General features: G+C 42.7%; 3 protein-coding genes across 7 annotated transcripts in view; 2 read left to right on the top strand and 1 right to left on the bottom strand.

Annotated features, from left to right (window-relative positions):
- The first annotated feature begins 7,777 nt into the window (after positions 1-7,777).
- On the top strand, positions 7,778-25,102 carry Smu1 (SMU1 DNA replication regulator and spliceosomal factor). The gene is made up of 12 exons (XM_034503704.2): positions 7,778-7,910; positions 9,851-10,061; positions 11,525-11,677; positions 12,510-12,620; positions 13,871-13,999; positions 16,333-16,452; positions 18,035-18,151; positions 19,324-19,451; positions 20,134-20,260; positions 21,936-22,103; positions 23,266-23,418; positions 24,205-25,102. The coding sequence occupies exons 1-12, from the start codon at positions 7,885-7,887 to the stop codon at positions 24,301-24,303; spliced, it is 1,542 nt and encodes a 513-aa protein (XP_034359595.1). The 5' UTR covers positions 7,778-7,884; the 3' UTR covers positions 24,304-25,102.
- Positions 25,103-28,253: 3,151 nt separating this feature from the next.
- Positions 28,254-38,952, bottom strand: Dnaja1 (DnaJ heat shock protein family (Hsp40) member A1). 2 transcript variants are annotated; one of them, XM_034503706.2, is made up of 9 exons: positions 38,811-38,952; positions 37,409-37,550; positions 37,108-37,285; positions 34,797-34,901; positions 32,805-33,032; positions 30,716-30,830; positions 29,533-29,648; positions 29,140-29,240; positions 28,254-28,645 (listed from the first exon to the last, which is right to left on the bottom strand). In XM_034503706.2, exons 2-9 carry the CDS (start codon positions 37,538-37,540, stop codon positions 28,427-28,429), a joined length of 1,194 nt encoding a protein of 397 aa, XP_034359597.1. In that variant the 5' UTR covers positions 37,541-37,550; positions 38,811-38,952; the 3' UTR covers positions 28,254-28,426. The 2 variants fall into 2 exon arrangements, with proteins under 2 accessions (XP_034359597.1, XP_034359598.1); XM_034503707.2 differs by lacking the exon at positions 38,811-38,952 and adding an exon at positions 38,300-38,540.
- A 21,032-nt stretch (positions 38,953-59,984) lies between these two features.
- The window catches only part of Aptx (aprataxin), a 22,139-nt gene continuing 11,082 nt past the window's right edge, over positions 59,985-71,041 (top strand). The window contains exons 1-6 of one of the 4 annotated variants that reach the window (XM_034501626.2): positions 59,985-60,121; positions 64,200-64,336; positions 66,178-66,224; positions 66,437-66,721; positions 68,586-68,645; positions 70,677-70,903. In XM_034501626.2, the coding sequence (XP_034357517.1) occupies positions 64,207-64,336; positions 66,178-66,224; positions 66,437-66,721; positions 68,586-68,645; positions 70,677-70,903 (749 nt within the window). In that variant the 5' untranslated portion in view covers positions 59,985-60,121; positions 64,200-64,206. The other 3 variants (XM_034501628.2, XM_034501627.2, XM_076935169.1) reach the window with 3 other exon arrangements.

Raw genomic sequence — 71,041 nt, forward strand, 5'->3', positions numbered from 1 at the left:
TTCCAGTCTCACTTGTGCCAGAGTGCTTATTCCAGGGAGATGTCTGCAATTCTGAAGACCCCTCAGGGAGATACCCTTCACCTCGACCCCCAGTGGGGTTCAGGGTCCCCTTCCAGTAGTTAAGGGGTCTCATAAATCTACCTGCTTCTACATCCTGAGTGCTGGGATTAAAAGCCTGTGACACCATCTCTGGCCAGACTAGGGGTTTTAAATGGGAATTTATAGGTTCTGATTGGATAGTGAGTGAGTGTGTAAGTGCTCATCATGTTTGCACAGCCCTGTGGCTATGGTGTCTGACTGGGTTCCAACCCACCAGCCTGCCTCCATATTTGGCTTAAAAGCCATCTTATAGTAAAGACAAACTAGGTTCATTCTTGTTTATGAGTAAACCTGTGTTTCTCAAGGATTGGGCTATGCCCACCTGTAACCTTAACTACAAATGGTTCTGCACCACGGGCTCCAGGAATGGCAATCATGTCTGTTTCAAAGGCTATTATAACCTCTTGTTCTTATGACTAATTTATGACTACCTTGCAATCATGTCTTTGTTTCGTTCTTATATCAACTTCATATGCTTCTGTTCTGCTTTGGTAACCTCACCTATTTGTCAAATCTTCTATTTGGAAACCTCCTACTCCTGAGCTAAAAAAACCTTATTTTCCCCATGTCTAATGTTAACTTCTTGAGTCCCATCTTAGAGGGAGGCAGCAGCCCGTGTACACAAATAAAGACAACTTGCTTTAACTAATTCGGCCATGATGATTTGGGTTAGAAGTCTTTTTCCTCCCATCTTTGGGATTAATGGTTTTGCTGAGGTTGTTTCTTCTGAAATAGCACTCACCACTGGTAATAGGAGGTGACCAAGCACAGTGTCTTGGTTTTATACGTGGGGCCCCAAAGCAAGACCCCTTAAATTGCTGGAGGCAGCTGGCCAGGTGGCCACTTGCTTGAGGGAGAAGCTGTCCTCTGCCCCACCCTACACACACCAGGTCAGGCACACCGCTGGGAGCTTGTCCCAGCCTGAAATGGGCTGGAGTGGGACACATGGCCTTGGACATAGGGCAGCAGACTGGCAATCTCTGACCTTTAAACTCTCTAACTATGCTGAATGCTGAAGCCGCTGGCTTCTAAAAAAAAAAAAAATCTAAAACTTACTTGCTTATGCTGATGTTAAAAACTGCTGTCTTGTTTTAACCTGTCCTGTATCCTAACAGTGGGGGAAATAAATAAAGAGGTTCCTTTTGTTGTTTTCTTAGCAGGAATTCCAAGGAATCCCTGTCTCCAAGGTTGGGCGTTTATTTAACTCTTTATCAGCAGAGAAAGTAGCTCACAGGAAGAAAATGGACAACTTGAAAATAGATTCTAATCTTCATTTCTAAGAGAAAAGAATAAAGGGGGAAACCTATTAAACTATCTAAATCTCTCTGCTCTGAGTTCTCTTAAGTTCCTAGCCATAAGTTCTTAATTCTTAGTTCTTATATATTTTCTTAGAATTCATGATCATGTGGTATCTAATTCAAAAGTTCACCATGAGTTTAAACATAAATTCAATCATAGAATGAATAAGTTTACAGCAGAGATGTTTACATGTGTTTCCATTAAGAGTAGTTATCTAACTAGACATTTCTTTTCTGCCACCAGCTCCACAGCTTCATTGAAAGTTTTTTTTTTTTTTTTTTTTCCGAAACAGGGTTTCTCTGTGTAGTCCTGGCTGTCCTGGAACTCACTCTGTAGACCAGGCTGGCCTCGAACTCAAAAATCCACCTGCCTCTGCCTCCCAAGTGCTGAAACTAAAGGCGTGCACCACCACTGCCCAGCTCAGTTACTTGCTATTTCACATGCTCATGGTCTGTCTCCTCTCATGGCAGCTTCCTCCTCTCTTCTTTTCTCTTCCCCCCCTCCCTTGATCTTCAAGTCCTGCCTTCCTCTCTCTCTTGCCCAATCACAGGCTTCAGCCTTTTGTTGATCAGTTAACTTGGGGAGCAAGGTTTGTACAATAAAAGCTGGTGTACATAAGAATCTGCTCATCTTGGGGTACAGAATTTGAATACATAGTAGTACCAGACCAACCCCAACAACATAGTCTTGCAATCTTCTCCTATTACCCACCAGTTACACTCCTGCTGCCCTCAGAGCTGCCCTCATATAAACCAGAAGAAGGAAAGGGGGCAACCAATGAAGAGGCTACTAAAACTGAGGAGGGCTGGATGATTGCCCCAGACAGACAAACAATGAGTCTAGAGACTCCACCTGGAAGAAAACTTCCCTACACGAGTTGTTAGTGGTCTCAAGGTTGCCATCGCTGACTTAACAGGCTAAGCAAAGGCTGTCAGCAGTGTGTTCAGAGCAATCTCAAGCAGCGACTCGAGGCCCCAGGCTGACAGAAAAATAGGAGTTGTAGGCATTTGAACATCTAAGAATGGACTTTGCAAAGCCCACCATAAGTGTTGACACTTGCTAGTTATGGCGTGCACCTTTCAGGTTGGGTAGAAAGATTTTCTTATCTGCACAGAGAAGACCCAATGAGTTTCCACCTTCTGACCTGCCAAATTACACCACACTTTGGGGTCCCATTTCGTTGGAGGGTCAGATAACAGATCAATCTTTGTCAGCAAGGTGATCCACTATGTGTCCCAGGCAGTAGGATTAACTTGGAGCTTGCACACAAGGCAACATCCTCCATCTTAAGGCTGAACTGAGGGAATGAACAGAACTTTAAAAGCTGGCCCAACAGTTCCAAGAAACAAACCTCTCTGTTTCTTGTGGCACCTGTGCTGTTTAGAGTGTGTTGCCTACTCTGTACTCTCCCTTTGAAATCATGCCTCTAGCAGTTCTTGAACACATTTTTTTGGTGTTCAATTGTAGCTGACAATGCACAAAAATTGCCCCATTCCCTCAGCTCTTGAACTTGCAGGTCTCAAACTATTGATACACCATGCCCATACCAAGGCTATGAGGACCTTAGCCAAGAATAGACGGTGTGATCCAATTCAGGCCAGCCTCTGAAACTGACCACTTCAAAATGACTTCAAAATATGGATGATGCCTCAGCTCCTACCCTGCCTCTTGATGTCTTTTCCAATAGCATTGTCTTAGTTACTGTAATATTGCTTTGAATAGATACCAGGACCAAGACAACTTATAGAAGAAAGCATTTAAGTAAGGGCTTGCTTATATTTTCAGAGGGTTAGTCCATAATCATCATGGTGGGAAGAATGATGGCAAGCAGGCAGGCAGGCAGGCAGGCAGGCAGGCAGGCAGGCAGGCATGGCACTGGAGCAGTAGCTGAGAGCTTAACTTCAGATTCACAGGTAGTAGTAGTAATAGTAGTAGTAGTTAGAGAGAGGGGGGAGGGAGAGAGAGAAAGAGAGAGAGAGAGAGATAGAGAAAGAGAGAGAGCACAAAGCCCAACCCCAGTGACACACCTCCTCCAACATGGCCACACACCCTAACCCTTCCTAGACAGTCTACCAACTGGGAACCAAACATGAGCCTGTGGGGAGCATTCTCGTTCAAACCACCACACCCATGAATTCACATTTGGACTGCTCTCCACTCAGCCTCTCTAACTCTGTCAAATAAATTAGTGTGGAGCACCGCCTTGGCCCAGGGCAACTCTGATGCCTAGATGCCCATCAATATAACTAACTGCCCTCCAGGGAGATTTTTGCCTTATCTTCCTCAGATGCTGCTATTTGGGGAAAGGTCAGCCTTGGATCACGCCTCCAATCTGATGCTGTGATGGCACTGCCCGCACCAGCAGAGCGGATCGTGATTCCTTTTGGAAGCCCTCCAGCTAGTGAGAGCCTTTGGAAGAGAGGCCAGAGGACAAAGGGTGATTATGGAGTAAAATGTGAGGGATAATATGAAAACTGACCATGGAGGGGACGACTCATCCTTTAGGTCATCACCCTGAATATGCTGTGTTCAAGGCAAATTACCTATACTGGAGTTATACGCTGGAATGCCTAACCAAAGCCTGGCTAACAACACAAAGATACATGTTTAACGGGGCCACCTCTTCAGGTCATAGAAAAAGCCAGTGTGTGGGAAATAAAAATGGCTGTACCAGACGAGTCAAAACAGCAGTGGTGCTGCATGCCTTTAATCTCAGAACTTGAGAATTACAGGCAGAAGCAGACAGAACTCTGTGAGTTTGCGGTCAGCCTGGTCTACAGAGTGAGTTCAAGGACAGCCAGGGATATACTTTGAAACCCTCTCTTGAAAAAAAAAAAAAAAAACAAAAAAAAAAAAAAACAAAAAAAAAAAAGAAAAGAAAAACAAAGAAAGAAAAGAAAGCAAAGAAAAAGAAAATTAAACATTAAAAAAAAAAAAAGAAATAAGAGAACTCCTGTATTTTTACCAGTCCTGCTAGGAATGGCCCTGACAGGACCCATGACCACCTGTGCCACTGCAATAGGCATCCAACAAGTTCAATATAGCCAGCTTTCTACTATACTAATCAGTCAAAAAATAGCACAAGAGAATGCCAAAGACTTATTGAAAGGATTAAGGCTAGAGGTGCAAAGGGGGAGCCAATGGAGAACAATCTGGACAACAGGGGGAACCCTGGATGGCTCTGTTAATGGGGCCTCTTATAATGATAACGTTAGAAGACTTATATTCGGGCTTTGCTTATATTCGGGCTTTGCGTCTTGAACACCCTGTCCAGGTTCATCAAAACCAGAATGAGAGTAATAAACCTACTGACGCCGGGCAGTGGTGGCACATGCCTTTAATCCCAGCACTTGGGAGGCAGAGGCAGGCGGATTTCTGAGTTCGAGGCCAGCCTGGTCTACAGAGTGAGGTCCAGGACAGCCAGGGCTACACAGAGAAACCCTGGCTCGGAAAACCGGAAAGAAAAAATAAAATAAATAAATAAATAAATAACCCCTACTGACGATATTCCAGGAGTGCCAACCAGTTTCTTCAAGACAGATTCATAAGAAGAGAGAGTGAAGTAGAATAAGGCAGAAAAGATTAACAATAGTCATTGTCCTTAGCAACCTGACCACAAAAGCTTCCACCAGTCAGTCAACTGCAACACTTTTAGAACCCTAAGCTCCCCTAGCTAAGTAACTTCGCGTTTGCTTGTTTGCTAGCCTGCTCACTCGCCCCACCTTGTGGTTTTAGAGTATAAAATAAAAGTGCAACTGGCTCTGCTTTTCTATCCTGGCTTTGGTGAATGAATACATCTCTTATCTTCCACTCTCACTGGTGTCGGAATGCTTATTCTAGAGAGACTCCTTTTTTTTTTTTTTTTTGTTTTTTTTTTTGTTTTTTGTTTTTTGTTTTTTTGAGACGGGGGTTTCTCTGTGTAGTCCTGGCTGTCCTGGAACTCACTCTGTAGACCAGGCTGGCCTCGAACTCAGAAATCCGCCTGCCTCTGCCTCCCAAGTGCTGGGATTAAAGGCGTGCGCCACTACCGCCGGCTCCAGAGAGACTCCTACAACATTATCATAGAAATTTTCTTTTCTAAAAGATCCTTCTAAGGTTAAAGGAAATGAAACATTAAGAGACTATGATTCGTTGTTTGGGAATGACTTCGTTTCTGTATTAAGTACTGAGGATTGACCCCGGCGGGGACCTTGCACACTCTAGGCAAGTTTTACCACCCAGCTACACCCCCATTCCTCTCCCACCTTGTATTTTTAGACAGGTATTCACTAAGTTGCCCTTGAACTCCTTGTAGCCTGGGAAGGCTTTGAGTTTGTCTTTGTCTTCTTCTTTCTTCTTTTTTCTCCTCCTCCTCCTCCTCCTCCTCCTCCTCCTCTTCTTCTTCTTCTTTTCGAGACAGGGTTTCTCTGTAGCTCTGGCTATCCTGGAACTCACTCTGTAAACCAGGCTGGCCTCGAATTCAGAAATCCACCTGCCTCTGCTTCCCAAGTGCTGGGATTAAAGGTGTGCGCCACCACTGCCGGGCTTGAGTTTGTGATCTTCTAACCTCACTTCCTGAGCACCTGGGATGAGAGGCCTGCACTGTCCAGTTTGTCTGTTGGAACTGTTTCTCACAGGGATTTCTGAAGTATGTTCTCAGTAGTATTTGGCTCAAGGACCTCTAAACATTTTGTAATATTCCCTTCAATAATCTTCCACATGGTGGACGGAGAGAATCAACTCATTCCAGGACAGCCATGGCTACAGAGAAACCCAATCACAGAAAACAAAACAAAAAGGAAAGGAAGAAAGAAAGAAAGAAAGAAAGACAGAAAGACAGACAGACAGACAGACAGACAGACAGTCCTATGTTGTGGTCAGAATGGGACTATCTCAGAAGTCATTATACTTATTATTGAGATAGTTTCTTTGTAGCCCTGGCTGTCCTGAAACTCACTTTGTAGACCAGGCTGGCCTTGTACTCACAGAACTTCCTGCCTCTGCCTCCCAAGTACTGGCATTAAAGGTGTGTGTCACTATTGCCTGGCTGAAACTGTGTTCTTTAGAGTTGATGGGAAATAGTTGATTTAAAAGCTGAAAGAGACCTGGGCACAGTGGTACACCCCTTTAATCAGAGCACCTTAGAAGATCCAGTTCATTGTAACAGTATCATATGTCATTTTCTCTACTTAGTTTCAAATGACTCTAATTAAAATTTTCCCAAGGCATGGTGGTGCACACTTTTAATCCCAGCACTCAGGAAGCAGAGGCAGGCAGCAAGTCCAGCCTGACTTACAGAACAAGTTCTAGGACAGCCAGGGCTAAGCAAAGAAATCCTGTGTTGAAAAACAAACACAACACAACAAATCAAATAAAAAAGAAAATAGCATATAAGAGACTATATTCAAAGACTCTGGCTTTGATGCCCAACACTGGGAGGAAAAGGAGACTGTAAAGAAGTTGGGTGGACGTCTGTGTAACAGACAAGAGAGCCATTAGAAACCCCTAAGTTATCTCAATATGTAATTTCACAAGATAGACTTGCCAATGTGTTGCATATATATTTAAATATATGTATTTTGTCAATAGAATTTTAAAATAGCTCTTATTGGAGATAGGCACAGTGATGCACATCTGTAATTCTAGCCCTTGGGAAGTAGAGGCATCTTCAACTACATTATGTTTGAAGCCAGCTATGGACTGCACGTCCGTCCCACCTTCTCCCTTGCCTTTATTTATAAAATTCATCGAGATTTATGTTTTTGTTTTGTTTTTTGGAGATAGGGTTTCTCTGTATAGCTCTGGATGTCCTGGAACTCACTCTGTAGACCATGCTGGCCTCAAACTCAGAAATTCATCTGCCTCTGCCTCCCAAGTGCTGGGATTAAAGGCGTGTGCCACCACTGCCCGGCTTTGTATTTTTTTTTTTATAAGTAGAGATTTAACCAGGGCCTCTGACTTGCTAGGTAAGCACTCAATAACTGAGCTATGTCCTCAGCTCTGTCATGTCATGCCAGTAAGGTATGATTTTAAGTCTATATTGAAAGGAGTCTCAAATCTGTAATAACTTTGCATTTGGTTACAATTCTTTTTCCGTAACCGCAGCTTTTTCAACGTAACTCTTAGCTGGAGCTGAGCGTGATAGCGCACACCTTTAATCCTGGCGCTAGGGAAGCAGAGGAAGGCGCGACAGCCAAGGCTATAGAAAGATGCTATGTGTGTGTTAGCGAAACCGATGGGCATTCGCAATCGTGCCACCTCCACCTCAGGTGGCCAGGCTCAATTGCAGGTCCCTGTACTTTCAGGGCGGTCTCGCCAGCCCCACAGGAACTTGCGACAAACACACGTGGCTCCGCGCCTCGCGCACCGCCCACCCGGGCGTTTCTATTCTTCACCCTTTAGACCCTAGCGGGGCGGAAGTGACGCAGCGCGGCCGCCGGAAGTGTCGCGCGGTGTTGTGCGACCCGCTCTGTGCTGAGTGGATCCTGGACCCCGAGCGTTACCGCTATGTCGATCGAAATCGAGTCTTCCGAGTGAGTCCTGCCGTGGCGTGTTCGCGGCGTGGCGTGGGGCAGGGTGAAGGGTGCTCGGGAGGACGTCGGAGGGGGCTGCGCGATGGAGGCTGCGGCCTCGAAGCACTTTCCGGGTTGGCTCCCTTTTTGGTGGGCCGGCAAGAAAGCTGCCATGGGGCGGGCAGCCTGGAGCCCGTGGGCCCCGGCGTGGGGCTTTGCAAGGGCACACGGAGCAGACCTGACTGCTGTGTTTTCCTCTACCAGCCACCCCTCCGTCGGCGCTCCCGATGTGCCGCCAGTCCCCCAGCCTGCCTCTTCCTCCTGGTCCAAGCACTAGTTACTTTAAAGGCTCGGCTGCTTCTCCAATCTGATCAGACCCAGTGTCGTGTCTTGCTTTGGTTTGCAACTTGTAGATAGAGAACCTCTGTGTGGACACAGAGAATTTGAATATTGGGTCAGAAGAATGATACTTAGCGAAGGCGGGGGCGACATTGAGCCAGGTGGGCGGGGAGTGACTGACTGAAGAGTCTTGTCTTGGACTCCCCAGGACTCCACCCACCGCCTTTTACTTTCTGAAAAGTAAAATTAAATTAGCAAAGAGGTGTGTTCTGAGTGCAAGCGAGAGATAGGTCTGTTCTGAAGATTTGCAAAAAAGCAAGGTCTATTAAGTTGGCTGAGTCTGGCACCTATGTATTTTTAAGACTGGAAGCTGACGTGAAGTATGCATGTCTGTAATAGCAGCACTGAAGAGGCAGGTAGGAAGGCCTAGAATCCAGCCTGGGTCTCTTCATAGCAAGGTACATGTTTCTAACGTTCAGTTATAAGCAAGTCACTTTTTTTTTCTGGGTTTTGTTTGTTTTCGAGACAAGGTTTCTTTGAGTTTCTCTGTGTGGGCCTCAAACTCACAGAGATCCATCAGCCTCTGCCTTCGGAGTGCTGGGATTAAAGATGTGTGCCGCCAAATATCCAGCTTTATAAATCATCTTTAAATGGATATATGCTTTGATTGAGGAAGGCAGTCAGTAGACAAAAACAGTAAGTAAAATATGAACAGTAACAGATGGCCAGTGTGTAGAAAAATAAAACAGTGATAGTGTTGGAAGGTATAACTGAAGTCAGGGCAGGAACTGCAAAGGATTTTTTTAAAAAAACATTTATTTATTTTATGTATATGAGTACACCATTGCTGTCTTCAGACATACCAGAAGAGGGTATCAGATCCCATTACAAATGGTTGTGAGCCACCATGTGGCTGCTGGGAATTGAACTCAGGACCTCTAGAAGAGCAGTCGGTGCTCTTAACCACTGAGCCATCTCTCCAGCCCCAAAGGATTTTTTACTTTGGGGTCTAATAATAGCCTTAACAACCAGTCTTTGAACATCAAATACCCTTCTATATGAGGAATAACTGTGCATGTTCAGATTATTATTGTTAGTATTATTTTGTTACTGTTTTGAGACAGGATTTCTCTGTGTAGCCCTGGCTGTCCGGGAATTCACTCTGTAGACCAGGTTGGCCTTGAACTCAGAGATCCACCTTCCTCTCTTTTCTCTGCTTCCAGAATGCTGAGACTCAAGGCATGTACCACCTCTAATCTGCTTGTTGTCATTTTTTTTAATGGACCAAATTTTCTTACAGCAATTTAATGATTTAATTTGTTAATTAATTAATTAATTTTGTTTTTTGAGGCAGGGTTTCTTTGTGTAGTCCTTGCTGTTTTAGAACTTGCTCTGTAGACCAGGCTGGCCTCAGAGATCCACCTGCCTCTGCTTCCTGAATGCTGAGATTAAGGCAGTGTGCCACTACGGCCTCATCACATGATTTAATAAGAAAAAAAAAATCAGTGATTATTATAGGTTTGAAGTATCTCACACAAAAGTCTAGTAGATCTAGTGATCAGAATAATAATGGCTACCAACTTCCTTTGGATCTCCAGACTAAATGACTGACTTTGTTTCAGTGTGATTCGTCTAATCATGCAGTACTTGAAGGAGAACAGTTTACATCGGGCGCTGGCCACCTTACAGGAAGAAACAACTGTCTCTCTGAATACTGTGGACAGCATTGAAAGTTTCGTGGCCGATATTAACAGTGGCCACTGGGATACTGTTTTACAGGCTATACAGTCTCTGAAATTGCCAGACAAGACCCTTATTGATCTCTATGAACAGGTAAGAATGAGGTGATGTTCTTGAGGTTTTTGGTTGGTTCCTTAATTGGAAGTATCAGTGAGCCTTTCTTCAGACTCTTAAGGGATATAACTGCCTGTAAAATATACATTGTCAGGACTCAACAGTGGACTTTCTTCTTTCCTTTTGGAAGATTCAAGATTTTTCCCAAACTGAAATTATTTCTTGGTATGGGTCAGACCCAAGGAAACTGAAATTACTTTTAGGTGGTCATTAAATGAAATATTCTAAAGCTGAGCATGGTGCTTTGAGCCAGGTGGTATACATACTGAGTTCCAGGCCAGCCAGGGATATATAGTAAGACCCTATATATGAGAAAGAGAGACAGAGACAGAAACACAGAGAGAGAGATTTTAGTATTAAGTTATATAATGTTCTTCAGGCACTGACCACCTGGAATTAACACACACCACTAAGTCTGACATAGATTTCTCTTTAGATACTGGCTCTACTATGTTGGGATATGCAGGGGCAGGGTGTATTTAGTCCATTTAAGTTAGTTTGTTTGTTTCTTTTTTTTCATTTTTCTGTGTAGCCCTGGCTGTCCTGGAACTTGCTGTATAGGTCCAACTGGCCTCACACTTAGAGGTCCACCTGCCTCTGCCTCACTCAGTTTGGGGTTAAAGGTGTGCACCATGGCTGCCCTGCTTTAGGCCACTTAGGCTTTTGGCCTACTGTATTTGGTGGCTCATATGACATGCTTAAATTTGATAATCTACTAAAATGATCCAGAGAACTCCAAAAACCTAGGTATTTATGTGACTAGAGTTTTATTACGGAGGACACAGATCAGAAGTAGCCGAAGGAAAAGACAGGGCTCTGAGAGAGACCTGAATGTAGAACTTTGACTCTGTCTCTGTGGAGAGGGCTGTGTCACCCACTTGCCAGATCCCCAGCTAAAAGCTTCTGTGGAGATTTTGTTACATAACCCCCCACTGATAATACATTTTCCAGCCTTAGTCTTCACCTCCCCCCCTCCCCCCTGTTGGCCCTTTACCAGAGGTGTAGTCAGCTTAAAACCTTAACCTAATAGCATGGCTTTTCTGCTAAGCAGTCCTTGTTCTAAGGTATCATTTTAGCATAAACTTACATGTTACTCAAGGGGCTCTTGAGTAACAGATAATGTAGTCACTAGTAGAATTCTAAGGGGTTTGTAAGCTCTAAAACAAGACCCTCGGGCAGACATTGACTTCTTTATTATAAAATAACACGCAGGTGTGATGATTCAAACCTTTAACCTCAGCACTTAGAGGGTGGCTTGGTCTACATAGTATGTTCCAGGCAGTCCAGGGCTGCATAATAGTGAGATCCTATCTCAAAATAGTCAATCAAAACAAAGAAAAAATAATAATAAAAAGAAAGTTAGAATTTGAAAGATGATCGTGGTGGGGGGAAGATTGCTAAAGAGAATGTGCTGAGAAATTGATTTTCTTTCCATTGTCCAGGTTGTTTTGGAATTGATAGAGCTTCGTGAATTGGGTGCTGCCAGGTCACTTCTGAGACAGACCGACCCCATGATTATGTTAAAGCAAACTCAACCAGAGCGCTATATTCATCTGGAAAACCTCTTAGCCAGATCTTACTTTGATCCTCGTGAGGTATGTCTGTGGTAATTAAATCCTTTTTGATTGTGAAAATTAAGTAATGTGGCCTTGCAAAAAGAATGTTTAAAATTTTTTTTGTTTGTTTGTATATGTGTTTGGGCAACCATACATGTGTGGAGATCAGAGGACAACTTACAGGAGTTGTTTCTTTTCTTTTACCATGAGATTCAAGCTCATTATCATGCTTGGTGGTAAACACCTTTATCCCACAGAGCCATTTTATTCACCAAGATAAGCACCATTTGATACACGCACATAAAGACATGGTTCCTTTTCCATATGACCTTCTACTGGAGAGCTGTTGAGGTAAAAGAAAGGAGAATGTGATAGGAACTGGGTAATAGAGAGTTCCGGTTTTGAAGACTGTGATTCTTTGGCCCTGCAAGTATTTCTGAAACTAGAACCGCACTTCTATCCTTGTGGCCAACTTGGGCTCTTCAGGAAGAACATTCTTCTAAAATGCAAGTGTGCAGAATTAGAAAGTTATTTTAAAATACTAATTTGGTTTAATTCCTCACCTGTTTAACTGGGTATTTTGTTTTTGTTGTTTTCTTCTTTGAATGTCTTTTTCCCTTTGATTTAAAATTTTTTTCTTATGATGTGTGTGTTCATATGTGTATGCACATACATGTGTGTACCTGTTTGAGGAGGCCAGAGGCATCAAATTCACCTTTGAAGCTGGAGTTGTAGGCAGTTGTGAGTTGACTGACGTGGGGACTGGGAATCAGCTTTCTTCTCTGGAAGAGCAGTACCTGCTGTCAGCAGCTGAGCGGTTGCCAGCTTTGCCTCTCCTTGGAAGTGATACCGACTCCTTTTTCCCCCCTAGGCATATCCAGATGGAAGTAGCAAAGAGAAAAGGAGAGCAGCGATTGCCCAGGCTTTAGCTGGGGAAGTCAGTGTGGTGCCACCTTCCCGTCTCATGGCCTTGCTGGGACAGGTAATTAAATGCCTGTAGAGGTGAAATTACCCTAAATTCTGCACCATGTATCCTTCCTCTTCTGGAACAGCAAACTAGGCTTCCAGGATGTGAGCTCTACCATCTTTAGAATTATGTTGGAACTGTGCTGGGGAGATTGGAATAATGCTCACGTGAGCTCCATAAAATCCATACTCTTCCCAGCTTTCTGGTCTTGTCAAGCTGGGCCTGTAGCCTGGTTAGTAGGACAAACTGCTTGCTTCTTATACATGAGATCATAGATTTGTTCCCAACCAAAACTAATAGTGAGGCATACTTTTATTTTCTGACATGAAAAATGTATTTATGGTGTTGCTGTGAGTACATATGTGTGTGTGCATGTGTCTGTGTGCGTGCACAAATACCAGCACTTGGGAGATGGAGGCAACAGGGAGGAATGGATGTGTTTCATTATACACTCTAAGAAAGCCAGGGTAAGAGCTCAAAACAGGAATGTGGAGTCAAGAACTGTAGCAGAAAGCAGTCAATATGTTGGTTATTGTCTTGCTTTCCCATGTCTTGCTCCTCTTGCTTTCTGGGAACATCTGCCCAGGGGTGGTACTGCTCATCAATTATTAATCAAGAAAATGCCCTCAGCTCTGCCTACAGGCCAGTCTTTGCAGATGATTGGTTTGTGAGTCAAATTGGCAAAAACTAACCTTCAGGAGTGCAAAGCACCCCTGTCTAGATGGGTTCAGGGTAATATTCATTAGATAAATTGACAAGTTGGAATCAGTGCAAATGTTCACTAAAACATATGTTGATTAGGTAAACAGAAACTTCCAGCAAACAGTATATTTTACAGGCATTAAAATGATAGTTTTGCAATTCCTAATACATATGAGCTGGCATATTAAGGTATGTCATAATATGAGGTGAAGACAATAAATTTAGTATATAGTATAATTATTAATAGAGCAATTAAAACCGCATCATGTGAGAGGATAATGACTACAAGTAATTATGTAAAATGTTATTAGTGGCTGGCTTTGTGTATTGGAACTCTGGGAGATTTCTGCTTTCCACACCATTTTTCCTGTCAAGAGTCTTCCATGAGAAGTCCATGTTCTTGCCCATATTGAACCATAGATATGTTTGGCTGGTTAGAGATGGTGTGACCAGAAAGCTTCTTAGTTTCCTGAAACCTTGTTCTTTCAGGTATGTTTTTGCTTGAGCAGTGATGACTGGCTCTTCAAAGCTTCTAAGCAGATTAATTCTTTCCTTTTTCACAGGCATTGAAGTGGCAGCAGCACCAGGGATTGCTTCCTCCTGGGATGACCATAGATTTGTTTCGAGGCAAGGCAGCTGTCAAAGATGTGGAAGAAGAGAAGTTTCCAACACAGCTGAGCAGGCATATTAAGGTAGGTTCCGATACTTAGACGTGCAGTAGTTGGTGACCGGTTGAATACCCATCATGTACAGAGCCAGGCCCTGCCTCAGGAGCTGGGGTTCCAGGGAGGACAGCTCTGATGGTCCTTGGGGTTCTCTTGGTACCCATTTGGGGTACTGCAGTAGCCTAGCAGTGTTGCATGTGAGTTGTATACACAAGTAGATACATATTTGACATCCACCCATAATCCTATATTTTAGAGAAATGGTCTGTTCTTTGGTTAAATCTTGGACTGTATGAATTGTCTACCTACATGGCCTGTTAAACATTTATGCTTAGTCTCCTGCATCTTAGGCAAAGGGCCAGTCAGGGTTGTAAAGTTGACTTGTGATATTATAGGAAATAATTTTATCTAATGGCTTATTTAGTTACTGTGTGAGTTCATGCCAGGGATTAGACTTAGAACCTCAACATACCACTGAGCTACATCCCCACACCTTGATTTTATTCAAATACTGTTTTGGGAGAAGGCACAATCAAGTAGTTCAGTTCCCAGAATTACAGGTATGCTTACTAATGTTAGCATCTCTTTTATAGTATAGCTTCTCTGTAATTTTGTGCTTTTATTGAATTTACGGATTCAAAAATGCTCCATATTATGGGGATAGGGAGATGGCTCAGTGGTTAAAATGCTTGTGGTACAAAGATGAGGACCTGAGTCTGGATTCCTGGCACCATATACATTTGAGTGTGACAGCCTGCATGTGGTAGCCCAGTGGTGGGGGCAGAGACTGGTAGATACTGTGGGCTTTCTAGCCAGCCATTCTAGTAGAATGTGGGGAGCTCCAGGTTCAGTGAGAGACTGCATACTAAAAAATAAGGTAGAGAGAGGCAGAAGATACCATGTGTGTGCATGGATGAGTGCACCTGCATGAACATGTACACACATCATACACTGTACTGCACATAAATGCACACACACAGATGTTGGATATTTTTTAACTCTTTGGCTTTTGTATTTTGGATTTGTTTTTTCTGCACTGTGTATTCTCCCTTGCATATGGTAATTTTGAGTAGTAACTTTATGTACCTTGGTGTCATTCTGTTGATGCCACTGGGCTAGAATCTTTCTGGCATGAACAAGTTGCAGTGCAACTTTCTGGCATGTAAAATTTGCAGTGAAAATGTAACTAGACATGATGGTTCATTCCAGTAGTTTCTATAGGCTAGGGCAGGAAGACTCAAGTTCAGGGCCTGCATCAGCCCTAGACTCAGTTCAAGTCCAGTATGGGCAACTTACTGAAACCTAGTCTCAAAATAAAAAAAAAAAAGAGGGCTGGGGATATAGTTCAGTAGTAGAGTACCTGCCTAGTATGTATAGACCCTCGGTCTGCACCCCAGCACTAAAAACAAAAGAAAAGAGAAATCCATCTTAGTCTTTTCTTGCCATCTGTCTACTGCCCTGTGGTTTCCCTGTCATTGGAACATTGTCACTGCCGGTGCTTGAAGGTACTTACCAAGCAGTAACTAGTCTAATAATTAGTCCTAGGCTTTTATTTTCCCTAAAGATTTATTTATTTTTTTAATTTTATATGTATGGGTGTTTTGTGTGCATGCATATATCTGTGCACCACATGCATGCCTGCTGCCCATAGAAGCCAGAAGAGGGCACTGGATCCTTTGGAATTGTGGTTACAGATGATTGTGAGATGCCTGTGGGTAGTGGAATTTGAATCCAGGTCCTGTGCAAGAGCAGGCAGTACTCTTAACTGCTAAGCCATTTCTCCAGCCCCTAGTCCTAATTTGGTGAGCCACACAATATCGTATGATTCAATAAAAGTTGTGGAATAGTGATGGAAATCTTATTTACAATACTCTTATTTAAAAATGAATCCTCCATCCTTTCCATCCAGATCCACAACAGAAACATAGTAAGCCATGTTAATTTGTGACTGAAGCCATTTTAATAGTTGATTCTGGCAGGAAGTTATTGTTTGAACCAACTGAAGTATTTGTTCTATACCTCATGAAAATAAGAGTTTTGTTTTTTTTTTTTAAAGTAGGTATAGATGATGTGATATATGCTTGTAATCCCAGCACTTATGGGGTATTAAAGAAAGGATGATGTCAAGTTTAAGGACAGTGTGGGCTGTATACTGAGTTCTTGGTCAGCTTAGGCAGCATAGCGAAATTATCTTTGAAAGAACAAAGCAAAGTGGTCTCCCTTATTTTCTTGAAATAATTGCATTAAAACAACATTTAGATGTAAAACAAGGGTAGGGTTTCGAAAAAGGTTAATAACCTGGGGATTGTTTTAAGACAATTACTTAAAAGTGTATGTTTTCATTATTTCCCTCGGAACAGTTTGGACAGAAATCCCATGTGGAGTGTGCACGGTTCTCTCCAGATGGCCAGTATCTAGTCACTGGCTCTGTTGACGGATTTATTGAGGTGTGGAACTTCACTACTGGGAAAATCAGGAAGGTAAAGTATTTTAAATGCATTCACTTTTTAAGGAAGAATTGCTTATTTTTCCTTAATTCTGTGTCTTATTTCTGAATTGGATGACTTGAAGATGACCCTTTATGAAATAAACCTGTATTTTATAATTTTAAAGCTCCTTTTAAGTTAAATTCTGAATTTTGATTAAGGGAAAACCTTTACTATCTATACTTTTCATTGATCTTTATAAAAATTTAAAAGTTTTTGTAAACTTTATTTTGAATGAATAACATGTCTATCTAGAGTTGAGAAAGTGTCCTGAGGTCTTAAAGTGTGAGACTCCTACTCCTGTCCTTGAGTTAGTCAGAGCTCTTCCTTTGTTGTGCCATGCTTATCCATTTCTTGGCTTTCCAGCAATGTTCTGTGTGTGCTAGCAGTTACTCATATGTCTTCTTAGTGATGGTACACAGATGGCAGCATACATAGTGTGTAGTGTATTTTGCCCCTTGCTTTGTTATTTCTTTTCTTTTTTCTTTTTTCTTTTTTTCTCCTCAAATAGGTTTGTAGGGACGCTTTCTATTTAAGGAAAACACAATATACACTGTAGGGGTTGGAGAAATGACTCAGGTTAATAATTCAGGTCTGCTGTGTAAGTGTAAAAACTTGAGTTCAGGGCCCCAGAACCCATGTAACTATCAGGTGGCTGGTTTGGCAGCTCATCTGTAATTCCAGTGTTTGAAAGGAGACAAACTGGCTAACCACACCACCCACATTGGTTAGCTACATTGGCCATGGTGTTTATCATAGCAGTAGTAACCAAATCTCTTTACCTACTGAGCACATCTTGCCAGCTGGGGTACAGATTTTATGGGTGATTTACACTTTTTTTCTGTTTGGCTTGACAAATATTAAACACTTTGTGGAGTTGATTCTCTCTTTCCACCTTTACATGAGTTTGAGAGGTCAAACTCAGTGGCCAGGCTTATGTGGCAGATGTCTTTCCAGCTAAGTCATCTTTCTGGCCTTTTTGTTTAAACCATCAAACAATCTCATTTTATAATCAGAAGAAAAACCATAGTTTCACTTTCCATGTGTAGTAAAAACATAGAACTAATCCCAGAACTTCCCTGCCTCAAAAATACAAAATGAGAACAAAGAAAAAGTGAAGCAAACTTTGATTGCAGTTGTGGTAGATGTTAGATGAGACACCAGGCATAGATATGTCAACAGATGACGTTAGGAATGGCAGCTGACCATTTGAGACACGTTTCTTTACTTTCTCATGTCATCCCCCTCAAGAAGCAAATTCAGATTCACTAAAGACAGAAAGTGTGAAAGTAGAGAGCCATTCTGCCTAGAGAGGTTCAGCTCCAGTGTGCACCGCCATACCCACCTTGTGTTGGTACTTTCTAAAGTGTCATCTGAGTTGTGTAAAGTTATTTATCCCTAGTTCTATCAGTTGTTCATAAGGAAGCTGTACATGGCACAGCTTTTTGCTTAGGAATTTGGGTAGACACAATCTAGCATCCTGCTTTTAGTCAATTTCAAGAGTTCTGAGTGGGGCCACTGGGACATTGGTTTGGTTTTTTTGCATTACTTTAACAACTGTTAATTATCACTTTAGGATCTTAAGTACCAAGCCCAGGATAACTTCATGATGATGGATGATGCTGTCCTCTGCATGTGTTTCAGCAGAGATACTGAAATGTTAGCAACTGGGGCCCAAGATGGAAAGATCAAGGTACGGATCAGTGCCAGGAGTGCTTGTATTTAACACTTTCAAGTTTTTTTGTTTTGTTGTTTATTTATTTTGGTTTATTGAGAACAGGTTTCTCTGTGTAGCCTTGGCTGTCCTGAGCTTGCTCTGTAGAACTTGATGGCCTTGTACTCATAGATCCCCCTGCCACTGCCCCCAAGTGCTGGATTAAAGGTGTGCGCACCACCACCACTGAGCTGTTTTCAAGTTTTTTTTTTTTTAAAGTTATCTAAAGAATTTGGATGTTTTCAAGTTTTTTAATGGTGTGCTACACATGACATTCATTATCCAAATAGCTTCTATGTATTGAGCATCAACTTGATGCAAGTTTCTTTTTCTTGTTCAATTTTATTAATTCTGTCTGGGCTGTTCTGTTAACATGTTAACGTCATACAGTTGGTAAGTTACACACCCAGCACTTCAGTTCAGACCTGTCCATGTCTGTTTTGGTTGCAGCTCATTACAATACCTGTAGTGTATTACACACTGATATGTATTTAAAGGAAATGGTGTGCAGCTGCTCTAGCTGTGGCTTGTCTTTAGTTGCTGACCATAGGCCTGGGGCTAGGTAAATACACAAGTGGTCACTGCTGATGAACTCAGCTGCTGTTGTTTTAAAGTAGTGTTTGGGATTGAACTCAGGGCCTTGTTAAACAAACACTCTTCCCCTGGGTTGTTTTTTTGTTTGTTTTAAAGGTTTATTGGTCTTAGTTTGTTTTTAGGATTTATATGTGCAAGTGCTTTGCCTGCATGTGCATATGTGCACCACGTGTGCCTGTTACCTGAGGAGGTCAAAAAAGGGCATCAGTCCCCCAGAACTGAACTTGCAGGCAGTTCTGAACTGCCATGTGGTGTTGTGTTGGGTACCTGGGTCCCCTACAAAAGTAGCAAGTACTGAGCATCTCTCCAGTTCACCACTGCGGTGGTTTTTGTTGCTGTTTCGTTGTTGTTGTTTAAATTCCTAACCTTGAATCTTTATTTTAATAATTTATAAGAAAAGAGTTGTAAATTTCAGAAGATTTGAATCACTGCATTACTGCATTAGACTCGCCAGAATGAACTGTTGGCACGAGGCTTGATGCTGCCTTGGTGTATTAGCATCGTGTTGTGAGCTGTATCTAGTAACACGTTACTCACATGGTTCTTTCTTAATAAAGGTTTGGAAGATTCAGAGTGGACAGTGTTTGAGAAGATTTGAAAGGGCACATAGTAAAGGTGTCACCTGTCTAAGCTTTTCCAAGGACAGCAGTCAGATCCTCAGTGCTTCTTTTGACCAGACAATAAGGTAAGAGGAATCCCTGAAATGTCTTCCGAAGATTTGATGAATAGATCAAGGCCTCACCCACCACCCTGAGGGAGAAGTTCTGGTGTGTCTTTACACTGTTTCCAGGGTTCAGTGATCTGGAAGGCAAGGGTATATGAGGCTCATTGTCTCCAGGTCAGGAGGCACAGCACTGTTCTGTTTGAGTTTGTATCCAGAAGAGATTTGAAAGGGTGAAATAACAGTGTTTCATGTTTCTCAGTGTGTGATCCGTGAAGCTAGGTGTGGAGGTGGAGGCTTGGACCCTCAGCACTTGGAAGATAGAGACAAATAGACCATGAATCTTAAGCCAGCTTGGACTCCCTAGTGAAACTTTGTCTTAAAAACAAAAATGTGATCTGTGGAACCATCTGTGTTATAATCACTTTACAGGACATTTTTACAGATTGCTGGGACACAGCTGAGAGCACTAATTACTAATCTCTTACTCACTAGTCTGCACAGAAGCCTAGGTTTCTGACGTTTCTCAGTCCTTTGCTGTGCAGTTTGTGTTGGTTTTGTTTTATTGTTTGACATAATGAAAATGATACTGTGTATAGTTCTTCATTTAATATTGTAATGCTTTTAAAATTCATCTAAAATGCATTCAACACTTTGCTTCCAGAAATAACATATTGGATATTATTCTTTTACTTTTATTTGATAGAATTCATGGTTTAAAATCTGGAAAAACACTGAAGGAATTTCGAGGCCATTCTTCCTTTGTTAATGAGGCAACGTTTACACAAGATGGACATTACATTATCAGTGCATCTTCTGATGGCACTGTGAAGGTGACGTATTACCCTCCACTCATTCTGGACTGTCTTCCCTGTGTTGCTTTTAAAGAAGGTATTGTTAGTCAGGGTGGTGATGATACAGTGTGTGAGTCTGAGACCAAAGATCCTTATTGGTCTGTATGGTCTGTATGGTCTGTATTCCTGTAACCTCTAACTCACATAGCCCTCTATTAATGATGCTTCATTCATAGATGCGTGCAGCAGTTCAGTCTTCACATAGCTACAGGCCAGTACTTACAATCAAATTCAGAAGTCTCAATGACCAAGTAAATCTGTTTCTTGTGTTTCTCCCCAAGTTTAGGACTTTCCTTATATTTGAAGAGGAGTAGGGGAAAGAAAGCATAGAAATGTAGTGAAAGCTGTCTGTAACCTTGAGCCTTTCTACCCATGCCCAGGTTCATGATGGAGTGGCTCTAAGTATATTTATTCATATATTCAAATATAAATATATTTATTCAATATATGAATAAATGCCTAGGCCAACAGGCTTGGCTCTGTTCCCTGACTAGCTCATAACTTAATTATCCATTTATTCTAAGTCATATTATGTGGCTGGTTACCTGGTCCTTGGTTTCATGAAATTGTCTTCTGTGCCTAGGGTGAATCTTCCATGCCTATTTCCCAAAATCCTTTCTCTCTGGTGGATGTCCTATCTTCTAATCATGCCTTATTGGCCATAGGCTTTTTTATTGACAGTTGAAGCTTTCATACATTGCAGGTCTCAGCTTACAGTGGTCTGTGTCTTCAGTTCCAGGGGATCAGGTGCCCTTCTGGCCACCTCTGGGACCTGCCTATATATGGCCTATGCTTACACAAACACTTGGTTTACTTACTTACTTACTTACTTACTTTGGTGTTTTGAGATAGCCTCACTGTGTAGGTCTGGCTGTCCTGGAAGACCAGGCTGTCCTATATAGACCCAGCTGGCTTTGAACTCTGCCCACCGTGAGCTCCCCAACCCTCGAGCTAAGCCCCTGTTTGCTTCCTAGTTCTGGGATTACTGGCACCCAGCTTTTATGTGCGTGCTAGAAATCAAACATAAGTCCTCATGTTTGCCTAGCAAGCACTCTACTGAGCCATGTCCTCAATTCCTGGGTAATTGTTTCCTCCCTTCTTTCCCGGGCTGTCCTAGAGTATACTTACTCAAACTAGGGCTCCTTCTGCCTTAGCCTCCTGATGGCTGAAATTACAGTTATGTACCATCATGCCTGGTATTTTGTTGATTTGAGACAGGATCTTGCTATACAATAGTGCAAGGTGACTTTGAACTCTCAGCTCCCTGAGTGCTAGGATTAAAGGTATGTGCCACTGTGCCAGCTTCTGGTTGTTTATGAAGATAGCAGTGTTGAAACATAGCTAATTTCAAAGTTATATGGTTCTATTAGGAAGAATATATAAGAAAAGATCCTGGATCATAAAGGGTTTTTATTGTTTAGCTTGTTGTTTTCATTTTATTATGCTAGTTAAATACTGAAGAAGTTAAATGCTTACTATACATATGGCAGTATTGGTTATTTGATTGTCTTAAAATCAAGCAGCTTTTTTGAGCCAATTTAACTCATTTTTATTAACTTATTTGTTAATTGTTAGGACTTAACTTTAGAGATTCTCGTAGTCTAAATGTTTATGCTTTGCTTTTTTTTTTTTTTTTTTTTTTTTTTGGTGGTAGATCTGGAATATGAAGACCACAGAATGTTCAAATACCTTTAAATCCCTGGGGAGTACTGCAGGGACAGATATTACAGTCAATAGCGTGATTCTGCTTCCTAAAAACCCAGAGCATTTTGTTGTGTGCAACCGATCGAACACAGTGGTCATCATGAACATGCAAGGCCAGGTGAGTACTTAGAAACTGCTTCTGCCCTGAACTTGGTTCTGGCCCAGACTGTGACCAAACAAAGGTTCATTAGTTCTTAGCTGTTTGTAGCTGTGTGTATTTATAGACATGCTTTCAGAAGTACATCTTTTTTCTAGTATGTGTATGATAACCTTTTCATTCTTCTAATCTGCCGTTTTTGTTTTTTTTGTTTTTTTGTTTGTTTGTTTGTTTTTGAGAGAGTCTTGCTATGTAGCCTGGTCTTATCATCAAACTCAGTTGACCCCTTTCAGAGTTCTGAGTGTTGGTTTTATAGGCGGACACCACCATGCCCAGCTCTGATCTGTCATTCAGCCTTTTGTAGATAGCAAGAGTAATCCCACTTTTAGGGAGGTCCAGTATGGTGTGGATTACTCTTTTGGGACATCTAACTACCACACTGGCTAACATGGGATACCGATGGGAAGAAAGCAGCAGTGTCTCACTGTAGCCTAGGGTGGCCTTGAACTCTGTCTGAGTCCCCTTTCTCAGCACCCCACCCCCCAAGTGCTGGGACTGCAGGTGAGCACTACCAAGATGAGTTTAATGTTGTATATCATAAAGCAAAGTCTTAGTTGGGTCCATCCTGGGTGGGGTATGGGCTTTAGAGGGACTGATGAACATAAGTCTAGGTAACACTGAAAACTAGAAGTATATTAATGTAGAAAATGGTTGATGTGAGGTAATGAATTTGCCTCATGAGAATGTGGTCAGTAAACCAGAGAACAGGGCTGCTGACTTGGATGCAACATTCAAAATTTTTGTCAGTTGTTTTTTAGGTAGCTTTTCTGTTGAATATTTTCAGGCAGGAAGATTTAACACATTCTGAATGAAACTTGTGATAGTAACCAAAGTGCAAAATAATTGTAAAAATGTCAGGTTTGAATTTTTTGTCTGTTTTCTCAGTGTCTGATGCATGCCTGTCTTTGGGAGGTTGGAGGCAGAAGGATCAGGAATTGAGAGTTAATTCAGAGTCAACCTTGGCTGCATAGGAAGCTTGAGCCCAGCCTGATTACCTGAGACCCTGTCTCAAAACAGAAAAAGTCCTTATTAAGTGCTAGGCCAGCAGCAGGGTAGTATAGCATGCTGCCTGTGGTTGATCTGCTCTAAATCTTGTTCTGCTTTTGTTTGTGATGTCTTCTAGATTGTCAGAAGCTTCAGTTCTGGTAAAAGAGAGGGTGGTGACTTTGTTTGCTGTGCCCTCTCCCCTCGTGGCGAGTGGATCTACTGTGTTGGGGAGGACTTTGTGCTTTACTGCTTCAGCACAGTCACTGGCAAGCTGGAGAGAACTCTGACGGTGAGTCTGGGAATGTCCATCCTCTTAACTCTGAAGTATAAGCCTTCTGTATTGGAGGCATTTACCAATAAGTTGAATAATTGTGTTATATGTTAGAATCCAGGTGTATTGTAGTAGAATTCTGCCTTAGGGAAGAGGATGACTGTACAAGAAGCAGAAAGGGACATAATGTCTAGCCAACTAGGCCAGATCTTCTGGGGCAGAGGGGCTGGAGAGACAATGCTTTACCAGTTCCTTTAGAGGGAAATTCCTTGCATATCATCCTTCCAAATTAATTGAGTATTTGAGTACTTTAGAGTATTGTTTCAAATAAATTGAAGATATCAGGACTAATTTCCTTCTTTTCCTTTTTTCTTTCTTTCCTTTTACTTGCCTTCTTTTCCCTTTCCTTCCCCTTTATCCCCTTTCTTTTCCTTTCTTCTCCTTTTCCCTTTCCTTTTCTTCCTTATCCTTTCCCGTTTTTTCAAGACGTGGTTTCTCTGTGTGGCCCTGGCTGGCCTTGAACTCAGATGTCAGTTTTTGCCTCCCTTCTGGGATTAAAGGCATGTACCACCACCCAGCTTATGAGGAGTAACTAATGCCAATTGCTATAATAAACAGTCCCCAAATTTTAGTGGTTTAACAAGATAAAAACTTTTTATGTCACAGTGCAGTGTGAATTAGAGAGCCCTCTTTTAAGCAGTGCCTAGAGTTGGTGTCTCTTCTTCCTCCTCACCCCACTCTGGAAGCCTCTTGAAGGTGTTTTGTTAAGACCTGTGAACCCTGCCTGTGCTTTCCATGTTCTAGGTTCATGAGAAGGATGTGATCGGAATTGCACACCACCCGCACCAGAACTTGATTGCCACCTACAGTGAAGATGGACTCCTGAAGCTCTGGAAACCCTAAGTTGGCCTTTCCAGTGCAGCCAAGGAGCATGTACTTAAGTGAGGGAGGGCATGTTCATGTGTCACTTTCACTTTTCCATGTCTGCATCCTAGCATAAAACTTGTAAATAAGTCAGTATGACATATTCAGTAGCTTCAGGTTCTTTTAAAAAAGATTTTAATAAACTTAAACCTTTCTTTACCATAAGTGCTCACAAAGGGGGAGGGAGAGTCACTATCCTTGATCCTCAAGTCTGGTAGTGAGTGTAAAACAGACTATGAAAAGGTTTTAATTAGCATTTCAAATGAAGTTTTTCTTCTAGAAATATCAGTATTTCAGATCTTTGGTAGAAGATTAATGAAAACATTAGTGACTACCCCAGTTAGAAGCAGATAAACTAGTGATGCCTTTAAGATGCTTTAGATGGTAACTGTTTCTTAAACAGAATTTTCATAAAATTATGTCTCAGTCAGACAATACATTTGCTTATGAAGGGAGACATGAAAAAGTTTTCGTTCTCTTGTCACCCTTCTCATTCTGAGCTCTGCTTTTTATGTTCCGTCCTACTCCTGTATTCCACTTGGAACAAGTTACAGGGTTTATGGGATTTGATGTTTGGGCACTTCTCTTTTCTATGTAGAGGGTGATTTAATACTGAAAATGTACTGTTGTGAAGAAAAACTAGAAAAGGACTTGAGATTTAAGTCTCTTATGTATATACTTTGCAGTGAACTGAAAACTGTTGTCAACAAAATCCTTGAAAATGGGTTCCACATTGATGTCCTTCACATTTAAAAAAAAATTTGTAAAGATTATTTTATGCATGTGAGTACACTGTCACTGTCTTCAGACACACCAGAAGAGGGCATTAGATCCCATTACAGATGGTTGTGATTGCTGGGATTTGAACTTGGGACCTTTGGGAGAGCCGTCAGTGCTCCTAATCACTTGATCACTGAGCCATCTTTCCAGCCTTCTCCTAGACTTTTTATTGAGAAAGTCATTACCACATTTTACATTTAGGGCTGGGGGCTGTAGCTCTCTCTCAATTGCATGCATGCATGCTTTGGTTTGATTGGCAGTTGGGAGGTGGAGGCAGGACTAAAATTTCAAGGTAGCTCTATAGAAAGTTCAAGGCCAGCCTGGTCTACAAATAAGGACAGCCAGGCTGTTAACGGAAAAACTGGTCTTGAAACACCAAGAGGAGAAAAAAAAGTTTAAGATTAATCTGGGCTGTATAGGGAGACCTTGTCTGCCCCTAAGAGTCAAGAGTTTGCCAAGCTAGGCATATGCCTATAATTGCAGCACCTGCAAAATTGAGGCAGTTTTGAGACCAGCTAGGGCTGCATTTAAGATCTTGTCTCAAAACAACTATAATGTGGTAAGCTATGTATGGGACAAACTAGTAGTATTTTTAGTGGCTGGTATTATAGGTATGTACCACCATACTTGGTCCTTCAGCAGTATATGGAAGGAACCTGTGAGACTGACCTTTCTTAAGCCCCACATAGCCAGCATCCTCAAGCTGGAGACCCTTCCTGAGTAGCCCTCCTGGGCTAAGGCAGCATTGAAACTGATGCCTATCCCTGGCACCCACTCCCCATTGAGGGTGTCAAGAACCTTATGTGTGGATGTAGAGGATGGGACCTTGTACAGGCTGGTAACACCTAGTGGTGCAAGTTTTTAATTTGGCAGCCCCCATAGCCAAAGGTGTTAAGGGCCCTGTAATAGAGACTAATGGAAGCTCAGTGTCTGCAACTTCCTTATAGAGTTCTGTCAGTAGTGTTAAAATGTCCTGTCCCCTACTTTGTTGACAATCATGAAATGTTTCAGGGTGATATTTTTCCATTGCTAGTTTTTGAATCATGCAGTCAGCTTTCTTCTTGGTTCAAAGCTGACCAAATTAATGAATAGTAAGCAGCTAGATTCCAGTCTCATGATTTACTCACCAAGTAATTTGAGACATTTTCAGATCTCACCCCAGACCTACACAAACTACTGAGACCCATTCAGCAAGCATATACAGGATTTTATGTTGTCTTTAAATTTTTTACTCTTCCCTAAGGTCTCACCCTAAATGCTAAAGCTGTATAACATGCTAATCTCTTATATCTGAAAAGTTTAATAGTATGTTGAAGGTGACATACATCTTCCTGGTTTAAAACATTAAACAGCAAACCAGAAGTGATGCATGCCTTTAATCGCGTGGGAAGCAAATCTGAGTTCCAGGTAAGCCTAGGGGGTACCTTGTCTTGACACACACAACAACAACAAAAACCCCATTACATTTAACCAGGGTTATAAATGGTTATGCTTTTACCAGCTCAGGCAACTGTCTGGCCCAACAGGTTTTTTTTAGTGCTAAAATCCAAGGTTTCTAAAATTGAAACACTATCACCAATAATACTGCTTGGCAGCATAGACTGACTTTGGCCCAATACAAATCCAATGGCTTACCTTTCCCTCAGCCTCCTAAAATGTTGGAACTACAGGCATGTACCACTATGATACAGGTGATGTATATTTATTCCTGCTGTTAGATCATCTTCATATTTAAGGCTACTGCATACAACCTAGTTGAACCTAATCCCAATAGGATGAGACCTGATCAGTTTCTCAGAGACCTGGCTACTTTCCTGAAGAGATGGGTTCAGTTCCCAGCACCAACATTGCAGCTCACAACTAAAACTTGTATCTGACACTCACACACCAAAGCACATTGAAATAAAACCATTCCTAAGCAGTTCCATTCACAGCTTAAAATGAAAACCAATGACATACTGAAGGCTCGGGAACCCTTTTGTATGCCAAATACAAGCTTCCTGTTTCTGTCTCTGGCTCTCATTGTAGAGATGGGACCTGCTTGGAACTGAACCTGGGTCCTCTCAGTACTAACCACTGAACCATGGTATTTTGCTAACTCAAACGTTCTCCCCATGAAGAAAACTTCAGTCTACTTTCAGATTAGAAATGCTTTTGAATTCCTGACTGAAAAGATGTGGCAGACCCAGGTAAAGACTGTATTGACATGAAGTTCACATAGTCTCATCCAGGTTGGTTGTAGTTCCCTTTTCTGACTTGGGCCTTTACTCCTTACCCATATATATTAATAAGCATTTGCATATTTCAGGAACATAGAAATAACAATATCATAAAAGCCCATAATGCTTTGATGAACTAAGAACAAAAGGCCTGCAGTGAGACACTGAAAACACTTTGTATTCAGTATATTAGACAATCATACATTTCAGTAACTGCTTAAATTCTGATGTTCAGATTTAAGCATGTAAGCATGTGACTTCAAAACATACAACAAATCTATTCATAATTTGCTATACTACCAACATTAAATTGCAGTTACGTTGGAGCCTAAGTTGAATAGAAAGCCTGTAACAGACCTAAGAAACACCTTTCCTGGATTACACATGCAAATCACCTCTCCACATACAGATCTCATCACTTTAATTTGTAAGTTACTTGGGCTTTGGAACACTACACCCAAGCAGGGGCTTATCATGGTTTGAGAAGGGGAAAAAGGTGAGGTTTTTTTGTATATATGTATATATGTAATTTAAAATGGCACAGCAGAAGGGTATGCAATCTAGAAGAGCAAGCCCTTAAGCAGTAGCTTATGATAAACTTCTTTAGGAATGTATCATTTCTATCACTAATAACACAGGCGAAATGTATTATGCCACCGTCTAGTAATGGCTGAGGCAATACAATGCAAAGGCATCACAATTAGTTCACTTCATACAACTAGACAAACCAACATGTAACTAATTGTTTTCTTTTGATTACCAGTTAAATACAGAATTTTATCCCATATCTTAACAATGAAGGGTCATACAACACATACCTAGCACAGCTATTATCAGTTACAGAAGATATGGCCTAACAGATGCTAGGAACTTTTTAAACTAGTTTTTACAAGCATTCATTTTCATCTTGAACATTGAAGTCATCATACATACAGGGCAAAGTCAGAGCTTTTATTTGTGTTTATTCTTCATTTAACTTTTAAAACACTACTATAGTTGAATATTAAAACAAAAACAATAGCCAAGTAGTGAGCATATTATGATTACAGTCCTTCCCACATTCACTACTGCATACAGAATGTCATGTATGAGTGACTGGCCCATTAAGAGGTCTGACACTGAACGCCACCTCTGGGGTGATGTTCATCATCCTCATATGCTTCTCCATTATAATGACGCCGTCTTTCCTGATTTGGATCAAAGTCCACCAGTTCTACCTGATCCATTTCATCAGTCTCTTCTACTTCCTTCCTCTCAGGAAGGAGTTTTTCCAGCAAAGACAGTTTATCAGGAGAGAGAAAGCCATTTTCAGGAAAGTTTACCTGTAAAAAAGAAATTAAATTCGAGATATACTGAAATTATTTTTCCCCAGAAAACCACATAATTACCCATTTCTTTACCTTGCGAATATGGCTTAGAACCCCCTGGAACTCATTAGCCAAAGATGACTTTTTTTTTTTCTTTTTTTTTTCTATTTTGAGACAGGATTTTTCTGTGTAGCTCTGACTTGCTCTGTAGACTAGGCTGGCCTCAAACTCAAGAGATCCAAGTACTCCAAGTGCCTCCCAAGCACTGAGATTAAAGGTGTGGGCCACCATTGCCTAGCCAAATGATTTATTCTTTACCTCCACTCCCTAGTCTACCTTTCAAGTGCAAGCACTACACCTAGGCTAGGTGCTAACAAAAATGAACTGTCATAGTACATTTGGTGTTCCACTTTAACTGGATAAAGGGAGATTTTAAATGCATTTGCTTGGTCTGTGTTAGATTTTTAATAAGATAACCATTCTCAATGTTCTTGAGGGTTACAGCTTACCTTAAACTCAATGATTAGACGTCCCTTTTCATATGGCCGACGATATATTGGCATACCTTCATTCAGCACACATTTTATATCCCCATGCTTGACAATCTGACCTAAAGACATTGAAGCCAAATTCTTTCTTAGGTATGGTCTCATTTGTATAAGGCAAAGAAAAAAAGTAAAACAGAAAACCCCTGAGTTTTGGTCCAATAGCCCTGTTGCCTTCATTTATGGCTTTCCCAAGAGGTAACCAATATTCACCCAAGGCCCTATAACTTCATCTCAGCTCTAAGGATATAGAACCAAGGAAGGAAATCAAGACACTTTCCTCAACACCTACTATTACTTTTTAGTTATCAGAAGAAAATTGCAAGGCAGGGAAACAGGTTCATTTAGTTGTCATACCTGGATGAGAGGTGATGACTATGGTTCGGTTGTCAAGTGTAGATATTGGCTTTTGGAAGCCGCACAATGCTTCAACCAGCTGTATGTCCATACACATGAAAAGGTCTTCTCCTCGCCTACAGCGATACAAACAAGGCACAGTGACAGCTTTCAAATGATTATGCACATACCACAACAGGCAAACTTTTCTTTCACTACTCTGAAAACCAAACTACTAAATGCTGAGATTTACAAATCCAGTTTCTTCAGAGGGGAGGGGAAAAAAAAACACAAATAAAATACAAATTGGGGTTAAAGGAAGCCAAACACATTTGTGATATAGGAATCAGTGTAAATCAAAACCAACTTGGGCTAGATCTTCAATTATTTAGACCAATTATGAACATTCGAATTTTGATATGTATTTAGTATGGTGCCTAGTATAGCATTTTGTTTTTTGAGATAGGGTTTCTTTAGATCCAACCTGCCTGTCTCTCAAGGGCTAGGATTAAATGTGTGCCACCACTGCCTGGCTCATTTTTTAAATAGTTAACATTACCTCACATTTATAGTTTTCCAACACAGAATAAACACCTGTGAAATATCTTTCCTTCCACACACTGCCCCCCCATCCCCCAACCTACCTTCATGTCCAGTTTGGAAATTGCTGTTTCAAGACATATATTTAACAGTCCCAAATTTTAGTTTTACTAAGATAGTTTGGATATTTACAAAAAAATCTAGTCAACAATTTACCTGTAAGACCAAAAAGAAAGAAAGAGAGAGAGAGAGAGAGAGAGAGAGAGAGAGAGAGAGAGGAAGGGAGGGAGGAAGGAAGGGGGGGAGGAAAAACAAAAAACCATAAACACATTCTTGCCGGCAGTGGTGGCACACGCCTTTAATCCCAGCACTCGGGAGGCAGAGGCAGGTGGATTTCTGAGTTCGAGGCCAGCCTGGTCTACAGAGTGAGTTCCAGGACAGCCAGAGCTACACAGAGAAGCCCTGTCTCAAAAAACCAAAACCCAAAAAAAAAAAAAATTTCTTGATTCTATTTCCAGCCATTTACAAGTGAAACGGCTAACGAGCTTTTATAGAACACACTGCAGTTTGTTATAAATATCTGTTCTAAGACTGAAGAAAGAGCTCACTCATTCAAACTAAAATTCAACCAAATTAGTCAGTTTGGAAGTGATTAAGTCTTTACCTTGTAAAAACAGCATGGTCCTTCTGATCTAACACAATGATAATATCTCCTGGCTCCAGTCCTGGTTCTTGGTCTCCTTCACCGTGGAATGTTATCTTCTGACCATCTTTCATGCCTAAATGCAGATCAAGCTTGTACTTTTACTGGTATCAGAGGCCAGATAGTAAGGATCATAAAATCCACTAAAATACAGAAGTGGTCTGTAGATGCAGAATTCAGCGGTACAGCATTATGCCAAGGCATTGGGCCCAATCCTCAGTATCATTACTTCAAAATGTCCTGACCTCAGCATGTATGTCTTCCAGGACGTACATGTCTTTGTGGACTGGGGGAGGGGGGGTGTAGGATTATTTAATCCAGTCTAGTTTGGTGCTGAAGCAAGCTATAACACAGATGATACAACTTTCTACAGAATCAGGCTTAAATCTCTGAAATACTACCTACTCACTCAACTTTCCCACAGACTTATTTCATTCAAGCAGCTGGGGATTAAAAATACCCATGTTAGAAGCAAATTTGACAACTGGCAAACACTAGAACCACTTAACTATTCTGATTGTATAATAATCTGTAATCACTACCATTAAGCTACAGTGCCAATTAACTTTTTTTTTTTTCTGTTGCACCAGCAGTATTCCTAGTAAGAAAACTATAGATTTTAAAATCCGTAATTCTTCCCTTGGAAACTTCCTTTACTTTCTGCTCATCTTCTCTGTATCTGTTATTCTGTTTAAAAAATAAAAAATAAAAACTCAAAATCTTGTGCTACAGGTAAATTACCCAGTACATGCCAAGACCCTGGGTTTGGTTTCTGCTAGCCTGGACTGATTTATAAAAAAAAAAAAAAAAAAAAAAAAAAATGGTGAAGACCTTTAGCCTTTAATTCCAGCACTCAGGAGGAAAGGCAGACCTCTGAGTTCAAGGTCAGCCAGTCTCAACCCATCCCCTTCCCCACTTCAAAAATGTTTACTACTGGATACTGTCTTAGCACATGTGGCCCATATAGAAAACACTTGAATATTTTCCAACAAAGCAAATGTTTTTTTTTTTTTTAAAGGTTATGTTACTGAGATTCTTACTGGCTTCTAATACTAGCTTACAACTTTTAGTTTAATAAAGATTTAACTGTGTGCGCGTGCACTCTATCGTGTACGCGCTATAACCACCTGTTCAAATGTCCTTCTGTTTCACTGAACAAGCCCCAGTGACACAGACATTAATAGGTGTTATCCACTGAGCCCAGGGCCTAAGTTTGGAGGACAGGCTTATAATCACAGTACTAGGGAGGCAGAAGCAGTTTGGGTTATACACTGAAACCCTGTTGAAAAATGTTAACTTAAAACAAAAAGCAACACCCCCACCCTCCTCCTCTGGGTTTTTCAAGACAGGGTTTCTCTGTATAGCCCTGGCTGTCTTGGAACTCCCTCTGTAGACCAGTCTGACTTTAAACTTTAAACTCACAGATCTGCCTGCCTCTGCCTCCCAAGCACTGAAATTAAAGGTGTGCACCACCACTGCTAGACTTGCTATGCTATACTACTTCACTTCTGTAATCCCATCACCTAGGAGGTAGAAGCAGGAGGACCAGGAGTTCATGACAACTTTTATCTGCAGAAGTCCCACCCTATCTCAAACAAGCAAGTTTTCTGGTCAAAAAGGACAGGGCTTGAGGTTAGCCTTGACAATACAGAAAAAAGAAAACAACCCCCATATCTCAATAAAAAAAAAAAGAAAAAAAGTTTTTAAAATATAAATAAAAAAAGGAAAAAATTATAAATGACATGTTCATTAGGCCACACCCCCACTTGAAGAATTACTGGCAGTTGATGTTATTGGCAGGGAGTCTTAATCCTATAGCCTCTATTAAATTGTACATGTTCCAGCAAGTAATCCTCATTTATATAAGCAATCCTAGTTTATCACAAACACCTCTACCACAAAATGATAAATCTGAAAAGAATTTAAAAGGAAGTGGCACAAAAGGTAAAAAAAGGGTGAAAAAAAACCAATCACCAAAATAGATTACACACTATGAATGAAATTGTCAGAATAAAAAACATGATTTAGACTAGAGTGGATCAGTACTCACCTTTATCAATATGAACTTCTAAAATCTTCTTCTCTCGAACTATCTTTCTTCCATTGCAGCTTTTACATCTGTCTTTAGGACTGATGCGTTCTCCATGACCCTGGCACTCCATGCACACGGACTGAATTTGCTGAACCATTCCTGGTCCAATCTGATGAATCCTTATCTGCATGCCCGTCCCCCGGCAGTTGGGACAGCACTCTACTGCTCCTTTCTTACCACCTCGGCCTAGACAGTTTTAAAAGAAACTTATACATTAACTTAGTAGTAATTAAGAGTCTAACTCCTTAGTATTTAAGGCCTTATGGATTGATAATCCTAAAATGTACAATTCAGATAAATATTCTTTGAAAGTTTGAGAGAAAAAGCAAACAAGGTAGGCAAGCTATGAATCTCAGCAGTTGCTAAAAAGAGGGTGAGAAGCCTATCGTTTGAGTTACGATTTAAACAAGACACAGAGTCAGCAAAAGGAGATGAGTGTGTTGGGGAGCCAGGTGAAGGAAGGTGTGTCTTCAGATATGAAAATGCTCAAAGACATCAGAGCATGCACTCTGAGGATTTTTGGCACAGACAGGGGTGGGGAGAAGAGGAGATATAAGGGAAGGGTCAGGCCTAGTAGAAAACTGGCTCACTAATTAAAAGATTAAGATTGGCTGCTTTTCCAGAGGGGCTGGGGTTGAACCCCAGCACCCACATGGTGGCTCACAACCCTTCTCTTTAACTCTAGTTCCAGGGGGATCTGATATCCTCTTCTGGCTTCCACAGGTACAGCATGCAGCAGTAGAGAAACAAAGGAAAGCAAAACAAGGGACAGGCATGTGTGTGGTGGTGGAGTGTTAAAGTCTTTTTAGTCAGCTTAAAGTAGGCAGTCCTTATGGTAAGATTGCTGAATTTCACTTTCAGAACACTTTAAGGGAGCAGTGAGATAGACACTAACTCCAAGACAGCCTGTACCACAATCTTACATTATGTGTTCCCACAGCTGAGTTTCTCTTTATAGAGATAAGGTTTTGCTGACCTCATATTGAGATCTAACATGGACTACTACACCTGGGAACAGGACCATCCTTTAAAAAAAAAAGTAGCCAAAATAAGTATATACCCTGTACATTCAACACCAGGAGGCACTCAGAAATTGGAGACAGGAGTTTTAGTTAAGAGGCCAGCCTAGATGAAACTGGTCTTACCAACCAACCAACCAACCACAAACAACAACAACAACAACAAAAAACAACCAACAATAACAGGAAAAAAAAAAAAAGAAAAGAAAAACAAAACTTAACCAACTTTCAAAAAGATATTAATTTGGTGCCACTGAGACAGATCAGTTTGAAAAACATTTGCCACCAAGTCTGACAACCCCAGTTTGATTTTTAATGAATGCATGGTTGAAGGAAAAAACAAAACAAAACCCTAGTTACTACAAGTTGTTTTCTGACCTCCCGCACAAGCAAATACAACATGCATATAAATGTATGAAGTGTTGGTTTTTTTTAAATAGTTACTTAGGATCTACACAGGATTGGGCCCATCAACATCTTGTCATAAAGAGAGGGGCTGATGACAAGGTCTCATCCCTGAAGAGACATTTTCTTCTACATGTAGCCAATGATTGTGGTGCCTGTCCTTTTGGGAACAATCCCTCACCCACAGTCTTGTAAGCAACTCTAATGGGACTCAATGGGCCATCAAACCACAGGTGTACAAAGGAATAATAAGGAAGCAGAGTTGGAGAAGAGAGCAATGATGAAAATTATATTCAAACATGAAAATGTCACAGCAAAGCTATTACATTTCTCTTAGAATATCCAGCTGTTTTTTTAGCACAGCATTCTAATTTTATCAATCAAGGAAGTTAAACATGGGGACCTGGTGTAATCCCCGTGCTCAGAAAGTTGAGAAGATGTAAGGCCAGCTTACATTTACAAAGACCTATTCTCAAAAACCATCATCAACCTAACTAACAACCACCCAACAGTTAAAACCCCTTACCTTCACATTTGTCACAAATCACATTCTTTTGCAGAGCCAGTTTTCTTGTTGCACCATTATATAAATCTTCTAAGGTCACTGAGAGCTGATGAACAACATTTTTACCTAGAATAAAACACTGCTCATTAAATACCCATCCGTAATGTTTCTTTGGTGAAAGCACTATAAAAATAGCAAGGGATAATGGAAGACCAGCCTCACGCTATATATCTTTTCGAGCTATACTCATAAACAACATTCATCCAATCACCTAGTTCTCAAACTAATCATAGACGGAAGGGATTATGTGAGCGGTTCACCTGCCTAAGAATAAAGAGCCCTCCAGCAACTGGGGGCTGGAGAGATGGCTCAGTGGTTAAGAGGTCTAGAGTTCAATTCCCAGCAACCACATGGTGGCTCACAACCATCTGTAATGGGATCTGATGCCCTCTTCTAGTGTGACTGAAGACAACTGCAGTACACTCATATAAACAACAAATAAATCTAAAGAAAGAAAGAAAGAAAGAAAGAAAGAAAGAAAGAAAGAAAGGAAGGAAGGAAGGTAGGTAACCAGCAATTAAAATACTACCCTTAAAAAGTCACTCAGTGTTCGGGCACATTTCACAATGCAAAGCATGTATCCCTTTGAAGGTTTTACTTATTTGGCATTATTAAGCAACATGGCTAGTTACTTAATCCAAATATTCTTTAGCACAGTAAATTCTTTCTAATCAAGATTGGCCAGCGAAGCCAATATTGAGACACCACTGAAATAGCAATTTCTACTTCTGTTTCAATAGTTTTACTGCTAGGCTAGCACTGGTATATTTCCCTGGCCTTTTGCTATAATATTGTCCAACATAACTTTCTATAATGATGGACACTTTTTATATGTACAATACTCTAAATCACCAGTCACAATTACTAGATACAATTTTAAGTGTGGTGGCTACTACAGCCGGAGAGAATTTTTTTCCCTCTAAATTAATTTCAACTTAAAGACCCACATCTGGCTAGTGACAAAAGATTGCCACATATTATTAACTACAACAGGAAGTAGGGTGGTTGAGATCACATAAGGACAAACCAGGCTACAGAAATGAAGTCACCTGTCATCAGTTAATAAGTTCCTAGCTAGCGATCCTTCCATTAGGACTTTATCCACCATCAGCAGCATTGCCTGATTACTAAATAAAGTTCCAATCCTTTCTGAGTATCATATGAAGAAAAATTTACTCTTTATGAGGTGTTAAAGTGTCACTACATCCTGCTTCACTGTTTTTATTATCATAAAAAGAACATGTAAGCAAGTAGGTTCTCACAGGTTGAAAGAGCTTTATACCAAGTACAAGGAAGGAAAATAAAGCTTCTGGAAACTGACCAAGTACATTTTCCAAAGCAGCAACAGTTAACAAAAACCCCTCAAACTGATCTAAGCCAAAAAGATTAGTCGTAACTTTTCTGTAGCTCATACACCACCTTATGGTCGAGCAGGTTGATTGGAATTATAGGTTTTCATTTTATTTGTGTGTGTGCACGTTTATGTGAAAACCAAGAGGCCAGAAGAGGTTGTCTGGTCCCCTGGAGTTTCTGGCAGTAGTGAGCCAGCTAGCTAATGTGTGTGTTGGGAAACAAAATCTGGATCTTCTGAAAGGAATGGCAAATGTTCTTAACCACTGAGAAACTTCTAAGGCCACAGGAAAATTCTTATAAAAACACAGCAAACAGTTTTTCAAGTCTTCTTAAACCTTTAAAAGGGCAAAGTAAAATTTAATGACCTGCTTATTTGTTCTAGAACTGTGCCTACCCATTTAGTTTGTATTAACTATATTGAGAACAAAGTGCTATTTTAACCTGCAATACATATACAACTTCTTTTGGTCAAACATTAAATGTATTTAAGTTGAGCTAGTAAAGCTGGAGCAACAGTAAACAGGCGGCAGGCTATCTGGAGACAAATTGCTGTTTTCAGTCTTTGGTTGACAAAGTTTCTCAACTGCAACACATTTTTAACAGAAAAAGGTCACTGCTCATACCACTGGGTTCTAAGAGAAGGTGATATTTATCCAAGATAGGAAAGGGCTTAGAAACCTAAGTTATTACTGTTACTCCCTACTGTTTGAGAATCTATGGTTATACCTGCTTTTTGGCTTAGCTATTTTTTTTTTGATTTCATAAAATCTCAATTATAAATGACAACAAAGTCAGAGACAATTCATGGACAGAGTGTAACATCATACCAACATGTAAACAAGCATTTAAATAAATTCTCAAATCTTTCTTTCATCAGCAGCTACTTTATTTTGCTGCAGGCAAGCTAGATTTTTCTTACCTCTCCTTTCTCTTTGCATTCTTCCTCCTCCTCCAAAGAACATATCAAAGATATCCATGGGCGAGCCAAAACCACCACCTGCTCCGCCCTCTTTAATCGCCTGCTCGCCTCCTTTATCATATAATTCCCTTTTTTTGGAATCAGCAAGAACTTCATAAGCTTGAGAAATCTGTTTAAACTGTTTCAGAAAAGGATATTCCATTAGAAACAACTGTTACAAGGCACAGCTACTGTATAGACTCTCAGGCACTAACTAGCAGAAAGATATACACATGGCAACACTGCTGAGCTGTGCACCTACCTTTTCTCCTTCATTTGGATTCTTATCAGGGTGGTACTTCAAGGCCAATTTTCTATATGCCTTTTTCAATTCTTCCTGGGTGGCATTGGGTTTGACCCCCAAAACATCATAGTAAGTGGTTTCTTTTACCATTTTTTACAGCCTGAAATCAGAAAATGGTAATTTTAAACCAGCTTTACACTTTTGTACAAAAGATCCATCTGCTTCTGCCTCCTGAGCGCTGGAATCAAAGGTGTGTCTCATGACTAGCTTTTAACTGGTAGTCTTTCACTACCAGAACTAAAGCAATCTGTTTTTTTTTTTTTTCTTTTTTCTTTTTGTTTTTCGAGACAGGGTTTCTCTGTGTAGCCCTGGCTGTCCTGGAACTCACTCTGTAGACCAGGCTGGCCTCGAACTCAGAAATCCACCTGCCTCTGCCTCCCAAGTGCTGGGATTAAAGGATTAAAGGTGTGAGCCACCACCGCCCGGCTTGCAATCTGTCCTTTTGCCTTTATCTCATATTAATATAGCCTTCCCTAAAGGTCTCAAAAGGTAAAAATTCCCGATAGGATAGAATTTACAGCTGTAAATTCTAACAGAATAAATAGAAATTTCAGGGAATTCGAAGGAAAGCTTGTCTAGCAGCTGGTTCCTACTCTACTGCACTAACACATGAATTATTGGGCTTCCTCCGGTTTCCTTTCCCCAGAGGTTTTGCTAACAACCCAAAGCAGCACTGATAGGTTCCGACCACTGGTTAGTACATTACCACTGCCTTTGTACATCTGATAAAAGCCATACACTCGCCGGAAAGAGACACTGGACACCCGGGGGTGGAGGAGTGGCTTATGAGACCAGCTCCAGGGAGCAGGTGCCCCGACGCCATCCTGCTCCTGCTCGCCCGTAGCTTACCCACTCTGGACCCTCAGGCCTGCGAAGCTGACTCGCCCTCTGGGTTTCCCCGGCACCTGGCGCCGACCGTTAAGGTTTCCTTCCTTTCTCCCTCCCACCCTGATCGAAAAGGCGGAGGGGGAAGGCCGGACCTCAACAAAGAGAGGGAGGAGAGCCAGGAGAAGCGCAAGCCGCAGCCTCCGCCCGGCTCCTCCCGCAGCCCCTCACCCCTGCTTCGCTCCGCGCGTGCGCAGCGCAGCGCAGCCCACCCAGCCCGGGCGGCGGAGCGCGGGGTTGCGCACCGAGAAGTCTGAGGCGGGAGGCGAATCGGCTTGGGCCTTGGGCCGCCTCGTGGCGTGCGGGCGGGCAGGGCGCCGGGCATTCCCGGCAGCCTTCCGAAGACCGAGCCCGGCTCAGGGAACCCGCAGTCCCCGCCCACGCGGGACCAACCGCCTCCGGCTGCGGCTCCCCCGGCTGCCTGGTGTCCCGGCCGCACGCCGCGACCGAGGGAGGCCCAAGGGCCGAGACTCACCAGTGAGTGGGCCGGCGCCGGAGAGCGGAAAGAGGAGCGTAGCACAGCGCAGCTCGGCCAGACGCAGCTCCTCCACCACCCACCGAGCGTTCTGGAAAGTTCCGCCCGGCCCGCCGCAGCCGACCTCTTTTGTAGCCGAGCCCCGGCGCGTCACTTGCCGGAAGTCCCGCCCCTCGCCGCTGCCACCGCCCCTCGGTTACCTGGGCAACGGCGCGGGGGCGGGGAGTGGCTGTGCCCAAGGGCCTTGTGGGGGTGGACTCAAGCCCGGGTTCCCGAGCCTCGTAGAATCTTCTAGAGGCTTATTCTTTTTGCGAAGTACCAGAGTGCGGAAGTCTTGAGGTGGAGAGGTCATGTCCCAGAGCCGTAAGCGCCGTAAGCCGGGGACGAGTGTTTTAAGCGCTGTGCTGTAGAGGATCTGTGAAACCCAGCCCTAGGAGTCTAATTTTCTGCAGCTCTTTAGCTCTGAGCCTTGCGGGCAAGAAATGCTGAGCAAGGCAGGCCTTGTCCCTAGACCAGCCTTGCAGGCTTTGGATCCCGTGGTTTCATCCAAGCGCACTTCTGTCAGAGCTTTTTGGACGAGCCCAAGCTTCAGATCCTTCAGGCTCTGACGGCTTGGGCAGAAGGAACCTGGGACTGCATCAAACGGGGAAACATTTAGAATGCCTCATGCAAACTGAGGGCCATGGACCCTTTAGTCAGTCTTCCACCCAGTGTGGCTGCAGAGTAGCAGCAAAACCCGGAATTGATTGCTTTAGCTTATTGTTTTAATTTTCTCACCATTTCTATTTCCAGTTAGTGAATCAAAATCTATAGTTGGCAAAGTTGAATCTTAAGCTTTCAACGGACATAGTGAATGTTTTTCTTATTCAGTCTAACACTATAGACATGTCAAAGAAGTGGAGGTGCAAGCTTGAAAAAGAGTTCACGTATTTTATAAAGATTTATTTTCAATCGTGTGTGTGTGTGTGCGCGCGCGCGCGCGCCCAAGGAAGCCAGAGGCATGGGATCTATGAATTTGACTATTCCAGATAATTTAGAATCACATATTTTATTATTTGGTTTTCTTGTTTGACTTTATAAATTTTTTTTTTTTTTACTGTTTGTGTCTGAGTGTTCTGTCTACATGTGTGTCTATGCACCCCATGTACGCCTAGTTCCTGTGGAGGTTGGAATAGTGAGTTGGCTCCCTGTAATTGGAGGTACAGGGAATTGTGAGTCAAACGTGGGTGCTAGGAATTGAACCTGGGGCCTCTGCAAAAGCAGCCAGTGCTTTAAACTGATAAGCCACCTCTCTACCCTACTTATCCTTGTTTTTGAGACAAAGGTCTTGTCACATATAGCCCAGACTGGCCCGGTACTCTATAGCCAAAGCTGGCTTCAAACTCTGTACTCTCCAGCTTCTGAGCAGTTAGTTGTGAAGAGTAATACATGTTCATAACCATGGGGCCTCCTGCTTAGACTTTTGTTGGAAGTTGAACAAGCCAAAAAAATCATAAGAGAAATCACAAAATACAGGTCAGCACTTGAACAAGAAGCAGCTGAGCACGCTTCCTAATGGAAGTCTACCGTGTGGAGTGAGAAGCTTTATATGTTCGTTTTACTGTGGGTGTCTGGGCTTGTGGACCATTGTAGTTCTCTTTTACCTCCACACAGGTAACTCGGGCCTTCAGTGCTTTACCAGCTGAGCAGTTAAGGAGATCACAGGTAATTTGATGTAGCCAGAGCAAAGGGAGCTATAAAGGCTGTCTCCAAACCTACCCAAAGACATCTTTAGCTCTTGGTCTTAAAAAGCTAAGGATTTTGGGATTTCTACCTTGTGCTGTTCTGACTCTCCGTTACTGCTTTCGCTAAACTGTTTCAGTCCCTAAAGCTACGCCACTTCCCTTACAAACTTTTGATTATGTGCTGTGGCTTTGGCAGAGAAACGTCTGGTTTTTTTCATCTTATGTGTTACCCTCTCAGATATCACATCTAGCAATAGGTTATGCCTTTAAAGCAGGGATTCTCTACCTTCCTAATGCTGCAACCCTTTATTACAGCTCCTCATGCTGTGGTGACCCCCAACCATAAAATGATCTTCATTGCTACTTCCTAACTGTGATGTCGCCACTGCTACGAGTCGTGATGTAAATGTGTGCCAAGGGTTTGCTAAAGGGATCAAGACTCACAGGTTTGAGAACTGCTACTTAAAGAAGTTTTGAGTAAAATATCTAACATGCCAGGCATACTCTAGGCCTTGTCAATACAAAACTCTTGTAAGCCATGGCCCCTACCCTCAAGGAACTTACCTTGTAATGAGATTAAAAAAACAAAAACATACAAACAAACAGGGCTAGGCTAATAAAGTCTGCCTTTATCCCAGCACTCTGAAGGCAGAGGTAGGCAGATCTCTAATATAAAGATTAGGTCATTTTACATAGCAAGTTCCAGGGCAGCTAGAGCCAAAGAATAAGACCCTGTCTCAAAACAAAACAAAACAAAACAAAAAGCCTCAAAAATTACCAGCAACTTCATACGTGATATTTTTTGCATGGAAGTGAAATCTTAGTTTGGTGGTTCACCTGAAATTTCAGAACTACGAAGCAGAACCAGGAGGCTAGTGAACTCAAGATCACTTGAGTTAGATGTGACACTGTCTTTGGAGTGGGAATATAGCTCATAGAATGAGTGCTTCTTAGCCTGTTCAAGGGCCTAAGTGTGAGTCCCCAGACTGCAAAGAAGAAGAAAGAAAACAACCTTGCATGTGATGCTTACAACAGACCATTTGTTGGGGTAAATAAATCAGCCTTGTTATTTTTGATGTGGTTTGCCTGATCCCTGTTGAATGTTTCAGCGGTTTCCAGTGTTTTATGGTTCAGTGCTGAAGATCTCCAAATACAGATTAGGTACTCATATAAACTTTATTTTTCAACTTCATATAGGCCTCATAAACTTGAGGCCTCAAACTCTCTGTGTAGTCCAAGCCAGCCTCAAAACCACGGTCCTCTTTTGTTAGATCAGAGTTGAAGTGATGTAAAGATAAAAGGGGTAAAGGGGGGGGTGGTGGATCTCAGCTCACCCGAGGCATGGGACCATTGACCCTGCATCCTTCACAGGCACAAGCTACCACTTCCACCTCTAGAGCTCTGTGTAGCACAGGTCGTCTTCAAACTTGAAGTCCTCCTGAACCAGCCTGAAAAGACCTGGGATTATAGGCCGCTACCACCACACTTGCTGCAAATACTTCTTTAGGACAAACACCTAAACCTGCCGAGCCAACAATGGGGGTGCAAATTGAAAATTATAAAGACTTTTTATGCTGATTCAAATTGCTTCCAGTGGGGTGTGTGTGGATGGGCCTTGCAAGCATGAGGGATTCTGATTGCTCTCTTGTTTTGAGAAATCTTTGTCAGCTTTACAAGTAAAAATTTAAAGTCAAATGCATCGGTTTCTACCTGTGATCGCAGCATTTGGGAGGCTCAGGTAGGAAGCTCAGGAGTTCAAAGCCAACTGAAGCTACATAGAAAGTTTGAGGCTGCTTGGGATATTTGAGACCCTGTTTGGGAGTGTATTTGAGAAATTAATATATTATTGCTTTAAAGTTTTTTTCTTTGTATGCAGTGCATGTATGCAGTGCATAGACATACATGCAGACAAAGCACACATACACCTAAAATAATAAAATAAAAAAAAATCCCATACTTCTTGTCTTACTCTGTGGCCCAGACTGGCCTTGAATTTAGGTCAGTCCTCCTGCCTCAGCCTCCCAAGTGCTAGGTAGGATTACAGGTATGAGCTGCCACACCTGGCCTTTGGCTCAGTTTCCTCTCATTGCAGATATATACATATACATAAACATATACATATACATATGCTGTCGCTCTCTTCAGACACACCAGAAGAGGACATTGGATCCCATTACAGATGCTTGTGAGCCTCTGTGTGATTGTTGAGAATTGAACTCAGGACCTCTGGAAGAGCAGTCAGTGCTCTTAATCATTGAGCCATCTCTCCAGCTCCAAAGCTATATTCTTAACTCATTCTGCCTTACAGAAGGATCCTCACGCAGCCTTGAGGTCTAGCTTGGTAGTGTACCTGCCTGTGTGAGGACAGGGTAAGAGAGACAATGTTTGCTGATACGTGTCTATAATGTTCCCAAGCAGTATTTAAGTTGCCCCCTACTCCCATCTTCTTTTCTCTTTTGCTTTTTTGGGATAGGGTCTCATATAGCCCAGGCTAGCCTCAGTCTTGAATTTGATGTGTAGTTCAGGATGACCTTGAGCTCCCAATCTTCCTGCCTCCACCTAGTTTGGAACCACGTCCATCTTCTCTTCATTTTTTTCTGGGGAGGGCACAGATGGGTAACAGGAAAGAAGGCCTTCTCCAGGCACTGTTCACAGGTTTCTCAGACACTCCAGGCTGGGGTAGATAAGCATACTGGGCATGTTCCCACCATTTCCGATGAACGCTGGGTAGTTGTAGGATGTGAGTTGAGAAGAAGTGTAGTGAGGCCCTGGACATACCCAGGGTGCAGCTCTTTGACACAGGCATTCTGTGGGAAGGTGATCTGTCTGTTGGCCTTCTGGGTCTTCCTCCTTTTCTTAAAGAGACAGTCTGAGTAATGGAAAACATTCTTTTGCACACAAAGGACTTCAAGAATGAGGTTAAGGTCTCACAGATGAAGTGCTGTACAATTTAGAAAAAGCTATAAGCATGCTTGCTCCACATCCTTTCACTCCCCAGAGTGTGGGAAATTCAGGCGTTGTATTGATTGTTGGTTCTTTAAAGGCTGTCAGGTGTGGTGTTAGAGTGAGGCTGTAGTCCTAACTACTGTGAAGGTTATGGCAGCAATATCACTGGAGCCCAGGAGTTTGAAGACAGCCTGGGCAACATGGTATCAAACAAAATACAGTATCTTTTTTTAAAGGAAAGAAAAAGTAAGCCATACTCCTGTGTACCCACGACCTCCTTTGGTTTCAAGCCACAGAGAATCCTCCTCTGTGTTTGCTTAGAAGATCTCTCTCTCTCTCTCTCTCTCTCTCTCTCCCTTCCTATCCTTCTGCCGTCCTGGCTCCACCCCTCTTTCTTCTGCTGCTAAATAAGCTTTCTACTTGCTGAGTACATGCTGCTCTGCTGCCACTGAGCTGCGCCTTAACATGGGCCTTATTTTATTTCACAGTTTATATATGGGATGAGTGATCAGTTTGGGGTATAGTTCAGGAGTAGAGAGTGCTCAGTTAGCATGCCTGGAATCCCAAGTTTAAACCCTAACTGTTGCAACAGGCTCCGCTCTACCTGGCTTGAGACAAAAGACTTAACAATGCCTGAATAGTTACTATGTTGTGGCCTGCTCCGCTCTGCCTGGCTTGGCCTTTCAAAGGCTGTGATTAAAGGCGTACCACCACTGCTCAGCTCAAACTGCCACTCCGGTCTTCGTGTCAGGGTCTAGAGAGAGAGAGAATGGGGATAAGGAGAAGAGACGCAAGGAATGGAGACAAGACAGAGGTTCTGATCAAGTCTCAAGTCTTTTATTGAAGGGAAATCTGGGGTATTTATACACTTTTGCCACGCCCCTTGTAGGCTCGTAGATATGACTTAAGCCTTGGAGGCGTGGCTAGCATGTGGATAGCTGCTTTCTAGCTGCTTTCTGCTAAAAGTCGGCTCCCAACACCTAACACCTTCAAATAAAAAAAAGAGTCAACTGTTAGAAATTATACCACTCCATTCCTAAAATCATCCAGAGCTTCTGATGAAAATTCCTATTTCTTAGCAGAAAGTATGAATCACTACTATTCGGTTGCTGCCCACAGCCACCTCCAGCTTGTGATCTGGCCACATGGTTACTGAGAGTCGTAGTGTACCCCATTGAAATATGCCCCCTTTTATTCTTTCTCATATATTACATATGGACTGAAGTTTCCCCTCCTCCTGCCCCCAGCCTTTCCCCTCCCCACCATCCCTCCTCCATAGATTCCCCCTCTTCCCTGTCCCTCCTTTAGGAAAGAGCAGGCCTCCCACGGACATCAACCAAAAAACTGCCTAACAAGCTACAACAAGACCAAACACACACCGTCACACCTAGGCTGGACAAGGAAGCCCAGTAGTGGGGAAAGGGTTCCAGAAGTAGGCAAAAGAGTTAAGGACAGCCCCTGCTCCCACTGTTAGGACTCCGACAAGAACACCGAGCCCCTTAGCTATGACATATATGTAGAGGACCTAGGTCAGATTCCTATCTACAGATTTCCTGATCTCTCAAGTTCCTGTGAGTTCCCATCAGTTGATTCTGTGGGCCACGTTCTCATGTTCTCGTGGTGTGTCCCTGATCCCTCTGGTTCCCCCAGTCCCCCCTCTTCCACCTCAGCAGGCCTTCCCTCCCCGAGCTCTACCCAATGTTTGGCTGTGGGTCTCTCATCAGTAGCTGGATGAAATCTCTCTGGCCTCTTTGATGATGATTTTGCTAGGCTCAGGCCCCAGCACACTCTGCAGGCAGGACAAATTGTATACAGGTCAAAGGTTCTGTGGCTGGGTTGGTGTCCTAATCCCTAATCTCTTCACTTGAGGACTTTCCTGGTTCAGATGATGGATGTATGACCCTTATTTTTAACCAAAATCCATATATGGCCAAAAAATATAAATAGATATAGACACCATGTAAACAGCTAAAAATACACAAAATCACAACACACGATAAGCATCTACTATGCCTAATATAAAATGGCTACATTTATCAGAAAATGGTCAAATAATATAAATGGACAATTGATAGAGGAGTCAGTAAACACGTAAGATTGGATTAGCACACTACTCAAGAAACTCAGTGGCTCACAGGATGGCTAAGTGGGCAAAGGCACTTGCCGTCAAGCTGGCGGTCACTTGAGCTTGATTTCCAGAACCCACATTTGTTGTCCTGTACCTATTAAACGCATGGTACACACACACACAGAGAGAGAGAGAGAGAGAGAGAGAGAGAGAGAGAGAGAGAGAGAGAGAGAGAAGAAGAAGAAGAAGAAGAAGAAGAAGAAGAAGAAGAAGAAGAGGAAGAAGGAGAAGAAGAAGAGGAAGAAGGGGGAGGGGAGAGGGAGAGGGGAGAGGGAGAGGGAGAGGGAGAGGGAGGGGGAGAGGGAGAGGGAGAGGGAGAGGGAGAGGGAGAGGGAGAGGGAGAGGGAGAGGGAGAGAGAGAGAGACAGACAGAAGAGAAACTCAAGTCCTGAGAAACTCAAGTCCTGAATGTGGTGGTGTCAGTAGGTCAAGGACAGGGGAATCCTGAGTTCATGGCTAGCCTGGGTTATATCACAAGAGCCTATCTCAAACAGAAAACAGGTTGGGGAGATGGTTCATTGGGGAGATAACTTATTCTGCATACACAAGGACTAGAGTTCAAATCCCCAGTACCCACATAAAATCTGGATGTGAGTTATTACATGCTTTTAATCCCATTGCTGGGTGCGGATGGAGGAAGTGTTGTTGAACAGAGGCAGGCAGACATCTCTGAGTTCCAGGTTATCTGGGGCTACTTAGTGAGACCCTGCCCCCCAAACTAAAGAAAAATCTGGGTTTAGCAGTTTGTGTCTGAAATCCTAGCATTGTAGAGGCAGAGACAGGTGGATCCTAGGTTAGTCACTGGACAGCTAGTCTAGTCAAATCAGGATCTAGTCTAGTCTCCATGATAGGTCTTGTTTCAAAAGCTGAAGTGCAGAGCCACAGAGGATGACACCCAAGCATCTGCTTCTGGCTTTCCTGGGGTACCCACAGATAATCACCCTCATTCACACATGTCCTAGTTACTTTGTTGTCAACTTGACACACCTGGGAAAAGGGACCATGTAGGAAAGAAGTGCCTCGATCAGACTGGTTTTTGTGCCTGTCTGTGGCACATTTTAAAATTGCTAATGGATGCAGGGGGGCCGGCTAAGTGTGGGCAGTGCCATCTCTACGCATGTGGGCCTGGGCTGCATAAAAAAGCTAGGTGTGCTGGTTGGTTTTTGTCACCTTGGCACAAACCCAGATGTATCTAGGAATGAACAGGGAATCTGAGTAAGTGCTTCTGTAGGACTGGCTTGCGTTCAAGTCTGGAGGGCTGTCTTGATTAATTATTGATGTGTGAGGGCCACCTCACTGTGGCTGGTCCCACCCCTGGGTATATCCTGGTGGCCCTGAATGGTTTTTAAAAAGCAGGCAGAGTAGGCTATGAAGAGCAAATCAGTTACAGGGCCCGTGTTCACAAGGAGAGGGTGGTGGGTCCCCAGAAACTACAGTTACAGATGGGTGTGAGGCACCACATGGCTGAGAGGAACTGGACCTGGTCCACTGGAAAAGCAGTCAATGTTCTTAACCACTGAGCCATATCACCAGCCCCACAGTATTGGGGATTTAATTCAGTGGTGGAGCGTTTGTCTAGCAAGCCCAAAGCTCTGAGTTTATTCTCCTGCACCCCCACCCATCCCAAAGAAGACAAGGAAAAAAATGTCTTTTGATATCCCCTGATCTGGATAATTTGAACTCATAAATTCCTTTTGTCAGTTTCTCCCCCTGTACTAGGAGTGGAACTCGCATGGCTTTGCATTTACAAAACAACCGCTCTACCACTGAGTTACATCCCTAGCTCAGAATAATTTTTTTAAACTTAGGATCTATTGTGTACAGATGTTTTGCATATATGCAAGTCTATGTACCACATGCTTGCCTGGTACTGGAGGATGCAGAGGGGCCACCTCTCCAGGCACCCTATAGTCTTTTGAGGAAGTCTTTCTATAGTCCACATTGACCTCAAGCTCAAAACCATCCCCTCCTGAGAGCTGGGACATCAGGCATATTACTCACGAGGGACTGTTTTATTTACATGCACATCTATGTAGGTAATTCACTACCACACTTTGCTATCAGGTGTCTTCTAGATTGTTTGAAATTTTTTGCCATCTAGATTCTTTTTGTGCTCATAAAATCCAGTGTGGATATGAACTGGTTTGCCTCATGATCTCCTCCAACTTAGGAAGTCAAGTGGAAAAGCATATGGCTTTGTATCATAGCTTCAGCAGACACAAACCTCAGTCACCTGGGAAGAAACTCTTAATGAGGTGCTGGATCAAATTGGCCTGTGGCTATGTCTTTGAGTCATTTTCTTGATTGCTGCTGAAGGAAGGTCCCATCCCATTGTGTGAGAGGCCATTTTAGGCAGGTAGCCCTGGGCTATAGGAAAGGTAGCTATGTAAGTGGAGCAGAGATGTCTGTGTGAGGGGTGAGGGGAGGCAGTAAGCATTCTTCTGTGGTCTCTAGTTTAGTTTCCAGGTTCCTGCCTTGAGTTCTGACTTCCTTCAGTGAGGCAAAGTAACTTGTAAGCCAAATAAACTCTTTACTCCCTCAAATCCTTTTTTTTTTTTTTTTTTTTTTGGTTTTTTCGAGACAGGGTTTCTCTGTATAGTCTTGGCTGTCCTGGAACTCACTCTGTAGACCAGGCTGGCCTCAAACTCAGAAATCCGCCTGCCTCTGCCTCCCAAGTGCCAGGATTAAAGGCGTGCGCCACCACCGACAGGCCCTCAAATCCTTTTGATTACTGTTTTGTTTATTGAGACACGATCTTACTGTATAACCCTGGCTGGTCTGCAACTTATAGAATATCTGCCTGCTTTTGTTTCCTGAGTGCTAGGATTAAAGGTGTGTGCTACCAAGCCCAGTAATGGTATTTTTTTTTTTTTTCATTTTTTATCATAGCAACAGAGAAACTGTATTAGGATACTGTGTACCCTTAGTTGGCTGGCCTGAAACTTGTTATATTGCCCAGGTTGGCTTCATACTATGGCGATCCCCCTGTATCTCTAATGCTGGGATTGTGGATGTATGCTACCAGCCCAGCTCATCTTAATGCTTTCCTACTAAAGTTTTCATATCCTCTTTAAATATGGGATTGAAAACAGGAAAGTTTGTGTATACACTTTCTGGTGGTGAGAATGGTGGAAAATCTCATACTCATCCAACTGAGAGATCAGTCCATGGTGACCTTGTGTGACTACTGAGAGATTAGTCCATGGTGACCTTTCGTGACTTACTTCTAGGCTTCAGCATCCAAGCTGTCTCCCAGCACAGAGGCAGGAAGAGTATCTGTACCAAGCAAGGTTGGCTTTAATAAAAAGCTGATAATAATCAGTATCTGTGCTGAGCATCAGGAAGACCTGCCAACTTGGATGGGGCCAGCAGCTCAGATTGAGAGAACTTTATGATCCTTTCTGAAGACTGGGGATTGGCTAACCCCACAGGCTGGCTTCACACCAGTAATTCAGCCACTACAATTAGAAGTTGAGGGGAAAGGCCTATGTTGTAAGTCTTTCTTCCTGGTGACTGTCACCTGTTCTTGTCCTGACTCTCCTCTTCCTTTAGTCACTGACATTAGAAAGGCAACCCGAAGCAGGAGCTGAATCCTTTCAGCAGTTTTCAACCTCTTGCCGGATGAGGAAGGTGCTGTTGTCGCCTGCTGTCTTACTTTCTCTTCTCCAACAGTATCCCTCACTGCCAGATCCAGCACTGGAGAAAGGGAAAGGCAAGGTAGTGCTTAACAAAACATGGATCTGCCAGGGCAGTGATGGCACAAGCCTTTAGTCCCAAGACTCAGGACATAGAGGCAGGTGGATCTCTGTGAGTTCCAGGTTAGACTATAGCGAGAAACCCTGTCTTGAAAGACACACACATACACACACACACACACACACACACACACACACACACACGATTTCTTTTTCTTAAAAATTTATATATATACATATGTATACATATGTATATATACATACATAAAATATATTATCTTGTCCTGCTATAGTGATACACTCCTCTAATTTATCTGGAGGCTGATCAAGAATCCCAAGTTTGAAGCCAGTTTGATTTATAGATTCTAGAAACTGATTTCCTGTTATTTGAATACTGGATCTGCTATAAACAAGTTATTTATACTTTCTGTGCCCAAGTTTCCTCATCTGCAACAGGGAAGAATAATAGCTCTAAGATAACTGGATTATTATAAGGACTAAATGAATTAAGACAGCCATTATTACATAATGGTGTTTTGGTTAAGGACAAGAATTTCCATAAAATCACATTGTTGCGGTCATTTCAGTTTATCAAAGTACACCTTACACCACCACTCCCAAATGACAAAATCACCTAATGATACACCTGTTAGGGCACATGCCTGCAGTTAAGAGACACATGACTATGTATAAAGTCCTTAGAAGAGTGTCTCTAAGTACATCTGCTAATAATGATTACAGTTACAAAAATTACCATCTTGGAGGCTAGAGAGATAGTGCAGCAATTGAGAGCCCCGGCTGCTCTTCCTGAGGACCTGGGTTGGGTTCTCACACTGACACAGTGGTCACAATAGCTTGTAATTCTAGTTCCTGGGGATCAAACTCCTCCTTTTAGCCTCTTTGGGCATGCATTCACATGGTGCACAGCTATACATGCAGGCAAACAGCCATACACCTAAAATAATTATCTCATCCAGACAGAGGACATAGTGGAACTAGTAACTCAGCATTATTTTTCCACGAAGGATTGATCCCAGGGCCCTCCACATGCATGTGCTCTTTCTATGGCATTTCCATTCGGCAAGTGTATTAAAATGTTGTCTTTTCTAGGTCATTGAACAATGATGACCATGGCAGACATAATCCTTTCCCTCATGAGTTTACAGATGTGCAGGGACAGACATAAACTGACATTTATTTATTTAATTCTAGAAATGATCATTTGCAGCCCTGTCTGGGCTGGTACTAGCTATGTAAGCTACTTCGGCCTTGACTTTGCCGAAATCCTCTTATCTCTGTCCCCTAAGTGTTGGGATTACAGGTGTGAGCCACCATGGCTTGCTAAACTAACATTTATGCATGTATCTGAGGCAGTTTTCATCTTAAGGTAAGCCTTGATTCAAATTTCAGTCATTTCAGCCTTATGCCCAGAAAACAGTAGGAACACAATGCTTGTTCCTCTCTCTCTCCCCGCCTCTCTTTATTTAATGCTGTTTTTACACCCTGATTACTTAATGATGTTTAACACATTGCCTCCAAAGGTGGTGATATAAAAAATCGTAGCTGCGGGCTGGAGAGATAACTCAGCGGTTAAGAGCACTGACTGCTCTTCCAGAGGTCCTGAGTTCAATTCCCAGCAACCACATGGTGACTCACAACCATCTGTAATGGGATTCGATGCACTCTTTTGGTGGGTGTCTGAAGACAGCTACAGTGTACTCATATAAATAAAAATAAATAATTTTTTTTTTAAAAGCATGGCTGCTTGAACTTCTGTACCAAGGGTAGGACCAATCAGGGGCAGCCCATCTTTGTTTCTTGTGTAGCTGTTGGGATGGCTCTACTGGGGATGAAGCTTGTGTAGGCTGTTAGGTGTGAGCTCAGCTGAGGCTTGGCTCTCAGTGTGGTTGATCTGGGCTTCTCACAGCATCCCTAGTGGGTCATGATCAGAAGCACCACCAGAGATTAGTCACACTGGCCACAACGTCCAAGTTCTTCTCCAAGTGTTGCTCTACCATGCTTGTTACTCCATTGACCAAAGCTGGTCCCAGCAGGTCCCGAGTCAGTGTAGTAGGGGAAATACACCAGGGTGGGAATCCATGGATCTACTAACACAAGAAACTGTCAGAAGGAGAAAGGCTATCACAGTTCACTAGGGATTCATGACTCTCTGCTCTACCACGTATTCTAGTTCCCCGTCTTTAAAATATTCAAGAGGGTCTGGGCGTGTAACTCAGTGGGAAAGTGCTTGGCTATTTTATGTTTACACCTTAGGCTTGATCCTTAGCACCAGAGGGGAACCCCCCCCCTTTTTTTTTCTTTATATAGTTAATGTTAGTACACTGTTGCTATCTCCAGACACACCAGAAGAGAGCATGTCAAATCCCAATACAGATGGTTGTGAGCCACCACGTGGTTGCTGGGAATTAAACTCAGGACCTCTGGAAGAGCAGTCAGTGCTCTTAACTGCTGAGCCATCTCTCCAGCCCCGGGAAAATCCCTTTTTAACTTTTGCTAATGCACGTAAGTTCAGGAGTTTGAGGGCAACAGAGCAGAGAATCACCCCCCTCTCTTAAAGAAAGAAAAACTCTTCTAATTTAAACAGCATTAAACTTATGTGATGGTCTCTTTTTAAACCTAGCTATCCATATGACTTCTTCCTTTCTGGCCTTCTCAAGACAGACATTTTACAAGACAGAAATAGCCTTACAACTCTTCATCTGATTTTATATTTTTCATAAGCATCCAGAATTCCATGACCTATACATGCATGTTCTTTTTTACTGTAGCTGGACTTGCCTGCTTTGTGGTTCGTTATCTCCACCCTACACTTCTCCCCCTAACACTAGATATGTGAGAAAGGAGAAAGGAGAGAGGGGAGAGACAGAGATCCCTGAATCTAATTTCTTTCCTTTGTTTCTTCTTTGACCACAACTACTAACAAACTGCAAGCAACCTTCCTAAATGATCAACAGCCACCCACCCTGCCTGGCCCTAGCATTTATAAGCTGAAAAGTTCCCAGAATTCCAAACATCTAGCAATCATAGAAAATTATCTGCAGCTGGCAAAGCCACGCCTCTTCTAGAGCAAGAGGCAAATCACAGCCAGCTTCTGTGGACATCTGAAACAGCCCCAAATCCGTACACCTGGATTAAAATGAAAGCACATTCTTAGAATATTTTACTGTTTCTAAAAGAAACTCAAATTCCAGAATTCTTAAAAATTTCACTACATCCTGTAGTCTTTTAAAGATGAATTTTTTTTAAAGATGATTTTAAATTTGTGTGTATGTGTGTATATCTGTGTGAATGGAGGCTAGGTACTGAACTCCCATCCTCTGAAGAGCAGCAAGTAGTCTTAACTACTGAGCCACCCCTCCAATCCTTCTCTAGTTATTTAAAAAAACTATTGTATGTGTATGGCATAGTCGTGTGGGTGAGAGTGTTATGGGACGCGTGGTGGTCATAGGACAACTTACGGGAGTTCTTTTTATCATGTGGGACCCAGGGATCAAAATGATATATTGGGAGGTTGGAGGAAGTTCAACATTGTTTTTTTGTTTGTTTTTCGAGACAGGGTTTCTCTGTGTAGCCCTGGCTGTTCTGGAACTCACTCTGTAGACCAGGCTGGCCTCGAACTCAGAAATCCGCCTGCCTCTGCCTCCCAAGTGCTGGGACTAAAGGTGTGTGCCACCACTGCCTGGCTTCAACATTTTTTTTTTTTTTTTTACCAACCTGTGAATAAAGGGCTAGAGGAAGGCCGATAGGTGAGTCACACAGGGTCCCAATGGCTTCTGTTTCCCTTATTTTTTCTGTCTTTCTTAATGTTTGTAAGAAATTCTAACACAGACTACAACATCTATAATTTACACAAACATTACTGAATTGAAATAATTTCTAAAAGAAACAGCAAGATGGCTCAGCAGGTAAAGGTCCTACTGTGTGCTGTATAAATGTTATAGTTTTATCTTTGTGCCTGACACCCTGAACTGGATTCCTGGGACCCACATGGAGAGCAGTGGGAACTGACTTTTCGGGTTATCCTCAGCTCTCCACACTTTCCAAGTGTCATGAGCACATAAATACAAAAATAAATAAATGTTTAAATAAAATTTTAAAAACCGTTCTAACAATGTCCATCAGTGGACTGAATGTGAGTTATTGGGATCACACTGTCTCCACTTTTTAGAAATGAGGCCCTTCAGAGAAGTGAGCCATGACATGAACCCACATGGGGAGGTGGTCACCAGTCCTAAAAGCAGGAGTTAAAGACAATAAATGTAATGGTAGGTGGTGTCCTTTAAGGGAAATTGTAGGGTACAGTTTGTGAACACATCGTGTTTATAGGACAGAAACTCTCTACTGATGTGCCAAGTACAGATACAACAGCCAGGGATTTGAGAATGTTATCACAAAAATGCAATCATAAGGCCTGTCACTACTTCATCATGAAGAACATATTCTCCAGAACAAGTTTCTAATAAAGCTTAAATGTTTCGTTATTTGGCCAAATTAGTATTAGCTTGTCAAGTATCTATTTATTGGGGCCAGGGATCAAACATGGGGCCTTGTGCATGCTAGGAAAGTTCTGTGCCACTGAAATATACCATCTGTTAGCTACTATGTTTTAAAAGTTGTTACTGCAATTATAATGAAAACATGTCACAGAAATTCCTCAAAGACTTTCCCAAGTCCCCTTAAACTTACTCCAGGAATTACTGTTGTTGTTTGTTTTTCAAGACAGGGTTTCTATGTATAGTCCTAGCTGTCCTGGAACTCACTCTGTAGACCAGGCTGCCCTTGGACTCAGGGATCTTCCAGTTTCTGCCTCCCAAGTGCTGGGACTAACGTTGTCTGATACCAAGCTTGTTTTTGTTTTGTTTTGTTTTTTTTCCTCTTTTAAATTTTAAGACAGGGTCTCATGTAGCTTAGGCTGTCCTTGAACCCCAGATCCACCTGCCTCTAGTTTCCATGTGTTAGGGTGACAAGCATGCACCACCACACCCCACACAGTGTGTTCTATAAACTTTATATTTTTATCTTTGTGTCATTGTCATAAAATAGCTGGGAAGCAGTAGGATTTATTATCTAAGAAGATAAAACACCACCATTAGAGATTGGTCAGGAGGATCACCTTAGGTTGGATTTTTCCACAAGCAGATATTCATGTGAGGATTTGAGTATGAGGGGTTTGGAGATGATGTCAAGACATGCCAAAAAAAAAAAAAAAGTGAGACAGAGATGGGAAGAAAGATGCACAGGGTGGGTAAATGTGTAGGTAACATCTGTGGATAGTTGGGTGTTCTGGGAGACAGTATGCTGCAGGCTTCAACATTATCCCATGAGGCACAGAAATGCTCATCCATGTCTTCATGACATTTTCATCATTGATCTGAGGGATAGAAATCCTCTCATTTCTAACATGTATGTAGTCAGAGAGGCTCCCTGGAGCCAGAGGAAGCTTGCAGACAAATCCCATCTTTTACAGATGTATGAAAACATCTGTTTTTGGATGTATGAAACCTATGTATAAATTTGTCTCAGTAGGTTTTGGTCCATTACCACCAGATAATTGTATTACGTAATTTTGATGGTTTGATGTTATGATTGTCTAAGGACGGTGGCTGAGCAAGCCAAGGAGAACAAGCCGGTAAGTAGCATTCCTCCATGGTCTCGCTTCAATTCCCGCCTCTAGATTTCCTACCTTGAGTTTCTGCCCTGCCTTCCCTGCATGATAAACCAAAAGCTATAAACTGAAATGAATAATTTTCTCCCAAAGTTGCTTTTAGTTATGTTGTTTATTGCAGCAATAGAAAGCAAACCCAGACATTCCCAGATGACTCTCCAGAGGTATTTTTTTTTAAATGTGTGTGTGTGTGCATGTGTGTATTCATGTTCACATGTAAACGTTGGCCTCAGTATCTTCACTGATGACTCTCCACCTTATAAACAGGGTAAGGAAGGTCTCTATATTGAGCCCAGGGCTGGCTAGTATAGCTTGTCCTGCCAGTCAGTTTGCGGATCCGGTTTCTGCTTCTGCCCACTGGATTTACCTACAGGTGGGCTGCCACAATCACCAGGCTTTGGGCTTTATGCTTGCAGGACAAACACTTTACTTGTTTAGCCATCTCCCCAGCCCCTTCCCAGTTTTATTGTGTTTACTGAATGATGAGCCCACATATAGTTCCTAAGTCATCTACTGCTGGATGTCTGACCCACCATTTGCTTTCCACTAACAACTCCACTGCACTCTTGGGTCCCTTGACTTCTGACTCGGCTAAAAGCCCCACTATAGACCCTTGGCAGGCATTGTGCTCCTTTTCTCTCACTCCTTGCCCTAAGGCCTAGATCCTAGCACATACTTGGCACCTCTCTGTCACACCTCCAGCTCTGTCCCCTATTTGTTTGAACAATTATTTCACTTTGTAGCTCTGGCTAGGCTTTACCTAAGAAGACCACATCAGACCTTGAACTCATGATGCTCCTGCTTCTGCCCTGAGTGCTGGTGTAACAGGCATATACCATTACACTTAGCAAGACAGGGATCTGTCTTGACTGTCCTCCTAATCATCTCCTCTTTACTGTTTTCCAGAAAATCTTAGCATAGCCTCCCCAAACACCAAAACAAAGTACAGTTTTCTAGCTGAACTCTCTCTCAGAACTCTCTACTTTCCTTTGGAGCAAGTCTGTGGACCAGTGGATCACAGCCTCTGTCTGCAACTGCCTTTCCCTTAGACCTGGAGTCTTGAAGTCTCCCAAAGTCTCAAAGATGATCTTTAATCTCTCACAGAAACAGCCAATGTACCAAAAGTTTAGTGCAGCCAGTGCTAACCCAGGTGCTGTGTATCACCAGAATTTGCTAGATTTATTGATTTGTTTTCAAGAGACCACAAAACTGATTTTCATCTCTGTTTGACAAAACAGCAAAATCCAGAGTAAAAACAGGCAAAACAATTTGAACAAGAACAAGGTTAGAGACCTCACACTTACTGATTTCAGACATCTTTACAAAGAGGTAGCAATGAAAACCATGTGATTCTGGAGCAAGTATACAGACACACCTACATAAAGGAGACAGACCAGAACCTAGAAATGAAGCCTTATTCACGATCGAGTGTATTTCTAAAAAGGATGACAAGACTAACAATGAGAGAATAGTTTTTTTTCAGCAAATGGTGTTGGGAACATGATAATCACAGGGAAAGATGCAGGAATTCTGCTTTATGCAGTATAAAAACAAACATAAACTGAGCCAAAGTCTTTAGGAGGGAGCACAAAACTTCAAGGCATATCTGGAGATGATTTATTAGGCTTGACACTAAAAGCAGAGGCAGCAAGATTACAAGCAGGTAAGTTAGACACAAGATATAAAGCTCCTGCACATCTAAGGTCATGGTTAACTGAACAGGGGACCTGAGAAATGGGCAGGAATGCTGGCCAGCTGAAGCAAAGGGCCACACTCAGAGCACAGAAAAAGCCCTACGGTTCTGTGTGTGCTGCTGTGGCTTGAACCCAGGGCTTCACTTATTCTTGGCAAATGCTCTACCACTGAGCTATATATCACCAAGCTCCTCCCTGCCCCAACTCCAACAACACGATACAAATACCAGTAAGTTGATTTTAAGATGGCCAAAAGATTTTGACATTTCTCCAAAGAAGACACACAACTGGAAAAATAATCACACAAAAAGAACACCATCCCTAAATTATCAGGGGATTGTAAATCAAAACCATTGTGGGTGGCTGCTTTCAATAACAAAAACAGCTACAAATACCAAGTATTGGCAATCACACAGAGAAACTGTGTCTGGGCACTGTTAGGGGAATGTAAGACCATGCAGCTGCTGTAAAGCATCACGGAAGCTTTCAAAGTTTTCAAAATAAAACGACCAGGGCTGGGAGATGGCTCAGTTGGCAAAGTGCTTGTCCCAGAGGCCCCAGCACCTAAGTTTAGATCTCCAGTACCCATGTAAGAGCCCAGTGTAGTAGCTTGTGCCTATAATCCCAGTGCTGGGGAGGCAGACAGGGTGATTCTGGACCTTATAGGCTAATTTAACCTAACTGGTGAGCTCCAGGTTCAGTGAAAGATACCAGCTTAAAAATTATGGTGAATGCCTGGCATGGCCACTGCCCTCTATTCACAGCAGAGACAGGTGGATCTCTGTGCGTTTGAGGCCAGCCTGGTCTACAAAGTGAGTTCCAGGACAGCCAGGGCTACACAGAGAAACCCTGTCTCAGAAAACAAAGACAACAACAAAAAGAAACAAAACAAAACAAAAATTAAGTTGGAGAGTGAAGGAGACAGTTGATATTGTCTTCTGGCCTACACATTCACTTGCACGGGCAAGTTTGCCTCAAACACACACACACACACACACACACACACACACACACACACACACTATGTAACTCAACAATTCTGCTTCTTAAAGTATCTGAAGGCAGATCTTGATGTTTTGAACATCCATGCTCATAAATGTAGCATTATTTACAATAGTCAAAAGACAGGAACACCCCAAAAGTCCATCACTAGTTGTCTGTAATCCCAGCATTTGGGAAACTGAAGCAAAACTGGGCGTGGTGATGTTTGTCTTTAATCCCAGTACTCAAGAGCCAGAATTTACTTTGTGAGTTCAAGGCCAGTTTGGTCTACATAAAAAGTTTTGGGTCAGCCAGAGCTATAAGTAAGGCCCTGTCTCAACAACAACAACAACAACAACAACAACAACAACAACAACAACAAACCGAAGCAGGAGGGTCAAGAATTTAAGGTCACCTTTTAAGGCCAGCCTTGACCCTGTCTTTAAGAAATGGGGGGAACAGGCAAACAAGAAAGAATAATATGGGGGTTGGAGAGATGGATCAGTAGCAACACTGGTTACTCCTTCAGAAGATCTGGGTTCTATTCCCACCTCACAATCTCTTATAACTCCAGTCCCAGAGATCTGCTTTCTGCTGGCCTCCTCAGGCACCAGCTATACACATGGTGCATAGACATACATGCATGCAAAACATCCAAACAGATTACAATCAATACATTAAAAAAAGAATATTTAAAATAAATAAAACCGCAAAGAAAAACATTAGCTTTAAAAAGGAACTTTTGACATGTGCCACGTTGTAGATGAAATTTGACACCAAGCTAAGTGAAATAAATTAGTTACAAAAATCAACACTACATGATTTTACAATGTTATTTCCAGACTGGTCAAACCCATGGAAACTAGAGCAGAATAGTGGGGCTTTAGGAAGTCAAAAATTAGTAGTTGTTTGATTCATAGAGAAGCTAAAAAACTTTTGGTGCACAGTCCCCTAACAATGTGAACCCCAGTGAATGTCTTAAGTGCCTGCCACGCCCTTAATCGTGCATTGTTCCAAACAACCTTGCTTTTCTGGTCAGTGCACTGCAGACAATGGATTAGACCTAATACAGTGGCTAGAAAAACTCTGCCCAATTTTGTACAAATGACCCAATTTAATTTTTAGTTGTAAGAGACACAATGGAGACTTCGTAGAAGCCTTGGCTAGGAGTCCTAATCCTGAGGGAAAATGCAAACTGTTGGGTCACCAGATCTGCCTCGGTATCTTAAGCAGTTATGGACCACCTTCTCAGCCTTGAGGCTTGTACGACTTTGAGACACCTCCTCCCTTCCTGCTCTGATCCTAACATACAACAGCATCTTCTCTGCCAAACAAAAGCACATCTTTCTTTCCCTTGTTCCCAGGGACATCCTCCCATCCTGTCTTGTCAGCTCCATCAGAGAGAGGAGCCTGCTTTTCAGCAGGAAAACTATAGTAACCCATTTGATCAAGAAACAAAAGAGCTCCTAGCTGAGAATGGGGGTGAAGGCCTGTGATCTCAGTATTTCAGAGGTAGAGGCAAGGAGATCTTGAGTTTGAGATTAGTCTAGGGCACAGTGAATCCTTGTCTAAACACCACCCCCCCCCCCCAAAAAAAAAAAGGGACTCCATAGGATTCAGTTTCTACTGCGTTTCAGATTCTACACTCTAAATTTACTCACGAGAAAGGAATTCTTTCATCTGCCAAGAAGTCTTTGGTGATTTACAATACAAGACTTTTAGGGAACGTCCTGGAATTGCTATAAAAATCAGTACAAATATGTCATCCCAACCTCCTGCCTGGCTGATTGCCCTCAGTTCATTTAGTGAAGACATCATAAAAAAAATCTTAGCAGGGTTCCTCTGTCTCTCTCTTCAGTCTTTTTTTTTTTTTTTCTCCTTATAGAGAGAAAGAAAAATGTAATTTGAACGTTGGTGGTAAGGCACTCCAGCCTGTAGCTTAAAGGATGTCTGCAAAGCTGTGTTTGGTAGCTCACACCTGCAATCCCAGCACTGGGGAATCAATCTAAGGCAAGAGGAGATTCTCGCGAGTTTAAGGGACAATTTAGGCTACAGAATGAATTTGTCTCACTACCTCCAACCCCGTTCCTTCCCTTTAAAGATGGCTTTAACATAGAGCAAACTTCCTGAGGAGGAAGTGCTAAGAGACGACATGGATGCATAGATAAGCAACAGAAGATTGCTGTCAGAAATCTCTCTGGATTTAGACACTGGAAGGCTGTGACAGCTAGATGCCTCAGAGAAGGCTAAGGAGTTGTCTTCCCTGGTAACAACTAGCTACTACGACTACTTTACGACCTGGATTTATCAGGCGAGAGAACGTTTCAGCCAATTCTCGAAAAAGATACTGGACTCATCATCGGTTGCTAGGCAGTCAATTGTGACGACATCTTTCAGCACCGGAAGCACCGAGGCGCAGTGGAGTAGCGTGGAGGCTTGTGGGTGTCTGCAGTAGAGGTGAGCTAGTGGTCCGCCTGCCTTCGTAGCTGGTTGGGTTAGAAGCGGGCAGGGGCGTTTGGCCCGGGCTGCTAATCTGGAGTGGTGACCTTGAGGGTGGAGTTCGAGGTTTCCTGGTTTCCTGCTTCTGGGTGGACTAGGCTCCACCCTTTCGTCCTGCTCAGGTGGGCGTGTTTCAGAATTTTGGTTTCCGCCCCGTCGTTCCCGCCTCTCTCACTCCCCGCCCCCCCCCCACCCGACTCCAGTACTTAGTTGGCTGCAAGATCAGCATGAAAATATTTATAGATAAGAGTGGACACAGTCCATGCCAACAGGGCTGTTCAGCCTGACGGGAACGTGTTTCTGCCAGAAACGCCTTCCAAGAGTAACTTGAGGTGCACTAGCAGTGTCCACAGCGGGCCTTAAGAATGCCGGAAGCAGTAAGGCCTTTCTCATACAGTGCAGAGATTGATTCAACAAAGCAGGGGTTTTTGAAATTACATCTATTCGGAATTGATGGGAAATTACTTTTGAGAAGTCGACAAATATTGGGGATTTCTTAAGAGTCCCTGCCTCCCCACTTACTTTGAGAGATCTCATGTAGCCCAGCTGGCCTCAAATTTCTGATCATCTTGTCCCTACCTCCCAGTGATGGGATACAGGTGTTTGCCACCGGGCTTGGACATTTTTTTCTTTTTCAAGGTGGGTTACAGTATGTAGAGTCTGACCTCAAACTTCTGGATATCCTGCCTGTGCCTCCCTAGTACTGAGACCACAGGCCTCCGTCATAGAAATCTTTATACAGAATTGTTTATGTGGGAAAGAAATGCATATTTGGTTCTTATACTTTTTTCCAAGATGATCTTTGTAAGGAAATCTTTGTCCAATTCCTGGTTGGTTGTTACCGACTTGTTTGCTGATATGTCTGTTCCCCACTCCCTGTTCTTTCAGCAAGCATTCCATATCAACTGAATTACAAAACCTATTAAAATGTACACATTTTCAGCTTGTCAGCCAGTCACATGGGGTTTTATCTGGACCTTGTTTAAGTCTCTAGTCCCTTTTCTGTCTTCAGCTTTAGGCCATTAACACTTAATGCTTCTCCATGTTCAATGTGCCATGGCTTTGTGTGTTTGCCTCTGTTGTTCTCTTTGCCTAGAAATGTCTTCCTAGTTCCATTTTCTGGTTCTTGTTGCTCACATAGGCTGCCTATTCCTACCAAATTAATCAAGTTTATTAGACTCAGCTTACACCCATCGAATCTCTAGAAAACTTTCCTTCACATGGTACTAAGGGTTTATATTTCCATAATACTCTTTCTACAGGCAAATCATACCCTACTGATTATAATTATTTCTGGGTCTTCTATGTGATTGAAGGCTTTTGAAAGGAGGACATATGTATTAGCCCTTGATTCCCAATGCTAGAATAGCATGAAGCACATAGTAGGCATAAAATAATCTTGATTGAATGAATGAGCCAGCCCCCAAACAATATCGTGTTGTGGTTAAGAACCTATTGTTTGGAAAGAGTTCAAATTCTAACTGGCACACAGAATCTTGGTTGCTTTACATGGTGCTTATTTGTCTCTTCCTTAATTTTCCCTAGTGAAGGTGTGATCTTATATAAATGAGACATTTAGCATAGTCCCCACCGTAATGTTTTTTTTAAAAAATTTACATTTTAATTTTGTGTATGAGTGTTTGCCTGCATGTATGACTGTGTACCATGTGCATGCAACCCATGAGGGCCAGAAGAGAGTGTTGGATCCCCTTGGAACTGGAGCTACAGACAGTTGTGAGCTGCCACATGGGTGCTGGGAATTGAACCTGGCTCCTCTGGAAGGGCAGTCAGTGCTCTTAACCACTAAGCCATCTCTCCAGCCCCCAATGTAGTTCTTAATAAGTTATGCTGAACACCTGGGATCCTGGGATACAAAACCAGGCCAGCAGCAGTCTCCAGAGACCTCTCTTCCATGTTTCTGAAGGAGATATAGAGGGGAGTCTGTTACCAGGGCTATGGGAGCTGTGAAAGTTGTACTATATTCAATAAGGTGTACAAGAAGGATGATGACTCCATTGGCCTCTGAGGAGATAAGACCTGGATCTAAGATTTGGGTTTCTAGGAAGGAGAGAAGGATAAGTCAGCACCAGAATACCATGTTTACAATAACTTCCCCAGGAGCCATACTGCATTCTTGATGTGCAGGTAAAGGTGCCTGCATGTATGTCTGGGGAGTGAGAAGGATGGCCAGTGGGGTCGGTTCTGTGAATAAAGTCACTTGTGTAACTTTAAATTAATTTGAAATTCAGTTCCTTACTTGTGCTACTGGCCCTTCAGAAACTAATCAGTTATCTGCCAACATTTATTGTAAGCTTGCTGATTTTTGTAGACTTGTTGTATGCTTGTTTGTTTGTTTTTTTGTTTTTTTGAGACAGGGTTTCTCTGTGTAGCCCTGGCTGTCCTGGAACTCACTCTGTAGACCAGGCTGGCCTCGAACTCAGAAATCCGTCTGCCTCTGCCTCCCAAGTGCTGGGATTAAAGGCGTGCGCCACCACTGCCCGGCGACTTGTTGTATGCTAAGTAGTAAATTCTGGAAGTAACAGTGATGTCTGCTGTCATGATGCTCGCAGTTTATGGAATTTTACTGGAGGGTCTGGCTAAGGTTAAGGAACACCCATCCTTCTATGTTCTTGTATTCTACAGTCATTAATTCCTACAAATTGGGTCTGGAGGCCCAAATGGGCCAACCTGTTAAGGTTTGTTGTGTAAGCATTGTGCAGTAACTGCATCAGCTTCCCAGGAAGTAGTATATCAGAACATCACAACTTAAGAACTTCAGGGAATGTGTATATATTTGTGGCAGAAGGGAGTGCTATTTCCATTGTCTTGCCATGTTCCTAACTGTTCATTTCTACTTTCTACTTTCTACTTTCTACTTTTCTACTTTCTACTCAGAAGCTGCACTGTCTGCTGGCTTGTTTGTCAATCATAAGACTTGTTTCTCAATACCCAGCGAGGACATGCTTCACTTTCCTGTCTATTACCTGTCCATCTATCAATTTGTAGCAGGTCCAACAAATGCCCATGGAACATAGCATTATAAATGGGATGTACCATCACTACTGGGCCTGGGTTTAGGATCTTAGATGAACAGCTGACTTTATATTCATATCAGAGACCTGTTGAATTGTCTTTTGGACTTTTTGGCCTCTGTTTTATTAGCAGCTTCTGGATTAGTCTCTGATCTGAGCTTCCTGCACTACACATAGCTGTTGGCTAGGTATTCTTGGGCTTCTGTTTCATTGTACTCTGACATGTAAAACTTGGCTTTGTCTCCTGCAGATTATGTTGAAGCTTAGCCTCTCTCATCCTGGTGTTCTTTCCTTACCTTTGCTCTTTTCTTGAGTGACTCTTGAGGCAGTGTATCTGGTGCAGCCAAGTCTGCCTTCTTGACTCATGCTCACCTTGTGGAAGTCTGCGCTTTAACCTGAGATGCCTGTTTTAGTCCTTCCTGCTCAGCCCCTTTGGCCTCTAACCTTCTCTGACCTAGTGGTTTTGGAAGCCTTTTCTGACTGACAGAGAACTTTGAACTGAAGCAGTAAATTGTTAATCTGCTCTGAACTCCCTGCTGACGGTGCGTGCTTCTTGGTACCACCAGCCAAAATGCTTTTGATTTGTGAATGTAAGACACACACACACACACCACGATGCTGAAGTACTCTCTTAGAGTACTTGTATCTATCACAGTAACTAGTATATACATTGTCTGCTCACACACCCTACTCCAGGCTCTTCAACTTACAGGGACAGTTCTTCTACACACTTCTGAGGGACACTCTGTATTTAACCTAATGGCCTGGCATAGGATAGCAACAAATGTGTAACAAGTGTTTGACTGCTTAGCATGATTGGCAGGGATAAATACTACCTGCATTAATCCTCAGCAGCCTCCTGAGTCCTGTCATTACACGACTTTATAGGTGAGGAAGTAGAGACTAGGGAGGTGAAGTCACCTGTCTCAGTGACCATGCTGTATGTGGTGAGGCTGGGTGTGACCTGGGTGATTTGGTTTTCAGTAATTCTGTTTTGTTTTTAGAGCCAAGATGTGGGTGTGCTGGTTGGTGAGACAGGACATCCGGCACCAGCGAATCAAACTTCCCCATTTGGAAGCTGTTGTGATTGGTCGAAGCCCAGAGACTAAGATCATAGATAAGAAATGTTCCCGACAGCAAGGTAACTGGTCATAGCAATGTGAAGATGACTGTGTTTAGTTATGGAGGATAATGATGACCAGAGAAACACATTTCCTGGTGTTCTTACTGAAAAACCAAGACATGGTGCATTCCAAAAACAAGGCTCATAAAGTTGTGTTCTTTTAGCTAACACCTGGGCTGGGTCATCCTAGAGTCTGCCTTCACAGTGCAGTAACACATAAGGCAGATTCAGAAAAGGGATGAGTGGCTGACATCTTGTTACATTGGGATGGCACGATTGAGTCTTGTACTCTGCTGTGTTCAGTAATTATCCATTGAGCAGAAAGACAAGAAGTAAATTCTGGAATCTCCGAGCTGAAACCCTAGCTGAGTCACAGTGGGATGGTGTCAGCCTTTACACACTGCCATACACAGGGAGTAGGTGTCTGTAAGAGGGTCATCTTTCAAATGGTTTATGGGAAAAGCTAAAAGGGAAACACACACACACACACACACACACACACACACACCCCGCTGCAAACTGTAGGCATGCTCAGTGTAAATCCTAAGGTTCTGGATTTAGAGTTGGGGTTATGCAGTGCTTTCTTTTTTTTTTTTTTTTGTTTTTGTTTTTGTTTTTCAAGACAGGGTTTCTCTGTATAGCCTTGGCTGTCCTGGAACTCACTCTGTAGACCAGGCTGGCCTTGAACTCAGAAATCCACTTGCCTCTGCCTCCCAAGTGCTGGGATTAAAGGTGTGTGCCACCACCTCCTGGCTATGCAGTGCTTTCTTGAACATTCTTTCCATCCCTTCAGGCCAGCTTGAACTTCTGTTTTCCAAGATCGTATGTTTTACCTCTTTCTCTGTTGAAGTCACTTGATGGTAATATTCCCTGCCCTGAAGCCCATGCTAGAGAAGCCCTCTCAAGTCCTCTTCTACTTTAGCTTCAGCCCCACCTCTCGGTAGGTTTTTCCCTTCTCTAATCATGAGCTAGCTTTTCCCTTTTAGGCAGTCTGTGGTCTCGAGCTGGCTAGGGGGCTGGAGGGATTCATGAAAACTGCATCACAGCTTTTTCTTTTTCTCGAGATTCACTCTGTAGCACTGGCTGTCCTGGAACTCATTATGTATACCAGGCTGGTCTCTAACTCACAGAGATCCACCTGCTTCTGCCTCTTAAGTGCTGGAATTTAAAGGTGTATGCCACTGCAACCATCTTCAAAGAGTGAAAGATACTGAACATTTGTTTTTCTGATTTATTTTTATTATTTTTAAAATTATATGTGTGTGTGTGGGTATATTTGACTTCAGTTCCCTGTGAAGGCCAGAGGCATCATATTCCTCTGGAACTGGGCTCAAAGGTAGTAATGAGCTGTCCAGTACTGGGAACCAAATTTAGGTTCTCTGGAAAAAACAGCAGCAGGTATTAGCCAGTGAGCCAATGAGCCATCTTTCCAGCCTCCACTTCCCCTCACCAACCCAGGTTTTCAGCCAAATTATTAGCAGTAGGTAAAAGAATACATGCACTAATGTAATGTGTGTGTGTGTGTGTGTGTGTGTGTGTGTGTGTGTGTTTAAGTGTTTAAGATAGTCTTACATATTCCAGACTAGACCTCACACACAGCTAGGCAGCCAAGGCTGTCCTTGAACTGATCTTGACTCTACTTCCCAAGTCTGGGATTACCACCATGGCCAGCTCACTGATCAACATTTTATGGAAGGCTTTGAAACTATTAGAAATTGGCGGAATTTGTAGGTCCAGGCAGAAGCAGAACAGGCTCAGCAGGGGGTTGCCTGGAGAAGTCAAGCTTTGTTGTCCTTATGGGACAACAGAGTTAACCGTTTTGGTTGTATCTGTGTTTAAAGATTTCTTGTTTCTTTCAGTACAGTTGAGAGCAGAGTGTAACAAGAGATATGTCAAAGTAAAGCAGGTATGTGTGTTCGTGACTTATCTTTCCACTTTTATACTTGATAGTTTTCTTATGATGTTGTTTTAGACTGTGTCAGCTAGTGAACACTCCTTTGTCATGGGGGAGTGATGGTGTGAATAATAGTCAGCTAGAGTAAGCAGTTAATGTAGTGGCAACTCTATCACCGATGGCATTCTTGCTGTTCTGCTTACATTACAATTCTATATCCACAGATGGGGGTCAATCCCACCAGCATTGACTCAGTCGTCATTGGGAAGGACCAAGAGATGAAGCTGCTGCCTGGTCAGGTTCTTCACATGGTGAATGAACTTTATCCATACATTGTAGAGTTTGAGGAAGTGGCAGAGAGCCCTAACCCAACACAAAGGAAGAGGAAGAGATCAGACTGTGATAGTGAGGAGATGGAAGCTAAGTCTGGAACAGGGCTGGCACCTGGGAGCAGCCCCAGCCAGTGCTCTGTGCCCCTTAAGAAGGGCAAGGATGGAATCACCAAAGAGGTGAGACTAGTGTGATTGGTAGATGATGTGGAGATGAATTGAGATATAATGACTGCTGAATTGTTTTGTACACTGTAAATTGTTTTGTATACAGTGAGGTGGTATTAATCTAATGAGGGTTTTTCACCATGATGAAAGAGTCACTTGTTTGTGGCCTGAAAATCACTTGGTGAATGTCCCTTTAGATGCTTTTCTATTAAGTTCCTGAGGTAAACCACCTGAAGAAAGACAGAGCAGTCAGTGATGAGAGCGTGCCACACCCTGCCTGGCTTAGTGAGGGAATAAAAAATGGACAAACTTCCAGAAAAGCTGGAATTAAGCCAACCGTTGGACTGAGCCCGGGGTCCCCAATGGAGGAGTTAGAGAAAGGACTGAAGGAGCTGAAGGGGTTTGGAACCCATAGGAAGAACAACAGTATCAGCCAACCAGACTCCCAGGAGGTAAACCACCAACCAAAGAGTACACATGTAGAGACCCTTGGTTCCAGCCCCATAGCAGAGGATGGCCTTGTCAGTTGTCAGTGGGAGGAGAGGCCCTTGGTCCTGGGAAGGCTTGATGCCTCAGTGTAGGGAATGCCAGGGCAGGGAGGCAGGAGTGGATGGGTGGGTGGGTGGGTGAGCTCCCTCACAGAAGCAAGGGGAGGGAGGATGGCATAGGGGCTTTCTAGAGGGGTAACTGGAAAGGGGATAACATTTGAAATGTAAATAAATAAAATATCCAATTAAAAAGAGAGAGAGAAGCTGGAATTAGGTGGGCTGTGCTCTCTAATGGAGAGGCAGCACCACCAACAGCCCAGAAACTCAGCATGATTATTTTATACATCTGAATTGAGGAGGCGGCTCTATTGTATATAGCTGAACCTGGAGACAGGTTAACTAATACTGGTAGGAGGTCACTGTAAGGGAGCAGTCTCAGGCTGCAAACACCTTAGAGGAGGTGCTGTGGTTGATGGTTTCTGCACACACTGCATAGCCAGCCATTTGTAAGCACTGGCACTGGGACCAGAGGAGGGATTTGCCATCCCTCTGGGCCTTATCTGGGGAATCCATCTAGGCAGTGAGGTCCTTGCCTTGACTGGTCCTGGCAACAACACACATTCATTCAGGACTTCATCCACTCCTTATACATCTGTTTCCCATAGTAGTGAAATTAGTATTTAATACAAAAATGGGTCATTTGCTTGTCTGTCTGGTTGTTAACACTGAAGCCTTCATAGATAATGTTATTCACATGCTGATGTCAAAGGAGACACTTGGCTAGGCTGCAGCTGGAGTGCAAACAGGCAAGGAGGCTGCTTGGTACTCTGGCAGTTTTGGTCTTAGGGAACTTTTCCTGGGGAGATGTGAACAGATGTCTCTTCACCCCAGATATGGCACTAATGACAGACCAACCATTCCACCCAAGTCTAAGTTGGTGAACCAGTGAGTCTGATCCTGGTTACAGGAGCCTGGGCAACCCAAGTGTGACTACCTCATCAGAGAGGAGTTCCCCTCTCCAGCAGCTGATAGCTGCTTGTGTCTCCTCCCTCCTCATCCCCCAGTAAGTTAATATGTAGCCCAGTCTTGTCACAGGCTTATTCAGGTGATCACAGCTGCTCCTATTCAGGATAGAAATCCTTGCACATTGGACAAAGTTACAGCAGGCCTCCATCCTTACACTCAGTTCTAAATGTAGAAGACGGTGGGGAGGCTTGTGGTCCTAAAGGGTGATGGACTGAAGTCAAGGAAGTCTAGTGTAATTCTCAAAAACTGACCTTACTTCCATGTTGTATTTGGACTTTGCTGATAAGTAGTATTAGCTACATTTAATTAATGTCGTTCACATTTACATTGTTTTCTTTCTTTCTTTTTTTTTTTTTATTTAGGAATCACTGGGCCACTGGAGTCAAGGCTTGAAGCTGTCTATGAAAGACCCCAAAGTGCAGGTAAGAATAAAATTGTATGAATTTAGTGTCTGTCATGTAATATATGACCACGCTACAAAAGTCATAATTATAAATGAAGCCAAAGGGGCTGGAGAGATGGCTCAGCTGTTAAGAGCACTGACTGCTCTTCCAGAGGTCCTGAGTTCAATTCTCAGCAACCACATGGTGGCTCACAACCATCTGCAATGGGGTTTGATGCCCTCTTCTGGTGTGTCTGAAGAGAGCAATGATGAATACATATAATAAAAATAAATCTTTAAAAAATGAAAAAAGAAAATCCTAAATACCAACCAACCAACCAAAAAGAAATCTATAAATAAATAAATAAATAAATAAATAAGTAAAGCCAAAAGATGTCAGTTCTTCCTAGAGGGATTTTTTTCCTGCACTTTTCTTTCTTTCTTTCTTTCTTTTTTTTTTTTTTTTTTTTTTTTTTTGGTTTTTCGAGACAGGGTTTCTCTGTTAGCCTTGGCTGTCCTGGAACTCACTCTGTAGACCAGGCTGGCCTCGAACTCAGAAATCCACCTGCCTCTGCCTCCCAAGTGCTGGGATTAAAGGCATGTGCCACCACTGCCCGGCTTTCCTGCACTTTTCTATGAGTACAGTGTCACTTAATACTACATTTCTTGGTCTCCTCTCTAAATGTTATACTGTACCCACACTTAATAGCGGTTTCTACATATAGATGTCTACATTATAGGCTAGGGGCCGTATCTATGAAAATTTCCTGATTTTGGATCACCTTGCTTAGTGATCCAAATACTGAGTCCTTCCATTTCCCTGTAGATTTTGTGATTTCATTTTTCTTTCTTTTTTTTTTTTTTAAAGTATTTTGATTTATTTTAATGTGAAGGGTGTTTTGCCTGTATGTATGTCTGTGTCTGGTGCCTAAGGATGCCAGAAGAATCCCCTGGGACTGGAATTACAGATGATTGTGGACCACCACGTGGGTATTGGGAATCAAGCCTGGATCCTCTGGAAGAACAAACAGCTAGTGCTCTTAAAATCATCTCTCCAGTGACCCCCTCCTTTTTGAGACAGGGTCTCTTTCTATAGCCCTGGTGTCCTGAAATGCAATGTAGACCAGGCTTTCCTGAGACTGATAGAGATAATCCTGAGTGCTGGGATTAAAATCATACGCCTCCACACCCAGTCCCGATTGCCTGAATACTGTTCCATTTTGTATATATAGCACATTATCCGTTCATTGTTGACGGACAGGGGTCATGGAAGAGCATGTAAGCTGCCTCTAGCCTGAGCGCTCATGGCTTTTCCTTTTCTTGTTGTACATAAATGTGTAAACTGTGATTGATAGCGAAAGTGTTAAACCCTAAGTGTCACTTGAGATGAATATGCTGTTTTGTCTCTTTTTACCTTCTGGGTGCTGTTAGCAGAGATTGTGGACTGGTGAGATGGCTTAGTGGGTAAGGGTACTTGCTGCCAAGGCTGATGACTTGAGTTCAGTCCCTGGAATCAACATGGTAGGAGGAGAGAACAAACTCCTTAAGTTGTCCTATGGTCTCCTCAAATAAATAATAAATGTTAAAAAAAGAAATTTTGCTAACCTGAGCATGGTCCCTTTGAAGGGATCATCAGATGGTGACTGTAGTAATGCTGTCTCCATGTCAGAAGTCATCAGTCATCTTTGGAGGAGCCTTTGAGGTCTGCTTCAGTCAGGGCTCCTTGAAGTTTATACACATGTATTCCAGGTCTGTGTTAGAAAGCTGGGATTGACTTCTGCCTGGGGAGATTTTAACCTTGAGTTCTTGAGAACTCTTGTACAGGGTGTCTCTCTGCATCCTATGTGGTGTGGTGTTTGAAAACATGGGCTCTGGGGTTTGTGGGATTTGGGTTGGAACCCTGGTTCCTCACCGTGTAATGATGTGACGGGTGGAAGATGCTGTGAGTGTGTCTGCGTCTGCTCTACTTCTTAACACTGTCTTCACCAGGTTCTCAAGTAAGTGACTGAGTCGATGGCACATGCCCAAACCCCCAGCTGATATCTCCCCCCCCCCTTGTGCTCTCTGCTAGGTTTACAAAGATGATCAGGTGGTGGTGATTAAGGATAAGTACCCCAAAGCCCGTCACCACTGGCTGGTCTTACCGTGGGTCTCCATTTCCAGTCTGAAGGTTGTGACCAGTGAACACCTTGAACTTCTCAAACATATGCACACTGTGGGGGAAAAGGTGATAGCAGATTTTGCTGGATCCAGCAAACTGCGCTTCCGATTGGGTTACCATGCCATTCCCAGCATGAGGTAAGTCTTGGGATGAGGTAGTGCATGCTGGGTCGTCCGGGTGAGCAGCTTGGACTTGAATGTCTGAGTATTTTTAAGGCCCTGGGGAGAAGATGGAATGTTTCTGTATCAGGTCGGCCAGATCTCCTACTTGCTTGA

The sequence above is a fragment of the Arvicanthis niloticus genome, chromosome 5, assembly GCF_011762505.2.
Source record: "Arvicanthis niloticus isolate mArvNil1 chromosome 5, mArvNil1.pat.X, whole genome shotgun sequence".
NCBI classification, from domain to species: domain Eukaryota; kingdom Metazoa; phylum Chordata; class Mammalia; order Rodentia; family Muridae; genus Arvicanthis; species Arvicanthis niloticus.

What these genes read in the sequence shown, in the direction of transcription:
- Dnaja1 (XM_034503706.2), bottom strand. Translation starts at nt 37,540, where the DNA reads ATGGTAAAAGAAACCACTTACTATGATGTTTTGGGGGTCAAACCCAAT. An exon ending in GACCATGCTGTTTTTACAAG is followed by an intron (nt 29,649 to 30,715) that starts GTAAAGACTTAA and finishes GTATCGCTGTAG; the next exon opens with GCGAGGAGAAGACCTTTTCA. An exon ending in AGTCATCACCTCTCATCCAG is followed by an intron (nt 29,241 to 29,532) that starts GTATGACAACTA and finishes CAATGTCTTTAG; the next exon opens with GTCAGATTGTCAAGCATGGG.
- Smu1 (XM_034503704.2), top strand. Translation starts at nt 7,885, where the DNA reads ATGTCGATCGAAATCGAGTCTTCCGA. An exon ending in TTATTGATCTCTATGAACAG is followed by an intron (nt 10,062 to 11,524) that starts GTAAGAATGAGG and finishes TCCATTGTCCAG; the next exon opens with GTTGTTTTGGAATTGATAGA. An exon ending in TCATGGCCTTGCTGGGACAG is followed by an intron (nt 12,621 to 13,870) that starts GTAATTAAATGC and finishes CCTTTTTCACAG; the next exon opens with GCATTGAAGTGGCAGCAGCA.